Consider the following 72,089-nt stretch of genomic DNA (forward strand, 5'->3'; position numbering starts at 1 on the left):
TGCGGCAGAGTGCACTACTACAGTGTGGTTGAAATATAGCAGCCTCAGTCAATCTGCGTTCGCTTCCAGCGTTCGCGCGTCTTACTTGTGTCAATTAATGCAAGTGCAATTGTTAAAGATAACCTGAAATGCTTATTTGAGAGTATGTCTTTTCAATGTATGACATACTTCATTCTGAAAATAGCTGATCTACAATCTCAAAACTTTTCAGATAGCAACGTGTTTCTGAGCTTGTAGATCGGCTGCTTTCACTGGTTCAATTTTATCTTCAACAGACAACCTCAGCCTAGACAAAGCTATAGCACTATAGGTAGTGTTGCAGCCTCTCAATCCGAAGGTTGAGGGATCGATTCCTGTTAATGGCAAAAGGTTGAGACGTCCAATCAATCCATTCTGCTTCCATCTTTCTCTCTCTTCAATCTATTATGTTTCCATGTCTCTCTCTCTTCAATCTATTCCTTTTCCATGTCTCTCTCTCCGCCCTTAGATTGTCCGCAATTTTGAGCAGTTTGAAAAACACTTAAACCCAGGATTTTTCAGTTATTTGCGTGAAATGGTATCATCTGTTTGACCTCCGTTTTCACTGGATCAGGTCTGTTGGTCCAATGGCTTCCCGCTTAAGTGAATGTTTCACAACAGCAAGGTTGCCAGTTCAAGCCTCACTTGGTGGAGACTTCATTTAAAGTGCATTGCAAACAACAAGACTGTATTAATGAATACATACAGATTCCCGGCCCATGCCAAATATCCCATGCCAAATATCATTAACAACCCCCACTCATTTAAATCCAGAAATGGGCTTGGGATTCTTCACTTAAATATCAGAAGCTTACTTTGCCCAGATAGGTTAGACCACCTGAAAATATTAGTTCAGCAGGCTGACCCTGACATTTTAGTGCTAACTGAAACCTGGTTGAAGAAGTCTACCAATGACTCTGAGGTAGCTCTGAGTGGTTTTAACCTATTCAGGAAAGACAGATCTGGAAGGGCAGGTGGAGTCGCCATTTATGTAAAAACCCAATTCCCTGTCATAGTATTGCATACTACTGCTATCCCATCTTGCCTTGAAACCCTTGCTTTAAAAATAAATATAGGATCTAATGACTCAATTACAGTAGTAGGTGTGTACAGACCTCCCTCTGCAGACCCCTCTGCCCTAGATAAATTAGCTCAATTAATGGCTAAATTCTCAAGCACAGAACTCCTAGTTTTAGGTGATCTTAATTGGAACTGGCAAGCTCCAGTATCTGACAAATTAAAAGATATATGCAATAACCTTAACTTAACACAATTAATTAAAGACTGTACAAGACCAAATAAAAAAGATATCACCAGATCAACTTTGATTGATTTGATTCTCTGTAACAGAGAGGATAAAATCACTGCTGCTGGTGTTTTTGAACAGGGCATCAGCGATCACTGCCCAATAGCATGTGTCAGAAGCACTAAACAAAAAAGAACACAGTCACGAATAATCACCAAGAGAAATTTTAAATATTTTAATGAACAAGCATTTTTTAATGATTTATTTTATAGTGATATCCACTACACCTCAGCTATCCCAGACACTGAATTAGCTCTGGAACATTTCCAAAAATCCTTTCTCCCCATTGTCAACAAACATGCACCCTTAAAAAAGGTCAGAATAAAAAATAGGCTAAGCCCTTGGTTCTCCCCAGACCTGTCAGCTCTCTTTAAGGACAGGAATAAAGCCTGGTTATTAGCCAGGCGTACTGGGGACCAGACACATTGGACATCATTTAGATGCATAAGAAATAAATGTACAGCTGCAGTAAGAGCGGCCAAATCTACTTACTACCTGGACTTAGTTACAGACTCCTACTCAGATCCAACCAAATTCTGGAAGGCTGTTGGAAATAAAAAGTCCACCACCCCTCTCCCCCCAAGTGTGAAAATAGATGGTTCTATGGTTTCTGGACCAAATGAAATCTGTACAGCATTCAACCAACATTTTGCTGCTACTGCTCACCTTTTCGAGGACAGACACACAGGAACCGTCCCCACGAACAATGACAGTATACATACAGTTAGCCCTGGGTCACAGTTCTCTATTCAGCCTGTCTCCACTAATGTTGTCCTGGAAGCGCTGCAGGCCATTGACATCAAATCCTCTGTTGGTGAGGATAAGTTGGATCCCTTTTTTTTAAGATTAGCTGCACCTTTTATTGCGGATCATATTGCTTTTATATTTAATTTATCTATGTCATCAGGAATAGTGCCCAGTGTCTGGAAAACAGCTTACGTAGTCCCACTCCACAAAGGTGGTGACCGTAATGATCCCAATAATTATCGGCCAATTTCAAAACTGCCCTGTCTCTCAAAAATCCTGGAATCCATTGTAAATAACCAACTAAAACCATTCCTCACACAACAGTCAATTTTAAGTCCACATCAATCTGGCTTTAGAGCAAATCATAGCACTACATCAGCTGTTACCCTAGTCCTGGATCATTTAATTACTGGTTTAGACAAAAACAAACATGCTGCAGCTATTTTTATTGACCTTGCCAAAGCATTTGACACTGTACACCACTCCCTACTCTTAGATAGACTACTCGTCTCAGGCTTTGATAAGAACGCCTGCAGTTGGTTCGCAAATTATCTGTGTGGCAGACGTCAATGTGTGAAGTTGGGAGGTGGGCAGTCTGATTTCCTGCCGGTTAAATCCGGCGTACCACAGGGATCCATTCTAGGCCCTGTCCTGTTCACTATATATATTAATGATATTGTTTCCTCACTATGTGGCTGTCAAATCCATCTCTATGCTGACGACACAATTTTATACTGTACCGCTGACTCCCCTGTATTGGCCATAGAACAATTACAACTCTCCTTTAACTCCCTACAACACTCCTTTACCAGCCTTAAACTAACACTTAACGACAATAAAACCAAATTCATGATCTTCTCCAAATCCAAACACATAGACCACTCCAATCTCCTTATCACCACCACCAATGGATCATCAATAGAAAAAGTCACAGAATACAAATACCTTGGTATATGGCTGGACGACAAGCTTAATTTCAAACATCACATAAATAACCTCGTTGTAAAACTCCGTCAAAAGATTGGCTGCCTATATAGGAATAAAGCCAGCTTCCCCATACTCTGTAGGAAAAGGATTATTGAAGCCACATTTCTATCAGTACTAGACTACGGAGATATAATCTACCGTCATGCAGCCGCCTCCACACTCAAGCCTCTGGACACAGTTTACCACTCAGCTCTGAGATTTATTACTGGTGATAGCTACAACACCCATCATTGTGCCTTGTATGATAAAGTGGGCTGGTCTTCTCTGACTGAGAGACGCAATAGTCATTGGCATCTTTTTATTTATAAAGCCCTGGTTGGTAAATTACCACCTTATATCTCATCCATGCTACGTCTGAAACCTAATCACATTCTAACCCGCTCCAGCGATTGGCTAATCCTGTTGGCTCCTTTTGCCAATTCAGAACAGGGAAAGGCTGCTTTCAGCTTTGGTGCACCTGAGTCTTGGAACCTCTTGCAACAAGAGCTTAAATTGAATACCCTAGTATCTATTGGCCATTTTAGGAATCTATATAATAACCGTGTCTTACCCATATGCAACTGTTTTAACTAATTGATGTTAACATGCAATTGTTTTAACGGTTTGTGTCAACTTTATTGTTTTCTTGTTACTCCTATGTTATTTATATGTGTGTAATCTCGGCATCATTGTAAATGAGGGTCTCCCTCAATTGATCTCTCCGAGAATCTTAAATAAAGGTTGAATGAATGAACATATGCAATTGATAAAGATAACATGAAATGCTTATCTGAGAAGGTATGTTTTTGCAATGTATGACATACTTCATTCTGAAAATAGCCGATCTACAATCTCACAACTTTTCAGATAGCAACGTGTTTCTGAGCTTGTAGGTCGGCTGCTTTCACTGGTTCACTTTTATCTTCAACAGACAACCTCAATCTGTACAAAGCTATAGCACTATAGGTAGTGTTGCAGCCTGTTAATCCAAAGGTTGAGGGTTCGATTCCTGTTAATGGCAATAGGTTGAGATGTCCTTTCAATCCGTTCTGCTTCCATCTCTCTTCAGTCTATTATGTTTCCATGTCTCTCTCTCTCTTCAATCTATTCCGTTTCCATGTCTCTCTCGCTCTCTCTCTCTTCAATCTATTCCTTTTCCAAGTCTCTCGCTCTCTCTCTCTTCAATCTATTCCTTTTCCAAGTCTCTCGCTCTCTCTCTCTTCAATCTATTCCTTTTCCAAGTCTCTCGCTCTCTCTCTCTTCAATCTATTCCTTTTCCAAGTCTCTCGCTCTCTCTCTCTTCAATCTATTCCTTTTCCAAGTCTCTCGCTCTCTCTCTCTTCAATCTATTCCTTTTCCAAGTCTCTCGCTCTCTCTCTCTTCAATCTATTCCTTTTCCAAGTCTCTCGCTCTCTCTCTCTTCAATCTATTCCTTTTCCAAGTCTCTCGCTCTCTCTCTCTTCAATCTATTCCTTTTCCAAGTCTCTCGCTCTCTCTCTCTTCAATCTATTCCTTTTCCAAGTCTCTCTCTCTCTTCAATCTATTCCTTTTCCAAGTCTCTCTCTCTCTTCAATCTATTCCTTTTCCAAGTCTCTCGCTCTCTTCAATCTATTCCTTTTCCAAGTCTCTCTCTCTCTTCAATCTATTCCTTTTCCAAGTCTCTCTCTCTCTCTCTTCAATCTATTCCTTTTCCAAGTCTCTCTCTCTCTCTCTTCAATCTATTCCTTTTCCAAGTCTCTCTCTCTTCAATCTATTCCTTTTCCAAGTCTCTCTCTCTTCAATCTATTCCTTTTCCAAGTCTCTCTCTCTTCAATCTATTCCTTTTCCAAGTCTCTCTCTCTTCAATCTATTCCTTTTCCAAGTCTCTCTCTCTTCAATCTATTCCTTTTCCAAGTCTCTCTCTCTTCAATCTATTCCTTTTCCAAGTCTCTCTCTCTTCAATCTATTCCTTTTCCAAGTCTCTCTCTCTTCAATCTATTCCTTTTCCAAGTCTCTCTCTCTTCAATCTATTCCTTTTCCAAGTCTCTCTCTCTTCAATCTATTCCTTTTCCAAGTCTCTCTCTCTTCAATCTATTCCTTTTCCAAGTCTCTCTCTCTTCAATCTATTCCTTTTCCAAGTCTCTCTCTCTTCAATCTATTCCTTTTCCAAGTCTCTCTCTCTTCAATCTATTCCTTTTCCAAGTCTCTCTCTCTTCAATCTATTCCTTTTCCAAGTCTCTCTCTCTTCAATCTATTCCTTTTCCAAGTCTCTCTCTCTTCAATCTATTCCTTTTCCAAGTCTCTCTCTCTTCAATCTATTCCTTTTCCAAGTCTCTCTCTCTTCAATCTATTCCTTTTCCAAGTCTCTCTCTCTCTCTCTTCAATCTATTCCTTTTCCAAGTCTCTCTCTCTCTCTCTCTCTTCAATCTATTCCTTTTCCAAGTCTCTCTCTCTCTCTCTCTTCAATCTATTCCTTTTCCAAGTCTCTCTCTCTCTCTCTCTTCAATCTATTCCTTTTCCAAGTCTCTCTCTCTCTCTCTCTTCAATCTATTCCTTTTCCAAGTCTCTCTCTTCAATCTATTCCTTTTCCAAGTCTCTCTCTCTCTCTCTCTCTCTCTCTCTCTCTCTCTCTCTCTCTTCAATCTATTCCTTTTCCAAGTCTCTCTCTCTCTCTCTCTCTTCAATCTATTCCTTTTCCAAGTCTCTCTCTTCAATCTATTCCTTTTCCAAGTCTCTCTCTTCAATCTATTCCTTTTCCAAGTCTCTCTCTTCAATCTATTCCTTTTCCAAGTCTCTCTCTTCAATCTATTCCTTTTCCAAGTCTCTCTCTTCAATCTATTCCTTTTCCAAGTCTCTCTCTTCAATCTATTCCTTTTCCAAGTCTCTCTCTTCAATCTATTCCTTTTCCAAGTCTCTCTCTCTCTCTCTCTCTCTCTCTTATTATTAATACTCAATACCAGCAACATTCTTAGCGATCCCACACTGTTTCTTCAGGAACAGTACTTTCTAGTTATTTTTATTATTTCTCAACAAGGACCGGCTCTGTCAATTAACCCAGCAACTATCACTCAAATATATTTTCTTCTAGACTTTCAAATGGGATCCAACCAGTGTGAAAGGTCTAGCAAGTGAACAGTCAGATGTTACTTTATTTGTTTATTTAGACAGGACAGAGCATATTAATGAACGTCACATGAACGTAAATACACCGGATTTAGCAAAGATGCTAATTTTCATCCGCCGTCCTCACACAAAACATAAAGACAGAAATACAATAACATCAGAAAACAGACAAACGGTGAAATACAATTACATTACATAGCCTAAAAAACCTAAAATATGATCACAAATGGTTGCAGCTTTGGTTTTCAAGCAACCATCTTTTCACATTGAATTTAAAAGATGGAAATGTAGCACAATCCCTTATATGTAGAGGAAGGCCATTCCATGCTACACAACCCTGTACTGAGAGGACATTTTGACCGAAGGTTGTTTGCCGGTGCGGCACTTCACAATCTCCTCGAGTGGTTGCTCTGGTACTGATTCCTCTTTCAGGCTTCCTTTTAATGAATTCCCTTAGGGGGGGCGGGCACAGACCATGTAAGGTCTTGTGTAACCCTAGTTACGGAACTAGTAATAGAGAAAACAGGTAAGTAGTAGTCAATAGTGTTTATGTCAATATATGGGCTAATATCAGAAAACTCTAGTGTTTTTAAGAGCCAGTGTTGCATATCAATAATGACACAGACAATGATGAATTGAATTGTGGTGGCCACTTATTATTACACACAATAGAAATTACAACAACTGCAGTATATGGAAAATAACAAAGGAAATAATAAAGCCGGCAAAAAATATGAAAACCCGTTGTTCCCAAAGTTTAGGTTTTTGTTCTCGTTGGGGCCCTTATCTGAAACGTGACAGTGTTCTGACTGGTCCTACCACACAATCCGTGAGGGAGGAGAATCACCATCAGTGTCCAGACTCTGTAGGTTGGTTAGCTCGCCACCCAGTATGAACTGGGAATCTATGGATCTGGGGAATCGTTGATTTTGGGTATGGAGACGGTGGAGTCTCACATGCACCTGGCTCCTCAGTGAATGGAAGGGAAGCGCTGTCCTCTTCTCCACATGAAGCACTCCAGGAGATGATGATGGTTGGAATCAGAATCACCCAATAATAAAAAACCTGACCTATAGTAGATCAGACAAGACCCAATAGCTTGTGTTATTCACACACACTCTGTGTAGATCATGTTCTTAAATCCCCATGAAATAGCAACAATCAACACTTTTTAACTTGCATTAATTAGCTTAATCATGTTCTCTTTTAGTAATCATGTACATCAATATACATTGAAAACCTTTTAAAGCGCTTATTTTCTTTTACAATCTTTCAAGCATTGAACATTCAATGAACTGTTCTTCTTTTTACACAAATAAAAATACTATGAAATTCTCCTTTAACTTTTACAATGAAATGAGGTAAATTGCATTAAAGTACACTTCAAATGTCCACAAAGGTTGTTTTGAGAAGTAACTTGGAGGTATTTATGGCTCAAACGTGCTTAATATCTCCCACCTGGCTAGCAACAGGTGAAAGATGCACTAAATATTACCTCTTCAATCACTATAACCCAAAATACTACATGTGTTTTAAACAGCATGTTCCTTCAGTAACAAACAATACAATAATCACAGTGTTTCAGCATGTAACAAACACAAAATAAATCCTGCCAACTTGTGGCTATAATACTCATTAACATAACCATCAACTGAGTCAAATCAGCCTAACAGTTATACATTGTCTCACTCACCGCTGATCAATGAATGAATGGGCACACACTGCAAAATCACCTGGCTGGTCAGTGATTTGCACACCTTGGTCTCACACTGCTCTACAAAGTTTAAATGACACAATATACACATCAGAAGTTGTCTAACAACATTAAGAATGTGGATGATTTGATTTGGAAGATTATTTTTTAGTCTTACCAAGTGGATTGCAAAAGATTGTCTCTGTGTCTGTGTAAACAACAGCACAATGAAGAACCACCATGTTTATCTGAACAGGAAAAGGAAGTTCTCTGCTTATATAGTAACAGGAAGTAGCATACTAGTGGGCTGGTCATAAAACGCTCACAGGCTCACTGATTGGCCACTTGGGGAGGCAATCAACAGGTAGAGCCAGGTAGTTTTAACCTTTTGCAGAAACCTGTAAGGCACCTTGTTGTTTGTTTGGCAACGTTTTTTTCCTTTCATGTGTACAGCTTGTTTCGCATTTTAAACAGACTTGTAGAGCAACATTTTAGGTATACTTGTATAACTTAAATGTGTGTATTTCAAATGCACCTTTTAATCGTTTTTAGCACTTTACACAAGTCAACTAGAATTAACTTATTTAATCCCATGAATTATTATTAAATTCAGGCAGGGTAATTTCAAGCCTGGGTTACACTTGTATGACCCCAACCTGTTTGAACTTTTTGAAATTGTCGAAGCTAAAAAAATTGAGCCTCCTGAGTATGTTACAATGATGATGAAGAGTGAGGCTTCCTGTCAAACACCTTGAGCGCACTTTTGTAGAGCTGTTCGATGGGTTTTAGGATCGTCACGCCTGTGCAAGTACTGTGTTCTACAGTACTTGATACAATCTGTATTGATAGAATGTCATCCTGCTCAGCCAGTGCATTGATAGACCTGCCAAGCAGTTCAGGAGATTTGTGGTTTCTTAAAATATGTCAAAGCATTTGAATCAGCACAATGAACAACATTCAGTGAGAATCACTGATTATGACACTGTATCTAGACTAGAGTTTGATGTAAAACGTTAACCCATAACAGTACTTCCAAGCGAACATCATCTGCTCTGTTCTACGGCCCGTGTCTGAACATGCATGTATCGAGTTGCTTAATTATGAACTTTTGTAGGGAAATCAGTATGGAAGAATGTTTGCAGAGTTTAAAAGTTTTTTGCATACTGCCATGCTTCTAGCCGTGACAAGTCGTGTCTTGGAGATAAGTAACTTTTAAATGTTTACTGATTATCAACATGCTTTTTAAAATGCACAATATTTCTTCATGAGAGGTCTATGATTCCGTAGTTCTAATTGAAGACAATACTTAGAACTACCTACGTTTCTTATTCAGAGTGGCTTATGGCCATTGTTACTCGATAAATGCATTATTAGGGACTGGAACCCGGAGCAGATAGATTTCTTGGAAGTATGCTGTAAAAGGAGACGTAAACTTAATAATTACTTGGTCCAGTTCCAGTTGAGGTTAAGACACCATCCTCTGCAAGAAGGTGACACACATAAGTAAGTAATAACGATAATAAATCATAGCACAAGCAATTGGGCATTGAAGAAGCATTGACCCAGCATTAGCAGCTATATGAAACTAATACAACAACAATATGTAGCAGCAGAATGAGCAGCGGTATGAAGTACAGGAATAGTAGCAACAGTATGAAGCATTGCATCATTGCATGAGCAGCAGCACTAACATTGGAGCATTGAAGCATCAACATGTTGAAGTATGTGGAAATGAGCGGTGGAAGAAATGAAAGAAGTGCACGCACATTACAATGATGTCATAGGATTGATGTTTCATATAAGATCAATACAGTCATGTTTAAATCATAAAGGTTATAAGATAATGTTAAAGTGAGACATCCTATTTTGTGTGTGTCTATGTAAAGCAGCACCAGTAAGGGGCACCTAAAATATAAAAGCAGACCCTTATGGTATGCAATATGCTTTCAGTGTTAAATTAACCATGGTATTGTTCCCTAGACTGTTTTTCTTCATTTCTATCCTTTGAGAGATAGAACTGGTTCAGAAATGTTGTGGAATCAATGGTTTGTAAGAGAAGACATCACCTTTCTCAAATGGTGGATATCTGATGTTGGAACAATTGTATATAATTGATTGTTAGTTGAAGCAATGAGTGTGAAACTATTGTAATGAGGATGCCGTTCTCAAACCTAGACGTAAAAGACGTAAAACGGTGATGGGTCCGCCAAAAAACTGTTAAAACGATGGAGGTGTGCCGTCTAAAGTGGACTTAAAGGGATATTTCACTTTAAAAAAAACGTTGGTCATTTTATCGTCTGTTCAGGCTTTTGTGAGCCCCCCAGACAGTTTTTAAGTTGCTCGATTCAGTATTTAGATATTTGATATTCATTTTATCAGACATGCCCCCTTCCTATACAAACCCATTGTAACTTCAAACTCCATTTTAACCATGTTAGATTTATCAAAAACACCCGTCCTTGGTTCTGGTGACTCATACAGCCCTCCTAATATGTGAGGGGGCTGTTTTTTAAATTACTTTTTTCATTTATTTTAAAGTAAAAATTTGGAAAATGAATAAAATAAAATACAATAACAAAATAAATTAAATTAATTTAAAAAGATCACACCCTGTGTGAAGTGGGCGGTGTCTTGCTAGCTAATCACAATACTGAATGGAGTCAACCAATCATGTACAAAAGATAAATACATTTATTGAAACACTCTTTATGATGGAAGAAACCATAACTTTAAAAAAAACAAATTTATGTTTTTTTTTTAAGTTATGGTTTCTTATATAGGGCTATGCACATGTGTCATGTGACACTGGCCAATCACAGTCCTGAATAGACTGTGATTGGCCAATCACGGTGCAGTTTTTTTTTTGACCATTTTTGGCCAATGACAGCGCAGGATAATTGTACAAATTTCCAAACCTCACTTATAGGGGCGGTTTCACCGCCCAAAAGTAATCGAAAAAACATGGGCACCTCGCGTATTAGGAGGGCAGGGTGAGTCACAAGAACCAAGGACGGGTGTTTTCGATGAATCCATCATGGTTAAAATGGAGTTAGAAGTTACAATGGGTTTGTATAGGAAGGGGGCGTGTCTGATAAAATGAATATCAAATGTCTAAATACTGAATCAAGCAACTTAAAAACTGTCTGGGGGGCTCACACAAGCCTGAGTAGATGATAAAATGACCAAAAGTTTTTTGAAAGTGAAATATCCCTTTAAGCCACGAGAGGCACCACCGAGCGAGCCGCCAGGGACAGAATCGTAACTCATATCCCCCATAGTCAACATGCCGTCGCGGGTAGGCTACCCCCTTCCAGTCTAACGTTAAAAATGTGTTTAAATCCATCCAGTCACCCATTGCACATTGCCCATACACGGTCCAGCCATGTGCTAGGTTTCACCTAGTCGCTCACAAAAAGCATGTTTTTATCCCGCGATTTTGTATCCCCATTTTTTCACCCAGTGCCAATTGCCTAAGAAATCCTGGGCGCTACACTCCCTCTGCCAACCTAGGGAGAACCCAGAGCTGAACTCATGCCTCCTTCAATGCATGAGGGCTAACAAGCCTTCTTATCACCTGACGGAGGGAAGTTTCCCCGGTTGGACGTAGCGTGTGGAAGGAACACGTTATCCCAACCAGTTCCTTTCCCCTCCATCAGGCGCCCGGCTGACCAGGGGGAGGCAGTACAGAGACCAGGATTACTGCATGTTTTTGTGCGGGTATGTCAGTCGATTTCCGAATCCTAAAATATGTTGTAGTTACTAATTTATGTTCAGAAAATGTCCACTTACCGACACATGGTGCAGCCACTTGTTCCCACTGACATAAAGCGCACAACAAGGATTTGATTTTGTCAGCTGCTACAGAATACACTTTTTCACATTCATATGATACGGTCTTCTCGTCAGGAAATATGGTCTGGTATTCATCAATGATTACTGCATGGGGTATTTCATCAGGCTCTGTACATCCATACACGTCCTCTGTAAACAGATATATTAATTACATGAGAGAACAGATAGACAGGATAATTTGTATTGTAAAGTTATAAACAGAGATTGAATCAGTAAACTAACTATTTGTTTATCAACTGAATTTTAAAACCTGTCACAGGCTTACCATAACAGATTGGAAGTGTTGTCCAGTTTCCATGTCTACATGTAGCAGTGGCAATATCATCTCTGATTTCATACCCTTCATTACAGGTAATACTAATATTTTCTCCATCCTTATACCAACCACGGGCAGCTGTGTATTCTGAATTGGGGATCTCTGGGCCAAGGCAATTGTTACCAAGAAGTAAAAGTATTTGCAAACATTAAATAGCCACTGTTTGAATGTGGTCACTGCTACCATGTGATGAAAAGATTTGATTTGATTGTAAAGCATTTCGACAAGCATAGATCATGTATGCATATATACAGTAGCTATATACTGTATTGTAGCAATCCTGCAGGACTAACACGGAATTCACACCTGTGCCGACAGCATTGATCTGATTGCTGACCCATCAGCAGGCTCCTTCTGCCTTGTTCCGCCCTGGTCCTGCCTCCTTCTGGTTGTTTATGCTGAGTTTGAAATATTAGAACAATATGCAGTTTGTGCAAATAAACACATAATGCCCAATCGCTATCAGTGTTGCACAACACTAGTTACTGCTCCAAAAACATAACTAATTACTTTACTAGTTACTAAATTATGAAAGTAACTAGTAACTAGTTACTTTACTTTACTTTTTGTAAAAGAGAAAAAATATATATATATATATTATTTCCAACTGATTTTGATAGGCTTGTGGAAGTTAGTGAGAATGAGACGAACAGACGGAGTATGGAGTCTCTGATTTTTACTTCCAAACAAATGCATGAAGACACACAGGGTAAGTCACTTCCTCATATCTCCTCCTATTACCACCCAACCAACCATGCTGAGGTGAGATACCTCCATCTAGTGTCCACCTATTATTACTCTTTGGTGTCCACCACAGGCTATACTTAACAACCTTTATTTTTGTTTTCTTCTTTAGAAATATTTTCAGGATGTAATGATCATTAGACTGTAACCCACCTATCTCCCACACTCCCTCCCCAGTCAGAGTTATCAGTTTGAATGAATCCTCCTATAATTTGACAAACCTCTGTAACTCTGTAACTCTGTAGTCAGTAGTCATGTCATGGTGAAACTGCCCGGTTCTCCTCAGTGGCTGGAGCAATTGCTCTGATTTTGCACACAGCCATTGACCATTACCATCTGAACTTAACTGCGAAGCCCGTTTTTCAATTTCATCAAATCTCTTCTTATTAGCGTTTATGTGTCAAATAATGGGAGATAACGTTGACAGGTTTCGCGCGAGAAACAAGCAGCAAGGTCTATGAAAACAAGGCCAAACAAAACAAGCCCCACAAGCAACAAGGTCTATGAAAAGAAGGCCAAACGAAGCGCCTTCACACATATACATTGCCTCTTGGAAAACAGCCGATCTACAAGCTCACAACAAGTCCCCACACCCACCTGCACTTTCACAACCAACGCCAAAACACTCTACCACCAATATTGCCCCTAAACCGCCTACAATAGGCCAACATGGCAACGCCAGGGAGCCACATTCCATTCTGCGTCGCGGCTCCGTGGTGTGTGTGTGTGTGTGTGTGTGTGTGTGTGTGTGTGTGTGTGTGTGTGTGTGTGTGTGTGTGTGTGTGTGTGTGTGTGTGTGTGTGTGTGTGTGTGTATGTATGTATGTATGCGTACGTATGCACGCACTGTGATCCCTTACATGGAGTGCCATAGACCATATTCACACGGCGGCCATATTGGAATTTAACATTGAAAGTGCCACCCCGTTGCCGTGGAAACGGGGTGGCACTTCATTGACTTAATAGCAACATGGCCGCCGTGTGAATATGGTCTATGGGATTGCCTGGTCTGCTAATACTGATCTTCCTAGGTGAACAGGGTGGGGCAGTCCTACATACCTGCTAATGGCTCATTGGAGAGCACCTGGGCCCGGTGCCTCCAGGAGCCAATAAGTAGCCCATGATCATACCATTTGTAGAGAGATCCAGAGAAAAACAGACCTGCTCTCCATTCAGCTCTACATGCGCCTTTCCTACTTTGAGTTTTAATGTATACTTTCCATCCACACACCTTGCATTACATCATGTTCCACTCATGCACACATTACACACACTACTGATTTACTGACTCCACACCTCATTGGATACTTAGGTTTATCCGGTTCTATTATGTTATTCTACCTTCAGTATATGCCTTAGTTGCCTTTGTGTTAGGGTTAGGGCCAGCCATGACAGCACGCATGCACAGTATATGTGCGTGCGTGCATTCATGTACACATTATTTATATATATATATATATATATATATATATATATATATATATATATATATATATATATATATATATATATAGTCTATATGTGGACCTGCTTCTGATCAGTGCAAGTTAATCATTGCCAAAGTAAACTCGTATTTGTATTTCTTTGAGATGTAAATTGGTTTAATTTGGCAGGGGGCAGACACTGTTGAATGGGTCTAGAGGCCGGATGAGATGAGGCCGGATGAGATGAGGCCGGATGAGGCCAGATGAGGTCCCTGAGCAAGACAACTAACCCCTAACTAGTCCCCGGGTGCTGCCCCCGTAGTGCCCACTGCTCCAGATGAGTATAAGCTATACCACATTTAACTGCTTGTGCAAATATACAGTGGCAAACACCCCAAAGCAGTGGGGACATAATAATACTAACGTTAATAATAATAATTATCATTATAATACAATAATTATTATTTTTACATTATTACATTCTTTACAGCTATTACTGTCTCCTACGTGGGTTGCCACTTAATTTTAAATAGGACCACAATGGACCACAATGGAATAGGTCCTGGACTGTGTGTGTGTGTGTGTGTGTGTGTGTGTGTGTGCGTGTGTGCGTGTGTGCGTGCGTGCGTGCGTGCGTGCGTGCGTGCGTGCGTGCGTGCGTGCGTGCGTGCGTGCGTGCGTGCGTGCGTGCGTGCGTGCGTAAAAAATAAAAAAATAAAATAGCAGATATCCACAATCTGTAATGTAGATCTGTTATTTATTTATTTTACTTTATTTAACCCTTGCATTGTGTTAGAAAACTGCATCCACTTGTGGTGTTAGCGGGTAAAATTTGACCCGTGATTTAAATCAGCCCAAAATACTCAAAAAATAAGTATTTTAATTTGTTTTCCCTCCCACCTCATAGCTGACTTGTAATGCATTCATATCCATGTAAACACTTTTTAAAATATTATGTTGGGTTAGGGCTAGGGTTTCATCTTTCAATATATATCTCGTTTTCTATTATAAAAATGTTAAAATTCACTCATTCAATTTCCTATAATGAAGGCAATGGATAATGATGTTATCTAACTATAATATAATAATTAAGAATAATAATTAGAACACACTTCCAAAAAATTAATAAAAATAAAAATACTTGTTTTCGTTTTTTTACTTTAAAAAATGTTAAAATTATTAAAAATAGTGACACTAGTGGTGTTAGGGTCCGAAATGACCCGTATACCATAGAAGATAAAAAGTCATTTATTTTCCATAAACTCAAACTTTATTTTACTCCTGATAGCAAATGCTAATTGAGGACAAGTCTCTGTATTTGTATGTATCTATGGACCTTGAGTCTGCAATAAAGACATTAATTCATTCATTCATTCTCTCTCACTCTCAAACATGTAAAAATTGAATATTGACAATTTTGGGGGGAATTGAGCCACACTTCTTTGCCGGGTCATTTCGGACCCTAACACCACAAGTGTCACTTTTTTTTTTTTGAGACCATCAGAATTAATTAAATTGATGATAAATAATTTTGTTGCGTTAAAATGGCTATTTCTGAGGATATCATGAAGCCTCGTTCCAATAAAGAAATGTAAAGGGTAGGCTACTTTTTACCTATTCAAACTTGAAAACGGGTCCAAAAAGACCCTAACACAATGAAAGGGTTAAAAATAAATGTTGACATGCCCATAATAGGGATGGTAGATTTTAAGTGGTTAAAAGTTTAACTTGCTAGTGGTCCAGATTTTAAAATAAATATTCCTGTCTCTGCTGTGATCAACAAATGTCAATGTATTCACAGCTTCAGACATTTATTGTACATAAACACAGTCTTCAAAGCACCAAAAACGATGCTTCTGAAAAATTGTGTTTAACATTTGCCCCTGTGGTTCAAAGTGAAAAAAATTGGGTTCAATCGAACATGATTTTGGGATTTGTTTTTATCAAAGAAATGCCCAAAATCATGTTTAATAATATTCATGTTGTTCAACATATTTTTTTTAAAATGTAATAGTCCTTTATTTTCTGTTTATTGTTATAATTCTAATACTACTACTAATACTACTACTAATACTACTAATAATAATAATATCAATGTTTATTGGAAAGTAGCATACTTTCTACTACGCTTTTACATTTTAAATGTATAGCTAAACGTCCACGTCTTCATGCCCGGCGTCCACCTGCACCACCCCCGGTTTTCGTTTCCATGTTAACTTTGTAGAGACACTGCTGGACCTGTTGCACAGATACCGGGAGAAGGCTGGTGATAAGGTGGCGGACAAGGGAGGCAGTATTTTTTACCAAGGCCTGCTTCCTCCTGGCTCTCCTCCTTCAGGACCGGCAACGGGCTCAGGTCTGTAGCAGCCACCCCGTCCATGTACAGCAGTGCTTCTTTTTCATGTCCCAAATTAATGTTATTTGGCCACGCACCCCCATCTGAAAATATTTTGTGACAGGGACCACCAGACAAGATTAGTGTTGTTAAAATGAGCAACTAGGTGCCCAGACCTCTAAGCCAGGTCCAGGCCAAAAATAGAGTGATATTTGATTTAGTCTATTTCCCAGTCCAGTATTACCATTTTTTAAATAATTATTTCTCAGGGGGTTTAGGGGTAAAAAGGAACAGAATTTTACTGCCTGCAATTATGCTAGTGCCAGCTGTATTGAGCATGCATGATGTTGAACTTTGTTATTATATTGTGTGGTTCATTTCTGTGGCTTTTGGTAAGGTTTTGATTGACTTGTTAAATTGACTGCACAGTTCACTCAGTTTCTCCTCTTCAAATATCAATAGCATAATGGCCTGATGTGTGTGCGTATGAGAGAGCCATCTCTTATTTATGTTCGAAGTTCAATGAAGAGTGGTGGCTTTCTTTCACTTCTGCGCCAGCACAGCTCAACGGTTGCAACGAAGAGAAGTTCTGTGGAAACGACACTTGCAGCCCCTCCAAAACCTCAACTACAAGTTGTGTGTATCTGTGGTCATCCGTGGCAAACAGATCATGGAAGAATATCCTTTATGCTATATAGCCCCCCCCCCCCCCCCAATGTATTAATTGTTTGTTTCACTCAGCTAGGACTGCCTAATGGGTTAATAAAATCACGTCAAATACAAAAGTTTAGCATTGTTCTGAATCTGATATGGTTTAAAACTTTAAATAACCTATGGGCAAATGTTGAAGTAATGACCCAAATAACCATATTAAATTGAATGCCTTAATTATATTGCATTTCAATACATAAATGAAAAAATGGAGGTGGAGGGGGCAGGGAGGGCAAGCAGGGTCATATACCAGAAAGAGTTGTTTCAAACAATCTATCTTCAGTGTGTGATAAATACAACATTTGTATCTTGTGCATTACCATGCATATGAAATGACATTGATGAGCAGCAGGAGGCAAAACAGCAAGGTGTTGTTATAAAGTACAGCATGAGGTAAAAAGTTGTCCAACTAATTGGTTGCATTTTGCTCCAATAACTGAATCAATGGGTTCTTTAAAACCTAACTATTAATATATTATAATAGTGTGTGTGTATGTGTTGGTGATTGCTATTGACTATAGCCAATAGTATGGTGGTAGCTGTTTCTAAAGACTCATTTAATCATTCAAGCTTATAATAAAATGTACGGTAGGAATATACAATAGACCAACCATCAAGCACAAAAATATTTACTTGAGATGTGGGCTACACAAACTTTACAGGGGACTCTTGCACTAGTTTATAGGCCCTGGCTGCTAAGAGCCTCTGGGGAAAACGAGTTTTTCTGGTCATAATCAGTCAGTTGAGACAGAGGGCCACAGTTAGCCTTCCTTAACCTGGTTAACCTAATATTACACCAGGTGTTGTCTATATGAATTGATTAAAGGGTGTAGCATTGTTGATCATACTTATTTAGTATGACAAATACCAGCAAGATCAAAAAGTTAGTATTCTAATAAATGTGATTCTTGGCAAGAGCAGTGTGCAGGATATCACATGGCTTTTTAAACCAGTAAATCTTGGGAAAGTGCAATGGATATCAACTATGACAATTAATTTAGGTATTTTCCTTTCATTTTGGACAGAGACAAAAAGAGTTGATAATAAGAGACCATGTTTTATTCAGATTGCTGCAGGTGAGGGCACTGCAGAGAGTCCAGGTTTATGATGTTACAACATGTTTTGTCAAATTATTACTTATTCATTTAATTGCTGTCGGGCAGAAACCTCTTATCTCCATATTCTAACTTGAACAAGAAGGCAGCGTTATCGTACCATCAATACACCTCTGACGCAGAGCAATGTTACTGGTCTGGCCACGGAATTTACAAATAAATGTAACGTGTATATTATGTTCTAGATACAATTTATGTTCATGTGAATGTCTGGATTGAATGTTGTTCCGGTTCATATCTTCCTCATCCACAGTGCAGGGTTCTGTAACGGATTAAAGACAAGAGAGATACAAATGTATGCTTGACGAGCTGCTTGAAAATCACATGGTAAATTGTTTGTAATTTCTTAACATTACAGTATGAATTGGCATCTATGGTAGGTCCATGATCCCACTCCATGGACAGCATTAAAGGACCACTTCACCCATTTTCAACCTATCTTCACATAATTGGTCCGCACTAATGATCAAGATGGTTTGGTCATTTCAAACGAGATGTCAAACTTTTTATTTTATTGATGCAAGAACAATGGCTTCTATTTTAGAAAACTAACTTTCCAGGAAGAGAAAGGCTGTAGATTTGTAATTAGCTTGGAATCCAAATCGATGATGTCATCGGTAGCTAGGTGTCTGAACTGTCCACAGCCCACCTCTAAGATGCAGAGCGAGTAGACGGGAATTGGAGCTGATTGAAGATGTCCAAATCAGCATGATTGAGGACCGATTATATGAAGATAAGGTTGAAAGTGGGTGAAGTTCTCCTTGATGATAATTCAATGACAGCTGATCTTTAGACTATGGGGCATCTCACCATGCATGTATTTTTTGAAGGCATTGCTATATTACTAAATGTTTTATAGTAAAGACAGCAACATGAACCAATCTTCATGAACTATTCCATAATGCTCTCATAAACATTATGTTAACTGTAGATCCTTTTATATACTCAACCAAACTTGCTTTTACATTCTCTTCTAATTCCATGTAGGCTGGGTTAGGGCTGGGCAATTAACCGAAAATAATGTAGAAACCAATATTTGGAACAATAACCGACTTAAACGTAACAAATTCGATTAACCACATAACCCAATATACTTTGTTGTATAATTGTGGCGTACAAAAACATTTGAAAATAGCAGATCTACAAGCTCACAACGTGTCGCATCGTGGCGCGTCATGAGCTTGTGAGCGTTGTGACCTTCACTATTGAGCTTGAAATAGAGCACTGAAGTCCTGACGTCATTGCCAGTAGAGGGCGCTGTTCCGCTGGTTCGTGGCTTTACTTGTAGTGTTGATATCCTCATTGGGGAATCTAAGATCGCTTCATATAAGAACTGTGTTCCAAAAATAAACACACCACCCTGGCGATTTTACTCATATGGATATGAAGCATCGACTGAAGGTGTAAATGTACACATTTACCCAAAGAGTAACACAATATAAACACTAGAAACGAGTCAAACGACCCAAAGACTACATTTGCCATGAACGCGGCTGCTGTAGGGACAGTGATTTCATATCCGGAAGTAGTAGTTCTTAAGACTTTTAAGGCTGAATTAATTCCATTTTCGCCAGTTTATGTTTGGAACACCGTTCTTATATGACGTGATCTAAGATTCCCAAATGGGGATTTCAACACACAAAATTAAGCTACGAACCTGTGAAACAGCGCCCTCTAGTGGCAGTGACGTCAGACTTCGGTGCTCTATATAATGGTGATATTGTTTTGAAGTCATACCGTCCAGCCCTAGGCTGGGTGCAGAATTCCTCATTGAAATCAATATAATCTTTGAATATACAAAACGTAACAACAGATTCTAACATATTTTTTAAAGAAAGAATAGTGACTTACTGAGGCATTTCACATCTCCAACCCATTGACCATTCTGACAGGTACGAGATCCACCTTCAATGACGTAGAGGCTCTGGCAGACATATTCAACGATCTCACCGTAGTTATACTCGGGTCTTGGCGTGTCTTTGATGTCTCCGTCGTCAAGATGTGGTGGTGCTCCACAGCTGTTGGTTTCTACAGTATGAGGACATTATGTTCAAAAACATTTTTTTTTAACGTTACAGAACTTTGGGTTTAGCGAAGCAAGAAACACGTTTAATATACATAGTGTTGCCAGATGATGTGTGATTTTACCCTCTGTACGATGTGATCAATAATTCCAAAAATGCCCAAATGTACGATAATTTCGCCATATCACAAAAAAGTGTGTGAATTTACTAAATTCCCTGGCTGTTGATTCGCGATCCGATTTGGCTTTTCAAAATAAGTCAGGAAATCAGTAAATCTCTACTTGTAGGCATTAAAAACACCTGTCGTGTCTTTGAGTCCAGCTTCAGGCTTTTATTTGTGTAGGCCCAGGAAGTTCCCTGCTTACACGCAGCACATGTGATGCATTTTTGTCACATAGGAGTCTCAAACAAGGTTGTTTCCTACACTAAATACTTTTTTTTTGTGAAATTACATATATTTACACGTGTGATTTCTCTTTTTTGGCTGTGTATTCAAATACGATCATTTTAAGCCTCCGGTACAATAATTCAATATTTCCCATCTGGCAACACTGAATATACACATTCTTTTGGTGAAGTTCTTCCTGGTTTGAGCACACACACACACACACACACACACACACACACACACACACACACACACACACACACACACACACACACACACACACACACACACACACACACACACACACACAATGTTTTCCAACCAGACAAAGACCAGATATCAAAAGAACAGATTTTACCTGAACAAATTGGAACTTTATCACTCCAGTTTCCATCTGCTAGACATTCGATGTGTTCACTCCCTTGAAGATAAAGTATACCGGAGCACCGAAACTGTAACTCGTCGCCTTTCCATGCTGGTGAGGTTTGGGGTTGGTTTGTTATCTCCAAATTGGCAGGCAGTTGTGGAACTTCACAAGGAACTGTTTTGGGGGAAATAGTCATCAATAAAATATATATATATATATTTACAGTATATGAAGTACGGAAGAGGTGATCTGGAGCTATAAGATATAAGCTATATAAGACATTGTGTGTATGTTGTCTTATGTGTCTTGTATTGTGTCTTGTATGTACTTAATTGTCATAAATCAATAAAAAATATTGAAAGAGCGGGCCATGTATACAGCCCTGGAGTAATAAGTCCATAAGTAATAAGTATATGGTTAAGATTAAGGGACACGACGTCTAATTTATTTTATGCCCAAAACACACCATGATTAATTCAGAGATTAAATACAACCCCTTTGAGCTTCACATCTTACATTTGTGCCCAGATAACGTGCTGTTTAACTAGCAAAACTGGAGCCGGACACAGATTTGCATGTTGCATTTTCGACCATGTGCCACTCACTGCGCGTTACACATTGTCTAAATGGGGCCTGTAGTATTCATTGTCTAACTCCACAGGTGAGACTATACAACATTAAGTTGGAGAGGGATGCAGTATTTGGCAAACATTTAAGTGAAATTTGATTTGTGATTGAATATGATGATTTCATTATTATAATGATCAACGAGTGGGAGAGCCTAGTGCAAATTTGGTGCCTCCTACCATTGCCTGATAACTCAGGCACATTTGTCTATCACTATTGCTTTATTGCTAAGACTATACTGTACCTTCACAAGAAGGGAATGCCTCGTTCCACTGTCCAGTTCCTTCACATGTCAGCTCCGATATACCATTCAGTCGTTTCGGAGGGGAACAGCTGAATGTTATAGTGTGGTTAACATGTATAGGGCCATTGTTTACTGGCAGATCTTGAATATCAATCCCTCCATCTGCAGGCGGTTGGGGGCAGGTCGCATCTAAGACATTGCACAAAAAAACATGAAAGGCCAGTTAACCAACTATACAAATATGGCTACACTCAGCATGTCTGGAAACGTGGACAAATCACATGGACTATGGAGCTGCCTTGTGGAGAGAGAGAGAGAGAGAGAGAGAGAGAGAGAGAGAGAGAGAGAGAGAGAGCGAGAGAGAGAGAGAGAGAGAGAGAGAGAGAGAGAGAGAGAGAGAGAGAGACACACACACACACACACACACACACACAGAAACAGACAGACATACACACGTTAATACAGGCAGCCCATCTGTATTATCAAATGTACTTGTGCTCATTTTTGGATCGGCCATTGGAATGTTGACTTTAAAATTAGGTGCGGTGTGGCGCATTGTATGCCGCAATGCTATCTTAGGTACAGGTCACTTCAAAAGTGATTAAAAAGCGACCACAACACGATTGCTACAGAAGATGACACAACTATTTAGTGTTGTCACACCTGACCCTAGATTTAACACATTTTCCATTTGACACAGATAAAGCAGCAAGTCTTATTCATAATATGTTTTCCAAATAGTAAAATTTATGGTAACTTACCTTCACATTTAGAACCTTGATGATACCAGCCATCAAGAAAGCACCTTAATTTGAAGAATCCCACAAAGCCAGCATGACATCTCACTCTGACTAGTGTTCCAGCGGTATAGGACGCGTCCAGACCAGATGTGTCCAAATTTGAGTCATAATAGGAACTGCTTAAAAAGTCTGCAAGTTTACAACCTGAACAATAAAAAGAGGGGAAAAAATCAGATTGTGTGCACATTTTACACATTTCTACAGTTTTAATGACAAAACAGAATATTAAATATAAAATAGTAAAAAAAAAATATATATATATTCTGATTTAGAGAAAGGTCTTACCTTCAGCAGTCACTACGTTCAGGGTATGCACCCATATGAAAAGGAGACAGCTTTGCGTTATCACATGCATTTTTGCACATTAAAACTCTAAACTGTGAGTACAGTGGAAATGATTGCTCAGTGATTTACACAGATCTGTCCTATTCCCTTATTCTTGGATGGAAATTGATGACAAACACGCTATAGGAGATGTAATGGATGAATACATACTAATAAGCTCTTACCTTCACAGACTGGCATGAAACCACTCCACCCGTTTATCATGCAGCGGCGACTACTGAGCCTGCTGACCATTTGGTAACTGAAGTGAACATATAGACATTCTTAATGTCATTATCGTTGAAAATGTTCAACCATTTTCAAGCATTTAAAAAATCTACAAGCTCACAACTCATCGCAATGTGATGCATTGTGAGCTTATAGATCTGCCATTTTGAAATGTTTGTTTTGTGTGCTTGTTTTTTAAAGCTGTAGAAATATGCCAAATTGGTACACAATATGATTTGTTTCTCTTTGTATTGTGCGGATTGGAAACTTCATCGCATTGCAATGCATTGTGAGCTTGTAAACCTGATAGTAAAGTATAAAATAGGGCTTTAGTGGTTAAACTCACATCCTATATTACATTGGAGAGATGAAAAGCCATCATTTTCTTGGGGGGGGGGGGGGTGAAGCCGTTTCAATTCATTCCCTATGGAAGTCACGTGGTTTTGAAGCGCTGACTTGTCGCATGGCTTCATGGCTTCATCCCTCCTCCCCTGCGACAAGTCAGCGCATCAAAACCACGTGACTTCCATAGGGAATGAATTGAAACGGCTCGATTGGTCAAATGCAGTGGGCAAGTTTGCTTCAGGGCAATAATAAAGTATAACTTAATAACTGACCACCTGCCATCATATGGACACACTAGGTGACAGGGGCACAGTGTAGATCAGTGGTTCTTTTCTGGATCAGTTCAGGGCCCACTTGAAATTCTGTGTTCGCGTGCCACCCATCTCACCACTTAACATGACAGCCAACAGGCTGTCGTGTTAAGTTCCGATGTAGTGGTCAGCTCTGATTTAGCGGTATCACAATGAAAACTCACTTTTGAAGGTTTTAAAGAATTACTAAAAAAGTTACATGACATTTTTTCTCTCACATCCAGTAATATCATCTCTTTAACCAGTAGAGGTGTGTACAATAGAGATTCAGATCCCATATTGTACATAGATAGCAAGATGATCTAAAGAAAATAGCTAAATAGTCACATGCTGAGCCTTTAACACATTTTCCATTTGACACAGATAAAGTAGCAAGTTATTATTCATAACATTATTTACAAATAGTAGAATTGATGGTTAACTTACGTTCACATTTAGAACCTATATCATTCCAGCCATTATACAAGCACCTTAATTTGAAGGATCCCACAAAGCCAGCATGACAACTCACTCTGACTAGTGCTCCAGGGGGATAGGACGCGTCCAGACCAGATGTGTCCAAATTTGAGTCATATTGGTCACCGCTTAAAAAGTCTGCAAGTTTACAATCTGAACAATAAAAAAAGAAAAAAAAATCATATTGTGTGCCAATTTGACACATTTCGACAGTTTTAATGACAAAACAGAATGTTAAATGTTAAATAGTAAAAAAAAAAGGGGAAAAAATCAACACATTTATTCTGATCTAGAAATGAGAAAGGTCTTACCTTCAGCAGTCACTACGTTCAGGGTATGCACCCATATGAAAAGGAGACAGCTTTGCGTTATCACATGCATTTTTGCCCGTTTAAACTCTAAACTGTGAGAACAGTGGACTTTACAAGGACAATTATTGCTCAGTGATTTACACGAAACTGTCCTATTCCCTCCTCTACAAGGGATTAAACGTGGAAGTGACCACACACTGCCTTATATGACTGACTGGTACAGACAGAGGTTGTGAACCATGATGAAGTCAGCAGTTTGGATTGGCTGAGAGAGTGGAATGTTTCAACACACAGGACTTTATTTTTGTCTCATAATTCATTATAAATATTATCCAAATAAACAAAATAATAAAACAGCAAATCAGAAACAAGTTAACGTAATTCAATATTGCTAATCATCCAGTGAGATTTGTCTCTACAATTAAATTGCAGGCACAGAGGTATTTCATCATCATGTGCATTCCAATTTTGATGTTTATTTTTGACTGACTAAACAGTATTCCCGTAAAGGTTCTTCTTCTGGTAATCATTTGCAGCAATCAATTAAGCAAACAAAACAGTTTGTGCTTTGCCCATAAGACAGAGCACCCTTTCCCAATGTGAATTCATTCAAAAACTAGAAAAAGTGCACAGGTCTCCGCCAGGTCAGGTACGTTATTGTGGCCTCCTGGTGGCGTTATAAATGGCCAATACGAAAAGGGTGCCATTTCTGCCTTTCATGGCAATCGGACACTGCATTCATGATTTGAGGCATTTTGTTCCAAAAATGTGTTAAATTAGACCTGCTGGTGGCGCTATAACAGGCCAATGTGAAAAGGGTGGCATTTATTCCTCGGCCTAGTGGGAATGTACGTGTGAAATGATTTGAGGCATTTTGTTCAAAACGGACCAATCCTGCAAACTTTGGAAGCCAACCTTAGCCATTTTGGGGCAGAGGTTCTGAATTGGCATCCAGGGAGTGTGTGTGTGTGTGTGCACAGTTTCGCAGCGACCGGGACAATTAACGGTGCCGGAGATTAGCTGCTCACAGACAGATGGACACATGGACGGACGGACGGACAGGGTGCAAAACATACTCTGTCGCCATGCCTTTTGGCCTGGCGGAGACAATAAACACAACAAATGCATCTTAAGAAACAGTTCAATCACCAGCCTGGCTCCACCTACTGTACTAGTTAGCCACTCACTCAGCCACAACTCAGTCATCATTCACACCAGCTGACTCGGTCAGTCACTCCTCACCACTCATTCACAAACACACCAATGAGGGAAGAAAGTAAAGACATACACAGGGCAACACCACACAGAGTAAATACATATTGTTACATACATGTTATGACCCTCGGGGTCATAACAGTCATGATATGAATATTATAGCAAAATCTGATTGTTAAGCATGCTCATAAGTGTACTTGGTACCAGAGCACCCTAGGCCAATGATCAATGATCAATTTTATAATCTTATCAGCTGATCTGAGGCCGTATGTTCTGTACACTAGGGTGAAGAGAGGGGCTGAACTGTCAACTGATCACCATCTGGTGGTGAGTTGGTTCAGATGGCGGGGGAAGCCTCAGGACAGACCTGGCAAACCCAAGCGTGTAGTGCGGGTGAACTGTAGCCTGGTTCCAGCCGAATCTGCCTTTGCAAAATCGCATCGCACTTTAGCCCTCGGCAGATTAGGTCTGGCCCCCCTCCATAGAGAATCCATTTCTCTCCCTCCGCAGTGGTGTGGAGCCAACCAGGGCCCAGTATCCAAATGTGGGCGGGCTTATCACCTTATTTGGAGCAATGACGTACAAGGAAGCACTGCTCTGATTAGTTCGTGAACAAGGAAGCACTGCTCTGATTGGTTTAGGTCTAACCAATAGAGTCCGTTTGGATCTTTTTGTAACCGCCCCTTGGATTTTTTTTTATCGTTGATAGGGACCAGACTAATATCCACGCAGTGTGTCGTGTGATATTGTCTGGCCACGCGAGGCTAGGTGAACTGGGAACGTTTGGAGGTGACCTCTGTCCGGAAGGAATTTAACTCCCACCTCTGGAGGGACTTCTCTGACATCCCTGTGGAGGTTGCATGGGGACATTGAACAGGAATGCCTATATGCTTAGTTAAACTTTGGGAGACGAAGTTTGTTGCGGTCTTGCATGTTAAAGGAGGAGTTCACCCAAAAAATGACATATTTTCTATCAATTGCACACCCCATGAAGCCTTGAATTCATGGATTTATTTTTGTTTTTGTGGCATTCCTAAGCCAATAATTTGATGACCGGGTGTGTATCCGGTAGGAGACACAAACAATCTACTTTGTGTCTCCTACCGGATACATTAGCCGGTAGGAGACGGGAATCAAATTATTGGCTTAGGAATGCCACAAAAACAAAAATAAATCCATGGATTCAAGGCTTCATGGAGTGTGCAATTGATAGAAAATAATTCATTTTTTGGGTGAACTACTCCTTTAAGAATGGCATTGATTGAGCACAGCTGGTGAGACAGACAGTCTGGGGCTATGTAACCTCGCGTCACCAGTCTTTCCACCTCGGAGGAAAGCCTGGTATGCGTTACTAAAGACCCATATGATCCGGTCTAGGCCACGCCTACTGAAAAAATAAATAATAATAATGCTCTTTCCGGATTCTGCCCATCCGGTTTTGCGGTGCCGCTTTGTTTTTGTTCCCCAATCCCTATTTAAATGGAATAGAATTTCCCCGTGGGATAATACAGACGCTAAATAGTCTCCGGATAGTGCATGCACATTTATATTTAAAAAATAAGCTAAACTATGCCGCATCAAGGATTTTATTAGGACGGACCTATTTTGGGGTGAGTCAGGGTGAGGTCTTTCCGGCTCTGCCCATCCGGCCGCTTGATGACGCGGATGACGCGCCTGGTGACGTAGAGTTAGACCGGATCATAGACCCGAAAAGATATGCTGCCCAGGCTAGGGGCTATGGGAGAGAGAGTTGTTAAGAGATCAACTTGGAATCTTTTTTTTACTGGCAGGACGGTATTTTAATGACGTCACACGCACGCGCGTGCATGGCACGCGCACACCGCGTGCATTTTATTTTACCTTAAATTAGGAAACCTGTTTGTATAGGAAATGTTTTTTAGCTTAGTTTTAGTCTTTTTAAACTAATACAAATTCAAGGAATTATAGAACTGAAACTAAAAGTTTGCTTTGAACAAGTAATTTCTCTTCTTTGACGGTGGCTGAGGCATTGTTGTGTGCAGATAGGATACTGGCAGCAGATGCGAGGTGTGAGGAATCTGAGGAAACATTTTCACACTCACTTTTAAACCTGTTATGCAAAGCCATTTGGGTACTTGGCTCGTGAATCTACAGGGGGGGAGGGGCACGTTCTAGCGTGCTTGCACTGTACCGTGCCGTACCTTGCGCGTGAAAAAATTACTGGCCACACGCCGTCCTACCCCGTGTGGCCTCCACGACACCACTGTCTATATCTCCACTGTTTGAATTGTAATTGCCTGTAACTGCCTCTGCAGTTCATTGGCGTGACCTGTATCGCGGCCGCCATTTTGGAGAAGGTCTGGGCGAACCATGACAACAGACCCCGTGGCCACGCATGCATTATATGGAAGATTTGGTCATGGACCCCCATCCCATCTGAAATAATTTTGTTCCAGGGACCACCAGACAAGATTAGTGTTGTGAAATTATTTTAAAAAATATTCAAAGATTGTCCACATTTCTTCAAAAAAAAAAAGAGCCAATCTACAAGCTCACAACACGGCCGCTATTTTCAAATAGCCGATGTATATAACGTTATAAAACGTTTTAGCTCTCCAAGGGCAGGCTATGGATAGGATCTCTAGCATCTACCGTCTCACAGCCCGCAAATATCAACGGGAGTTTCCTGCAAGCGACGCCTCGCAAATCCCGGCCTGTGCCAAAGTAAGTGTGTAGGGTTTGGATCCGGAAACGGATCCAACAATGAGGACCTGGAATCAGTTCCTTCATATTTGGAACTGTTTCCGGAACCAGTTTTATCACACTGTCAGAGCTGGTATGTGGGCTTCACGTGTGCTATATGCAATTACAATATTGGTGGTTCCAACTCTGAGAGTGTACAAATGGAAACAATTCTGTTCCATTAGTACCCTCTCAGAGTTAAAGACATATAAAGGGTTAATTTGGAACCCCCTATAGGAAGCGTTAAAGGGAACAATTAAGGAATCGTTAAAATCCTAAAGGACTCCAACATATAGTGGCTGTGTGCTATTGACTGTATTTGTGTGTACGTGTTGAACAGAAGGAATATTTTCAATGTTGAATTAATTAACCTTTTTTCCCCCAGATTTGGACCAGACTGGGTTCTCGGAAAAAATAAGCTCAAAGATATTGTACATCTGCAGAAGCATTTTCTATTGTGCTGTAAATATGTTGTTTTTCACTGTTTGAAAATAAATAAATATATATATATATATATTATATTATATAGGCCCTGGCTGCTAAGGGCCCTGGTTGCTGTGTGTGTGCTCTTGGTCACTGTTTCGCAAACAGTGGGTCAGGACCCATGTTTGAGTCCTGGGCCAATTTTTATGGGTTGTGAGTATATTTCCCCTTTTTTGCGTTTCCTACGTTCAAAAAATAAAATATATATATTATTTCAAAAGATTAAAAAAAGTTTAAACCAAAAAATCGCAACAATTAAAAAAAACTATTAAAAACAATTCCAACATTTTGCAAAAGTATTTCATAAATAAAAATAAAGAAATAAAAAAAAATCTATACAGAGAAAATATTTTTTTATTTATTTAAGAAGAAGTGAAATTAGCAGATCTGCAAGCTCCAAACGTGGTGCGAAGTGGCGCCTTGTGAGCTTGTAGATCTGCTGTTTTCACTAGTTTGGGTCCCGGGCATGATACATTTCTTTGGGAACCACTGCTCTTGATAACAGCAAGTCTGTGTGTGTGTGTGTGTGTGTGTGTGTGTGTGTGTGTGTGTGTGTGTGTGTGTGTGTGTGTGTGTGTGTGTGTGTGTGTGTGTGTGTGTGTGTGTGTGTGTGCGCGCACGCGTGCGTGCTCTTGATAACAAGTCAGTATGTTGCCTTGCTATTTGATCATGTGCTTCTGCCCTTGTTCTTAATGCATGGTGAAAAGGGGTGTACTGTAACTTAATATTACACCAGGTGTTGTCTATAAGAATTGATTGAAGGGTGTAGCATTGTTGATCATACTTATTTACTATGACAAATATCCAGCCAGATCAAAAAGTTAGTAGGCCTATTCTAATAAATGTGATTATTGGCAAGAGCAGTGTGCAAGATATTGCATGGCTTTTTAAACCAGTAAATATTGGAAAAGTGCAATGGATATCAACAATGACTATTAATTTTGATATTTTCCTTTCATTTTGAACAGAGACAAAAAGACAGAGTTGAGAATAAAATACCATGTTTTATTTAGATTGCTGCAGGTGAGGGCACTGCAGAGAGTCCAGGTTTATTACATTACATTACATTACATTACAGTCATTTAGCAGACGCTTTTATCCAAAGCGACTTACAATAAGTGCATTAAACATAGGTAGGGAAGGAAACTACTAATCACCAGAAGTCTTAAGTGCATTCTCTTCTAAAACAAGCAACTAACAGTATACCTAGGCTAGCGCTAAGGTAAAAGTGGAATATATCAGCTAACTACTTTCTTAAACAGATGAGACAAGGAGATGAGACAAGTTTATAATGTTACAACATCATTTGTCAAATTCTTACTTATTCATTTTCGTTGGTGTCGGGCAGATACCTCATATTCTAACGTTTTGTGTTTTTTTTTCATAAATTATTGCCCTACTTTATCATACTACAGTGTCACACAAAACGATCAAAAGTAGCAGATTCTGAATTTGAATCCTGAAAAGTAACAGGTTTCCACCCGACAGAGACGATTTCCTTATTTGTTAGTTAATTTCTAGTTGGATAAGAAATAACAAACAGGCAGTGTTATCGTACCATCAGTACACTTCTGACGCAGATTAATAATACTGGTCTGGCCACGGAATTTACATAGAAATGAAAGGGATGTATCATGTGGTGCATGCAATTTATTATCAGGGTTTTCAATTTTGAATCTGATATTGTTCCGGTTCATATCTTCCTCATTCACAGTGCAGGGTTCTGTAACGGATTAAAGACAAGAGAGATGACATTAATGCTTGACAATCACATAGTCATTTTTAAATCATTTTGGACATTACAGTATGAATTGGCATCTATGGTAGGTCCATGATCCCACTCCATGGCCAGCATTAAAGGACCACTTCACGCATTTTTAACCTATCTTCACATAATTGGTCCGCACTAATGATCAAGATTGTTTGATAATTTCAAACGAGATGTCAAACTTTTTATTTTATTGATGCAAGAACAACAGAGCACAGACAGAAGTCCTGACGTCACTCGTTCATCCCCTGGGTCGCGGAAGTCATTTCTCTATGGAGAATAACATTGGGTCATCTTAGAATCGTCTCATATAAGAATTGTGGTTCAAAACTAAACAAACTGTCTCTGCGATATTGTCAGGGAGGTGGCTCTGTATCGTTTATGATAGTCAGTCACTCATATTTGATACAGTCTGTTTCTAGCGAAAATTTAACTAATTTGGCGGAATTAACATTAGTGTTTTCTCACCGTCAGTTGATGCTTCATATCCATAAGAGTCAAACCATTTGTTTATTTTTGGAATACAGTTCTTATTTGACGCGATATTAAACACGTCTATGGGAATTCAGATTGGGGGGAAAAAACGCGACCCAGGTAGGATGCGTAAATTACGTCAGACTTTGGTGCTCTATGGCTTCTATTTTAGAATACTAACTTTCCAGCAAGAGAAAGGTTGTAGTTTTGTAATTCGCTTGGAGTCCAAATTGATGATGTAATCGGTAGGCAGGTTTCTGAACTGTCCACAGCCCACCTCTAAGCTGCAGAGCGAGTAGACGGGAATTGGAGCTGTCCTAATCAGCATTAGTGAGGACCAATTATACGAAGATATGGTTGAAAGTCGGTGAAGTTCTCCTTTAAGTAATTGATGATTCAATAACAGCTGATCTTTAGACTACGGGATATCTCACCATGCATGTATTTGAAAGTTTTTTTTTTTTGCCAGGCATTATTATATTACTAAATGTTTTATTGTAAAGGCAGCAACATGAACCTTGTTCTCTTCATGAACTATTCCATAATGGTCTTACACACACACATTCATAAACATTATGTCAACTGTAGATCCTTTTGATACTCAACCAAACTCATTTTTACATTCTCTTCTAATTCCATGTAGGCTGGGTTAGGGCTGGGCAATTAACGCAAAATATATCGAAAACCAATATTTAAAACCAATAACCGACTTAAACGTAAAAAGGTTGATAAACCACATAACCCTGTATTATACTTTGTTGTACAATTTCGGCGTACAAAAACATTTGAAACTAGACGCGTCGCAATTCTGGGAAATTGCAAAGTGTGGTTGCGCAGACGCCGGTCGCGGGTCGCAGGCGGCCGCCGGGACGCGAGGAATACGCTGGGAGGATTACCGTCGGAGGCCGCGCAATGTGCGATTCGAATTCGGTGCCGATCGGATCCCGCGCTCGTGACACGTGCCGTTTTGATTTGAGGAAATAGGCCCCTACCACTAAATGAATAGGCCCCTCCCACAAATATAGCGGGCCGTCGAGTCGTCATGTCACTCCTGAGATCACGTGCTTTTCATTTTGAGAGAACTGATCCCCCCAAAAATCATGTTTTTGCATCAAGCGGTTACGTTTTGCGCATTTGTGGCGCCCCCTATGGATCAAAGTGGAAATGATTCGTTGAATAAACCACCCTCGACATGTGATTCAAATTTGGGATCTATTGGACGTTTCGTTCGTAATTTTTGGCATTTTTGGTAAAACGGGCCCCTCCCACTAACTTTGGAAGCCAATTACGAACGAACGGTAAGGACTATAAAAATGCCGTTTGGATATGTTTATCGCATGGGTCCAGAGATCACGTGTGTTTTGAAGAAAATTCAAAATGGCTGAGAATCTATCCAGACGCAAATGGGCGTGGCCTATATGGGGAGTTGCGTCATGACCCAAGACATTTAGGGGTAAAGATGTTTTCATTTTACGACCTACGGTTCAAAAGTTATAGGCCAAAAGGTAAAGTGGACTGTTATAGCGCCACCATGTGGCCAACTGGTGTAATTATTTTATTAATAATTTTGCAATAAACTATGAACCTCCCCTCAAAGTTTTTTAACTCTAGCCTTTACGGTTTCTGAGAAAAAAATACTTGAATTTGAGTTTTTTCATTATTCGATTAAAGTGGGGAAATTTAATAAACTAATAAATCAATATCAATTAAACTATGTAACCAATCTCTTAGCAAAGTACAAGCAGTCTGGTCCCGGTGAAGCCGGTCATTTTGAAAATTTGGGAAAAAAAACTGTGGGAGAAATAGCGCGCGAGACATTTTTTTATCTAGAAAGTGGAATGATAAAGGGGGTAGAGTACTATAGTCTGGTTAATCATTCGGGCAACCACACTAAATAGCAGATCTACAAGCTCACAACGTGTCGCATCGTGGCGCGTCATGAGCTTGTGAGCGTTGTGACCTTCACTATTGAGCTTGAAATATAATGGTGATATTGATTTGAAGTCATACTGTCCAGCCCTAGGCTGGGTGCAGACTCTATAATTCCTCATTGAAATCAATATATTATTAGAATATACAAAACGTAATAACAGATTCCAACATCATTTTTTAAGAAAGAATAGTGACTTACTGAGGCATTTCACATCTCCAACCCATTGACCATTCTGGCAGGTACGAGATCGACCTTCAATGATGTAGGAGCTCTGGCAATCATATTCAACGATCTCACCGTAGCTATACTCGTCTTTTTTCATGTTTTTGAGGTCTCCGTCCTCAAGACGTGGTGGTGCTCCACAGCTGTTGGATTCTACAGTATGACATAATGTTCAAAAACATATTTTTTACTGTTACAGTACTTTGGGTTTAGCAAAGCAAGAAACACGTTCAATATACACGTTCTTTTGGTGAAGTTCTTCCTGGTTTGAGCACACACACACACACACACACACACACACACACACACACACACACACACACACACACACACACACACACACACACAGACAGACAGACAGACAGACAGACAGACAGACAGACAGACAGACAGACAGACAGACAGACAGACAGACAGACAGACAGACATTATGTTTTCCAACCAGACAAACAGTGATCTGACCAGATATCAAAAGAAAGGACTTTACCTGAACAAATTGGAACTTTATCACTCCAGTTTCCATTTGCCCGACATTCAATCTGTTCACTCCCTTGAAGATACAGTCTGCCGGAGCACCGAAACTGTAACTCGTCGCCTTTCCATAATAGTGAGGTTTGGGGTTGGTTTTTTATCTTCAAATTGGCAGGCAGTTGTGGAACTTTACAAGGAACTGTTTTGGGGGAAATGGTCATCAATAAAAAAATACGAATTATTTACAGTATGAACTGTACGGAAGAGAAGAGGTGATCTGGAGCTATAAGATATAAGACATGACCACAAGACTAACTGATCTAACCGAACCACTCCAGGTCAGCTCTTCTCATCCTTGCAGTTCAGTTGTTATGTTGTTATGTGACACAAGATACAAGATAGACACGACCATAGCAGTATAAGGTCTGCTCGATGCTCAATAGAGGATTTTTGTTTTTAGAAAGATCCTGATCTAAAAACAAAAATCCTCTAACTACTGTAACTGAAGCTCTCCATCTCACATCTTCTCTTCCATATAACTGTGACATACCTACTATATGCATTGAAACATTGGGTTTAACCACTTAAGCCCTAGACCTGGTGCTTTTTTCTGTCTTCACCAAATCTCTTCACCAACAATAGCCGATCTACAGGCCCACAACACATCTCAATGCAATGTGTTGTGAGCTTGTAGATCAGCTATTTTTGGCTAATGTTCTCCTCAGAATATGGAAGCATGGGGTTCAAGTGGTTAAAAATAATGGACACATACAGTAACAATTGATGTTGCTTCAGTAGGAGTCATTATTGTAATTATCAAACTTTAGACTAAAGAAACATTGTAAGGTAAACAATCTTCCATGTTTTGGCCATACATATTAGATACATATTGGGTAGTAATTGTATATAAACTAGAAAAAGTGCTCCTCGGAGCACAGGTCTCCGCCAGGTTAGGTAGATTATTGTGGCCTCCTGGTGGCGCTATAATAGGCCAATGTGAAAAGGGTGCCATTCCTTATTAGGCCTTGCACGGCAATCGGACACTGCATTCATGGCTTGGGGCATTTTGTGCAAAAAAATTGTTTTTTCTAAATTAGACCTGCTGGTGGCGCTATAACAGGCCAATGTTAAAAGGGTGGCATTTGTTCCTCAACATAGTGTGAAGGCGCGTGCAAAGTTTGACCGCAATCGGACGGTGCGTTCATGATTTGCGGAATTTTGTTCAAAACAAGCCACTACTGACACATCCGTCTTGATCACATGACTGTGGAGATCTTGTGTACAGATTTGTGTGAAATTTGGATAAAATCGGAAGGAGTTATATTTAAAAAAAATGTTTTACGTAAGCCGGCCTCCTGGTGGCGCTATAAAAGGCAGATGTGAAAAATGCAGGGCAAAGGTTTTTCCTTGACCTCTAGGGAGTGCGCATACAAAGTTTTACACAGATCGGTGCAGTTATAGGTACAAACATGAATCGGCCTGTTATAGCTCCACCATGAGGCTGATTTGAAAATGTTCAAGTGCCATTTATTCCTTGGCATAGTGGAAATATGCGAGCAAATTGCGGAAATTGCATGCTGTGTTCATGATTTGAGGCATTTTGTTCAAAACGGAGCACTCCTGCAAACTTTGGAAGCCATTTTTAGCCAATCAAGATGGAATATGAAAAATCTGAAAAACCTGTTTCGTTTAATGACTATAGAGATACTGTGTACCGATTTGCGGGATTTTTGGACAAAATCTGTAGGAGTACTGTCAAAAAATATGTTTTGCACAAATTGGCCTCCTGGTGGCGCTATAACAGGGCCATGTGAAAAATTTGGGGCAGAGGTTCGGAATTGGCATCCAGGGAGTGTGTGTGCACAGTGGCGCTGTGATCAAGCCAATGGTGGCAGAGATTAGCTGGTCACAGACGGACACACGGACGGACGGACGGACGGACGGACGGGGTGGAAAACATACTCTCTCGCCATGCCTTTCGGCCTGGCGGAGACAATAAAGTATTGATTCAGACCAGCAGCACACTGGGGGTGGTCCACTTCTCTGTTCTATTTGATGGTGTGGTGAGCGGAGAGCTTTTGTTTCCCTGCGTCTCCTGATATAATTTTATCACTTAAAGGAGAATTTTGGACTAAAGTTTTCTTACCTTTTCTATGACGTTATGATATCTTAGGATGAATGGTACAGTAGAAAAATGTCATAACTCCACCCCTGAGCCGCCACAGCTTAAAAGGTGCGCGGATAGGCCTTAGGTTAGATCACATATTTTAATAGCTTTTTTAAAAGTTTTTTTTGGTGAGATCTGACGTTCATAGTGACAAAACACTATGCAACCAAAAAAAAAAAAAAAAAAAAAAACAGAAGTCTCGCTAGACGAGATTGAAATCTCGAGATTTCAATCTCGTCTAGCGAGACTTCTTTTTTTTTTTTTTTTTTTTTTGGGACAGTGTTCTGTCACTATGAACGTCAGATCTCAAAAAAAAAAAAAAAAAAAAGCTATTAAAATATGTGATCTAACCTAAGGCCTATCCGCGCACCTTTTAAGTTGTGGCGGCTCAGGGGTGGAGTTATGATTTTTTTCTACTGTACCATTCATCCTAAGATATCATAACGTCATAGAAAAGGTAAGAAAACTTTAGTCCAAAATTCTCCTTTAATGCTGCCTTTGGCAGATCAATTTCCTCAGCAGTTGCTGAATCTGTCATTTTAATAACAATGCGCCAGGTGCAGGGGCACATACATAGAGTAGCTCTTAACCACAGGAACCCTGTTCTGTCCGGGTAGCTCAGTCGGTAGAGCTCTTGCCTTTGGACCACAAGGTTATGGGTTCGATCTCGGGCACCGCCAACTCAGTGTATATGTGGCACGGCTTGGGGGCGGTAATTCGTGCGGTAAATACGGGGAGCTGGTCGTAGGGGTGGCGCTCCACCTCAGCAATCCATTTCCCAGGGGTCTAGCGCATTGTAACAGGGACAGACTTCTGTGATATCGGCTGATACAGACAGCCTCTCCCGTTCTACTTACTTTATTGTACCCTATTTGGCCACCTTAAGTTACACATAGTCTAGTCTAATTTGCCTAGTGCAAATTTGCTGCCCCCTACCATTGCCTGATAACTCAGGCACATTTGACTATTGCTTTAATGCTAAGACTGTACTCTACCGGCCTGGGCCGCTGGCGTAGCGGTCCAGGCACCTCGGCTCCAAAGTAGCCTGTCAGCACATTGCGGGTTCGAGTCCCGATCCCGACGACCTTTGCTGCATGTCACACCCCATCCCTCTCCCCTTTTTCTGCCAGGCTACTATCCTATCAATACAGGCATGAAATAAATAAAAAAAGAAAAGAAATAAAAGACTATACTGTACCGTCACAAGAAGGGAACACATGGTCCCACTGTCCAGTTTCATTACATGCCAGCTCTGATGTGCCATTCAGTCGTTTCGGAGCTGAACAGCTGAATGTTAGAGTTTCAAGTGTAGGGCCAGCCTTTACTCGTTGAGGTTTAATATCAATCTCTCCATCTGCAGGCGGTCGGGGGCAGGTCACATCTAAGACATTGCACAAACAAACATGGAAAGACAGTTAACCAGCTGTACAAATAGGGCTACACACACTCAGCATGTCTAGAAACGTGGATAAATCACATGGACTGTATTGAGCTGCCTTGTGTGGGGAGAGAGAGAGAACGAGAGAGCGAGAGAGAGCGCGAGAGAGCGAGAGCGAGAGAGAGAGAGAGAGAGAATATATTAGGTAAAAACGAGAGGAAACAAATCTATATAAGCTAAGAGAAGAAGAGGCAGTCAATTCAAAGAGATTTCTGACATTTCAATGTATTGTCACAGTTATTCACGATTGTGTTCCTTATCAACAACACAGTCTGAAAGCCCCACTAGTGCTTCCAACATCTCAGATAGTAGATTTTGAGAGATCTCGTTTGGGACCAAAGATTTTTTTTTTTTTACAAAGTTTTCATGACAAATGGCCCATTATATTTTGAAATGTTTTGGAAATTTGCACACAGTAAGTTTCATAGCAATCTGGCTGCCGATTCGATTTTGAGATATCTCAAACAGACATTTTGGCCTAAGGGCAAGAAGAAAGACCATGGGGTTCATCTTCTGGGGAGCATGAATGTGCACAGCTAATTCCATGGCAATCCAGTGGGTAGTTTTTTACACCTAATTGTTAAGGACCAAAGTGGACCAACATTGCCATCCTTGGAGCCCCAGCACTAGCAGGGCTGAAATGTAAAATTATATTTTTGATTGAATATGATGATTTCACCAGTGATCCACAAGTGTCCACAGATCAACAGTTCCTTCACTTGACTGATAACTCAGGCACATTTGGCCATTACAATATCTGCACTGCATTGATCCGAAGACTATACCTTCACAAGAAGGAATTGGATGGTTCCACTTTTCATCTTCACCACATGTCAGCACTGACGTTCCATTCAGTTTTTTCCCACGGGTGTCACAGCTGAATGTTAGCTTTTGGTCAACAGGTATGCGGCCATTGTTGTCTGGCAGACCATGGATAGTAATGTCACCTGCAGCCAGTTCGGGCCTGGGGCAGCTCTTAGCTTCAATACACAAACAAACATGGAAGGACAGTTAACCATCTGTACACACAAAATAATGCAGATAAAGCATGTGTCTAGAAGCAGCCAGAACGCATTGATAAATCACATGTACTATGGAACTGTCCTGTGTCTCGAGGGAGAGTGTGTGTGTGTATGAGAGAGACAGAGGGAGAGAAAATATTAGTTAAAAATTGACAAAATCTCTACATATGCAGTACAAGTTAAGAGAAGAAGCAGGAATAGCAAAGGGATTTCTGGCATTGACATTTAATTTATTTTCACAGTTCATGTATTCCTCATCAACTACATTCTCTCAGTGCCAGACCCCGAGTTATCCCGAGTTTTTAAAAAAAAATAAAAAAATAGAATTTTTTTTTTTTTTTTCTTGAAAAAAGTGTTCAGAACCCAAGATATCATTATCTGAAGATTTGCAGCTCCATCCACTCTTTGTTTAACCTAAAACTGAAAAAGGCTGTATCTCGCTTCCTAAGCACTTTTTATTTTCTTTGAAAAAAACAAACAAAAATTCTGGCAAAGTTCGCAATAATTTTTTTATTTCATTGGCACTGAAAGAGTTAAGAGCCCTATTTAGGGGAAACAGGAGAAACGGTATGAATCGCAGTCAATGGCTGGGCAGGTGGGGGTGTTGTGACAGACTAGAGAAGGGTGGAGTACCCACAATGAAGTGGCGAGGTAGGGCGGGTTCACCGTGAGGGGTGGGGTGCCGCGGTAATCGGCAGGTAATGAGACAATTAAGGGACACAGGTGCAGCAAGCCGCTTGATGGATGGACACACAGGGTTGAGATTACATGTTTTTTACCGTCCTATTTTATTTGCATTAACAAACGTTGCTGTGATTCATGCTATACTATTAATAAATGGGAACATCACCCGCCAGCAGTTTTGGTCATTTGATTATTGAATGCGTTAAAAACAGTTTCCCTGTGCCTAGCCGAGTGGCTAATTGTTTGTTCAAGATAGTCACTACAAGGGATAAAAAGCAAAAAAAACAAACAAGCAAAATAAACTCCAAAACAACACTCACAGTGTGATCGCAATAGTCTTTTATCGATTTGCATAAGGCTGTGTTTAAATCCACCGCTTCATCTTGAAGAAATTGTACTTTATAAGTCACTTCTGGGTTCAAACATCAAGATATGCATGAGCGAAGAACGCGCCAGAGCGTACACGTGTGGTTCAACCGGAGCTCATTTACACGCACGCTAGCGTCCAGACGCTTGCGTCTTTCCTGCATAAAACCGCCTAGCTCGGAAGTGTTTAAAAAAGTGTTTATTTTCTTCTTCTATGGTTATATTTTGGAAAGGTTATCACCGTGGCTGGATAGAAGACACATGAGATCACACCATGAGGTTTGTTTTGGAGTTTATAACTGGATGTTTGAATATTTCCCCTTTTTGTTGGATTCTTCATTCAATGTAAAGGAATGTTACAAACAAAAGTTCTCCTTGTGTCGAAGACATAATGGGGCGAGTAAACAATAGAAATGTAAGTAATTTTTGGGGTGAAGTGAACTAATCCATTAACCACATGAACCCTTAAGGCCTAGCGTCCCTATTCTGGGGCAAACATTCAGCAGACATAGCAAATCTAAAAGCTTACATTGCGTCAAAGCATGCTAAAATATATGTTTTTCAGCTTGGGAGATTCATGTCCAAGGAAAAAGACAAGCAAAATTGCATTGTGCTGCTCATTTGGAAAAGCAACCAGGTCTAGGAAAATAAGCCCAAAAGAAGCGACTATAGGCCACATGAGCACTTTAAATCTACATACTGTATACATCGGCTATTTGAAAATAGCCGATCTACAAGCTAACAACACGTCGCAATGCGACGTGTTGTGAGCTTAGCAGATCTGCTATTTTCAAAAAGTCTTGAAATAAAATGTGGAATATTTGAAAGATTTTGGAAACATTCTAACAACACAAATCTCGTACGGGGGCTCCCTGGCACAGAACATTTTCAGATGGGGGTTATAGGGACAAATACATATGAATTTGGGGGTCCTTGACATGAAAATATTTGTGAACCACTGGTTTAAATAATAATTATAAAAAGGCAAGCCCAAATAAACACCTACACTTTAGAAACAAGCCCAAAAAGAAAAGTCGCTTATAATAAGCAGACATGGCAACACTGCTCTCTTCCCACACTGGCGCACGGCAAGTCTCCAAAATACCAAACACATGATGCAGGCAGGGAAAATCACGCCACCTCGTCTGCAGAAATGGCCAATTCACCCATCCACTCTATGCCTCACACACAAATCTGCCTGCCCCACTACTGGACCTTAGAGGTTGTAGATTTTGCGATATCTTGTTTAGGACCAGAGTGAAAATGTTGGCCCAAGGGTGGTGCTAACTAGAGGAAAGGCCACGGGATCACCAAAAGCAGTAGCTTTGTCAGCAAGTCCATGGCGACCCAGCCAGTAGTTTTAAAGAGCTATCATGTTTGAGACCAAAGTGTTGGACAGAGTTTTGTCAGTGCTCTTACGCAATGGTCTATGAAAAACAAGTCATGGGCCTGTTTCCAGATATTCATCATGACACACAACAGAAGCAGCATGTTTACAAAAGCTTAACAATCATTGCATCATTTGCTATAACAAGCCTAATGTTGAAATAGCCAATACTCACCTATACAATGAAATTGTGGTGTCTTTGGCTTCCATTCACCATTTTTGCATTTAATGTTGTCCTTCCCTTCCGGGTTTTTTTCAAGGCGGCATTTATATATTACCTCCGTTTCAGACAAGTATTCTTTCTGATAATCAGACATGACAATTGCGTCTTTAACTTTTGGTGGTGGTCTGCAACGGTTTTCAACGGCTGCAAGAGATGAAAATACATTTAAGATCACACTTATACAGTAACATAACAGTATCATTTAAAATATTATTAGAAATCAGAAATTTGAATGTGGATGTCTTACGTTTACAAATTGTTGTGGTGTCGTTCAAGTCCCATTCTCCATTCTTACAAGTTATTACACTTATGTCTGGTGAGTGGTATCCCTTGTCACAAACAAATGGAATGCGTTGGTCATCAGTTTGAGCTCTCATTTCAGCATGAAGAATCTGAGGAATTTCGCCACATTTATTCTTATCTAGAAAGATAAGATATATATAAGATTAAGTTGTCATATCATGGTGAAAAAAGGTCAACAAATATAATCAAAATAGTTTGAAAGTATTTTGTATTGGAACCAAGTTTGAAACCTGTTTCTGTAGGGAAATACTCTGTCCTTTAATTATGGTCCCCATCAGTGGTGTAAAGTACAATTCTGAGGTACTTTTTACTTTACTGGAGTATTTCCAATTGTCTATACTTTTACTTCTACTCCACTACACCTCAGAGGCAAATATTGTACTTTTAATCCACTACAATTATCTGAAAACTTTAGTTACTAGTTACTTTGCAGAAATAAATATATTATTACATTATAAATCATACATTAACCACTTTAGCCCTATTTTATACCTAGGATATTTGTAAATAGCCGATCTACAAGCACACGACGCGTTGTGAGCTTGGAGATCTGCTATTTTCAAACAGTTTAGTACGTTTGGTACTTTAAGTACGTTTTGATACCAATACTTTTGTACTTTTTCCGAAACTTTCACTTGTAACAGAGTACTTCTACATTGCAGTATTGATACTTTTACTTTAAGTACATTTTAGTACTTTTTCCACCACTGGTCCCCATTAGCCACACCAGAAAGATGAACAGAAAGTGCTATGTGTGATAGCCTGTAAGACTCAATCGTTGATGAACATTTGGACAGAAATATGGAATGAAAACTAACACATTGAAATGGAAGATTATACAAAATGAAGTCAACTTAACTAATAATGATTAATACACCATAAAAAAAGAATTATGCAAATCTCGGGAAACACATAATGTTGTGGTTGCAATGTGGATGTCAGACTGGGCCAGGCTGTGTCAGTCATCTATGATGTCACTTGTCTATATCAGGGCTATGAAATATTACTCCAAAATTGGACAAGGTTTCAGCCCCAGTTACTCCATTATACAATTAAAGTTCAATATTTCAAAAAGTATACAAAAAAAAAAAAAAAAAAGTTTTTGGAAGTACTTCTCCTACTGGCAGCGAAAAAATAAAATGTTTGGCGCAGTTGCGCCAGTGGTTTGCCGTGGTGGAAAAAGTACTCACATTTTTTTACTTAAGTAAAAGTATCAATACTGCAGTGTAGAAATTCTCTGTTAGAAGTAAAAGTAAGGTATTTTACTAAACGTAAAAAAGTATTGGTATCAAAATGTACTTAAAGCACCAAAAGTTAAAGTATTGTGCAGAATGTCCCATTGAAGTTAAAAATCTATAAAAAGGTTTTGAAAATAGCAGATCTACAAGCTCACAGTGTGTCGCGTGAGCTTGTAGATTGGCTATTTTCAAATGGCAGAAATATATATAGGGCTGAAGTGGTTAATGTATGTTTTACAATAAGTACAATATTTGCCTCTGAGATGAAGTGGAGTAGAAGTAAAAGTATTGAAAATGGGAAATACTGCAGGAAAGTAAAAATTCCTCAAAAGTGTACTTAAGTACAGTACCTAGGTAAATGTACTTAGTTACTTTACACCACTGGTGTTTTGCACTGGTGTTTTGTGGTTTGCAATATTAGCTCTGTAAACACAGCCCCCCCCCCCTCCCCCCCCCCCCCCACACACACACACACACACACACACACACACACACACACACACACACACACACACACACACACACACACACACACACACACACACACACACACACACACACACACACCCTCTTGAAGACAGAAATCAGCTTTCGTTGATTGCATTTATAGCCTGTTTATTTAAATGAACTACAAATATGAAAGATCCCTTACCAATACATCTTGGAGTTTCACTCCACACCCCGTCATTGCATGTCGTGTTTCCCCACCAGCCTTTGTTGAAACGCTTATAGTTTGCATTGCAGGTGTAGAACATTTTTGTCTGATTTGCATCAGGGAATCCAAATCCATGTTCAACTTTAGGGTACTTACAAGTTGTGATAGCTAGAGGAATTCAAGGTGAGAAAAATAAATAGCAGAAGCACAGCAAAAATGGAATAATGAAAAAAAATGTTGTGAATCATCCAAAGAGCATCAGCGACGTTGATAATGGATATGTGTACATGGACAAACTAGGTGGAACATCTATATGTTAGTACTACTAACTGTGCTGAGTGCAAGAATTCACTGGTTACTACTCTTGAAATATCATGTCATCTGCATGCCCATTTCACAGCACGTTGCAACTGTTCTTCTGCACCAGTTGTTTTGGGTGAATAAACTGCTTGAGCTGCATACCATAGGGCATACAAATGTGGTAGACACTTTCCCATGTATTTCAAAGAGCCTCATCCATTTACGGAGTGGACAGCTTGTTGCATAGTAGTAGTATGTTATAGTAGGCTAGTAGTAGTTAATTTTTTTGCCAGATCGCTTTGTAACATCGCACAACACAGAACATAGAACCAAAACAACACGTTCGTTCGTTATTCTGATTTACAGCAAATTTCACTGTGAACAGGGCCCAACTGTCTAATATCATCTCATGACCCGAAAGCAAATAATTTTTATTCATAGCTAATGCTGTTGTAAATGGGCCCTGCTGTTGTTGTAAATGCTATTAATCTTATGCTACTTAAAATATTTTTTTAACAGTTTAACAATACTTGGGCACAATACAACCGGTAATGTAACTTTTTTAATGAGTAAAACGTAATTTTGTCCAGTCTGTATGGTAGTATGTTTACACAATTTATTACACGGCTTGGTTGAATGCTTGATTCTGATTGGCCAATCGCTGAATTCAGCGGTGTGTTATTTCTGTATATTGACCGATGAGCTAACAGACCGCTGTCAAATCAAAGACTCTGCTGCTGCTTGATTCTGTGCTGTATCCAACATGACAGCCATGTAAACAAACACGCAATGTCATTTACAACTAAACGTTGCTCTCAAGAATGTTTTTGAAAACATTTGAAGCGAGAAATAGACAATGCAGTAACCGAAAATGTATTCTATTTGATCAACACTTCCTTGTTTTCCGAGTGCATTTGGAGTAAACCAAGATTATAATAATAGTTCTCAAAACCTGATAAAATAAAATAAAATAAAATTATCATACAACAATCACTTTACTCCTTGTGTAGCACATAGTCATTCAGTACTGTACCTGCACATACAGGGGATGATTCCCATTCTCCAGTATCTAGGCAGGTAATAACTTTAGTGCCTTCACTACCAATAGAGTAACCACTGTCACATGTTACTCTTACTGTATCATCAGGTGAGAATAAACGACTGGCATCATAACTGGTTCCTGGGACTCTAGTCAGTGTACATGTCACACCTGAAATTGGAAAATCAAATGTGTAATGAGTTAGTTTGTTACAATAAATGACCATGATGAACATAATTATTTGCCATACTTTGCCAAATTTAACGAAGTGTAAATAAAAAAGAACTCTAATAGAGCCATCCTATCAGTAGATTGTTGTATGCCATAAACCCTACCTGCACATCTCTCAATCCTACTCCAACCATCTCTTCCACAGGAAGCTTGACGAGTATCTCTCTCTTTCAAACAGCGATACCTGACAATTTGGTTTGATTTGTATTCCATCTTTTGTGGATTCTCAATCTCAGCATTTGGAATATCAGGTTTCTCACATTTAATTTCTGTAAGAAAATAAATGGTATCAAGAAGAGGTCTGCACACACAGTTAGTTTGTTACAATAAATGACCATGATGAACATAATTATTTGCCATACTTTGCCAAATTTAACGAAGTGTAAATAAAAAAGAACTCTAATAGAGCCATCCTATCAGTAGATTGTTGTATGCCATAAACCCTACCTGCACATCTCTCAATCCTACTCCAACCATCTCTTCCACAGGAAGCTTGACGAGTATCTCTCTCTTTCAAACAGCGATACCTGACAATTTGGTTTGATTTGTATTCCATCTTTTGTGGATTCTCAATCTCAGCATTTGGAATATCAGGTTTCTCACATTTAATTTCTGTAAGAAAATAAATGGTATCAAGAAGAGGTCTGCACACACTAACTGGATATTTGTATGCCAGCTCACACACAGATTGTGTCACCATCACAATACCTGCACACAGGGGTTTTGGTGTCCATGATCCATCCCTTGTGCAAGTGGCAGTTTTACTGACATCTGTGGCTTTGTAGCCTCTGCTACATGTATAAGATACAGTGTCACCCAGCTTCTTCGTTATATAATAAGCCCATGAAACGCCAGTTTCTTGTCCCGGATTGTGACATGTTATTTCTTGAGGAGAAAGAGAATTACATGTTGGTGGGAATAATTTGAAGTAAACCAAGATTATAATATTAGTAATCAAACCCTGAGAGATAGAATAACATAAAACTATCATATAACAATCACTTTGCTCCTTGTGTAGCACATACAGTCATTCAGTATACTGTACCTGCACATACAGGGGATAATTCCCATTCTCCAGTATATAGGCAGGTAATAACTTTAGAGTCTTCACTACCAATAGAGTAACCCCGGTCACATGTTACTGTTACTGTATCATCAGGTGAGAATAAACGACTGGCATCATAACTGGTTCCTGGGACTCTAGTCAGTGTACATCTCACAGCTGAAATAGTTGGAAAATCAAAATAAGTTAAAAGTTAATTTGTTACAATAAATAGGACCATGATGAACATCATTCTTTGTCATACTTCAACAATTTAACAAGGTATAATTGAAGTTACTCATTCTCAATAAGATACTCACTTTCACACAATGGTGTAGGAATCCAATCGGCTCTGTTACCTACTTTTGTACATTTTGAAGGTACAGGATGAGAACGTTTGAACTTTTTGTCACACTCAAAGTTCAGGGTTTCATCTTTCTTATACTCAGCGGCGGGATTGCCAAGCACATTTCCATTATCAATCTGTGGTGGTGTACATTTGACTTCTGTTGACGAACACACACAAAATATCAATCCACAGTATATATGGTAGTATGAGATATTGGGTATTTTTGCAAATATACAGTATGTAAGACTTATGAGTGTGTAGGCCTATACATTCAGATGTAAATGACAGGTGTTTTAATCATGGCAACTTTCTTCCCCAACATCAAAATGATCAGCTATTTTCAAATGGCCGAAATGTATATAGGGCTGAAGTGGTTAATGTATGTTTTCTAATGATAATCAAACAACATCTACAAAGTAACTAGTAACTAAAGTTTTCAAATAATTGTAGTGGCATAAAAGTATAATATTTGTCTCTGAGATGTAGTGGAGTAGAAGTAAAAGTATTTAAAATTGGAAATACTCCAGTAAAGTAAAAATTCCTCATAGTTGAACCTAAATACAGTACTTGAGTAAAGGTAATTCGTTTTTTCCCCCCATATATATAAATATTGAACCAATGAAAAGTAACAAGAAATTGTGACTACATAATAACAAAATGTATTGATTACAATCAATATAATTAACATTTTAGATAGTTATGGTAGAAAGCCAATGTGTGCAATTGTATGACTGTGACAGAAGTTCAGTGTTATTTAAAAGGAAGGACGTTTTGGCCAGCCTTGCCTGGGTTGAGGAAGAGAGGAAAGGAGAAGTTTAGACATTTCTATGGCCTAACTAACTATATCCTACTACAGTACCAATGCATGATGGAGCTGGGCCACTCCAACGTCCATTGTCATCACAGTCGATCTCTACTGATCCTTGCAGAATCAAATCACGTGACCTGCAACTAAACCGAAGTACACTGCCATAAGTTGCCTCCTCCCGGTCTCCAATTATTTGAAGGTCGTTTCTTGCATCTATCACCGGGCAATGAATGGCTGGACAGTGGCAGATGAAATGAAAAAGGAAAAACATCAACTTGCGTTATATACCAATGAACACTTTGTTGTAAATCTCAAACATTCTCAAACATATCTGAGCTTGCAGCAATTTTCGCCGTGCAACACCACTGTACGATGACAGCTTAAGTTGTTAATAGCTGTAAAAGATAAGCATTGCACACAGCAATAGGCTCTATGCACAGCAGCCATATTATCACTTCCTTCACAGGTGTTACCAAGGATACTAATGAAGGCTCTGTTCCATTTCATGTAGCACAGTGGTTCTCAGACTTTTTAATTTCCATGACCACCATAACTCTGAGAGTGTACAAATGGAATGTACACTCTCAGAGTTACACACGGGCCGTAAGAGGCCATTTGGGACCCCCTCAAGGAACCATGAGGGTCTCTGAACCCCAATTTTAGACCCACTGGTGTAGCAGAGCAGAGTGTTTCCAGTGAGCCAATGTGCACAACATCAGCACCCTGACTCTGTTTGACCAGAATGGAACAGAGCCTTCATTAGTATCATTGGCAACACCTGTGAATTTCTTCACAATATGGCTGCTGTGCAAAGAGCCCTATCAGGAGGATTGTCGATTCATGTCTGTCAGGTTCATTGAACCTCAAGTATCTTTGTTTGTTTCCAGGCCCCTGCCTTTGGCCTTGGATGGAAATTGATGACAAATGCGCTATAGGAGATGTAATGGATGAATACATACTAATGAGCTCTTACCTTGACAGACTGGCACGACACCATCCCACCCGTGTACCATGCAGCGGCGACTACTGAGCCTGCTGACCATTTGGTAACTGAAGTGAACACAAAGACATTCATAATGTCATTATTGGTGAAAATGTAAAAAAATAATGTTCAAGCATTTAAAAAATAGCAGATCTACAAGCTCACGACACATTGCAATGTGATGCATTGTGAGCCTATAGATCTGCTATCTTTGAAATGTTTGTGTTGTGTGCTCGTTTTTAAAACTGTAGAAATATGCCAAATTGGCACACAATATGATTTGTTTCTCTTGTTATTGTCCAGATTGGAAACTTCACCGCATTGCAATGCGTTGTGAGCTTGTAAACCTTTCAATTAGGGTTTTAGTGGTTAAACTCACATAAAACACAATGTAAATGATGAGATGTAGAAACAGAAAGATGCATATTAAGCAATAGGGCAAATCAGTGGTAGCCTACCCGCTTTGGCACGTGTACCGAACTTCTGCCCCAAAGACAAAATCATCTCCCTTCACCAGACTGAACTCTGCAAAATCAGCATCGCCAGGGTGACCACATGATTTGGCTGAAAACAAAAGAGAGATGAGTTAGTGCAGCTTGAACACATTTTATTTTTGTACATAACCCTAAGAATATGATCATCTGTTTAATAGGGTGGCCATAGCTGAAACGGTAGCTCCCTGGGAAACCGAAGGTCCCCAGTTTCCCCCCTGGTCTACGTGTTGAAGTGTCCTTTGAGCAAGACCCTTAAAGTGGACGTTTCATAGGGTAAAAAAATATATATATATATTTTTAGAGCCACTGTCTACCCAATGCCCCGGTCACCTTGTGTGTCCCTTGGCCTACTTTATGACAGACTGTCCCAGTGATGGGATGGACTTTGGGCAAACCAATCACAGCGACATTTGGAGGCGACCCTCTCACCCATTGCTGGGGTGGACTTTGCCAACAAATCAGGCCAGCGTACACCACACACAGTCATTCTCAGATTTTAGCATGCTTTGCATTTGTATTTATAACACACTGTCACATGGTCTTTTATGATTCTGTAATTTCACAATTGTGGTGTAAAAAACATTATAATAAAAAAAGGAAATAATCTCTGTATGTGCTCATCAACGTACGGTGGTGTGTCATGAGACCTGCCCAGTGAGTATTTGAAGGGGTGTGTGTTTCCTTAGTCTGAGGGAGAGCGTGGCACGCTCCACATGTCACAGTGGTGGTACCTCATTAAATAGTCTGGGAGCTTGATTGAGTGCAGTCACAATTTTGTATACAATACATCCTCCTCCCAAGCTATGGTACTAGACACGCCTCTCGCCTCTAAGGCTACTATACACGCCTGCCGTCGGTTCAAATCGCTGTGACACAGAGTAATATATAGGACAAAATTTAAGTAAAGTACTTGAGTAAATGTACTTATATACTACGCGCTGCGTAGCGTCCGCTCTGCATGCTGGTATACATGACTGAGTCATGTCTTGTTATATTAATGTTATATTATCATTAAAATCTTTGGTTGGCCACTTGCATTGTCCTAGTAGATGGTAAATGGTGCATAAAATACAGCCAAAATACCATATTTACATGGGTTGCCTGCTATAACCGGGACTTCATCCCAGTCTTGTTTTTTTTCCCTACTTTTCCCTGCATTGGAAATTCTGTGTGGAAAAATCTCCACCCGTGGGCAACTTCCACAACTTACGGTTTGATCTTTCCTAGTTTCATCATCATTAAACATAAACAAACTGCTTCACAACGGTGTTGGTTACGCAAATGCTGGTGTACATAAGTAACATATTTGCATGTTGGTTCTAATGCTGTGTGCGAAGACATGGAGAAAAGGGTGAAAGCTTTTTCTCCAGTACATTTTTAGAAATAGGTAGACCGAAGAAAAAAAAAAAAAAAGACAAAACTTTCTTTCTTTGTTGAAGGAACATGATGGAACCCAAAGAATTATCAAAAAAGAAGAAGTGAAATTTCATGTTTATCCCTTTAATCACAAACTGCTCCCGGATGCTGTATTAATGGCACTTGCCCACTGCTGAGGATGAGTTAAATGCAGAGGACACATTTCACATTATGTGCAAATGTACTGTGACAAAAAATACTCCAAAGGAGTGGGATTATTATTATTAATTATTATTATTATTATTATTATTATTACATTTATAGGTTTTTGTGTTCACCGGCCATAGCGGCTATGGCCGGTGAACAGTCCAAATTTCCAGGCCCCACTCTGCGGCCTGTGGGGGCGTGAAAATTCAGGGGGCGGACTCTACATGTCCTCTGGGCCCCCCTCTGCGCGTGAACACCACTTGTTCGCCCATCGGTCTTACGGATTACCCACACGGATGTTTTTCCCTTTGTTTACGTTTTAGGGTCCTATCTTGCAGTTCAAGCATAATTCCACAGGGTGGGTGGCAGGGTGGAAGAATATGAGCCAAAACTATTAGAAGTGAACTGTGTACACCTCCCACACTGTACTATGGGAAACGGCCTACTATTAGAACTATGGGCTGTGTACATTGTGTACACCTCCAATACAATGCTATGGTAAATGGCGTTTACCATCATGTGACCTCCCGGGACGCTGTTTCTCGCCAATTCCCGCCTAGTCCCGCCTAGTACAGCCTAGTCCAGCCTAGTACAGCCTAGTCCAGCCTAGTCCAGCCTATTATAACCTAGTCCAGCCTAGTCCAGCCTATTACAGCCTAGTCCAGCCTATTACAGCCTAGTCCAGCCTATTACAGCCTAGTCCAGCCTAGTCCAGCCTATTATAGCCTAGTCCAGCCTTTTACAGCCTAGTCCAGCATAGCCCAACCTAGTCCAGCCTATTACAATCTAGTACAGCCTAGTCCAGCCTAGTCCGGCCTAGTCCAGCCTAGTCCAACCTATTACAGGCTGTTCCAGCCTAGTACATCCTAGTACAGCCTATTACAGCCTATTACAGCCTAGTCCAGCCTAGTCCCACCTATTATGGCCTAGTCCAGCCTATTAAAGCCTAGTCCAACCTATTCAAGCCTAGTCCAGCTTAGTCCCGCCTATTAAAGCCTAGTCCAGCCTATTACAGCTTAGTCCAGCCTATTACAGCCTAGTCCAGCCTAGTACAGCCTAGTACAACCTAATAGAGCCTAGTAGAGCCTAGTACAACCTAGTCTTAACTAGTCCAGTCTGTTCCATGCTAGTAGAGCCTATATTGCCCTCCCCATTTACTTTGGCCTACAAAGGTACATGCAAAACTATTGCTCGTGCACACACAAGCTATGGCCCGTGTACACAGTGGTTAGTCCCTATGGTCTGAGTATCTACAGGGCTGACAAGGGACTAGTAAAGCCTAATAAAGAGTATTAGAGTCTGGTACAGCCTAGTACAACCTAGTCTAGCCTGTTCCATGCTAGTATAGCCTATACCACCCTCCCCTAGTCTGTTCTCCCAAAAGGCTGGACTAGTCTTGGATGTACTGTACTGTACTGTACTGTACTAGACTCTACTGGTCTCTAATAGGCTGTTTTAAGCTCTAGTAGGCTTTGCTAGGCTTTACTGGGCTCTATTAGGCTATAGAAGCCAGTACTTTACTTTGGCCTACAAAGGCTCTTGCAAAACTATTGCTCGTGAACACACAAGCTATGGCCCGTGTACACAGTGTTTAGTCCCTATGGTCTGAGTATCTAAAGGGCTGACAAGGGACTAGTAAAGCCTAATAGAGAGTATTAGAGTCTGGTACAGCCTAGTACACTCTAGTCTAGCCTAGTCCAGCCTGTTCCATGCTAGTATAGCCTATACCAACCTCCCCTACTCTGTTCTCCCAACAGGCTGGACTATACTAGTCTTGGGTGCACTAGGCTGTACTGTACTGTACTGTACTAGACTCTACTGGTCTCTAATAGGCTGTTTTAAGCTCTAGTAGGCTTTGCTAGGCTTTACTGGGCTCTATTAGGCTATAGAAGCCAGTACTTTACTTTGGCCTACAAAGGCTCTTGCAAAACTATTGCTCGTGAACACACAAGCTATGGCCCGTGTACACAGTGTTTAGTCCCTATGGTCTGAGTATCTAAAGGGCTGACAAGGGACTAGTAAAGCCTAATAGAGAGTATTAGAGTCTGGTACAGCCTAGTACACTCTAGTCTAGCCTAGTCCAGCCTGTTCCATGCTAGTATAGCCTATACCAACCTCCCCTACTCTGTTCTCCCAACAGGCTGGACTATACTAGTCTTGGGTGCACTAGGCTGTACTGTACTGTACTGTACTAGACTCTACTGGTCTCTAATAGGCTGTTTTAAGCTCTAGTAGGCTTTGCTAGGCTTTACTACTTTGCTAGGCTGTACTGGGCTCTATTAGGCTATAGAAGGCAGTAATTTACTTTGGCCTACAAAGGTACATGCAAAACTATTGCTCGTGCACACACAAGCTATGGCCCGTGTACACAGTGGTTAGTCCCTATGGTCTGAGTATCTACAGGGCTGACAAGGGACTAGTAAAGCCTAATAAAGAGTATTAGAGTCTGGTACAGCCTAGTACAACCTAGTCTAGCCTGTTCCATGCTAGTATAGCCTATACCACCCTCCCCTAGTCTGTTCTCCCAAAAGGCTGGACTAGTCTTGGATGTACTGTACTGTACTGTACTGTACTAGACTCTACTGGTCTCTAATAGGCTGTTTTAAGCTCTGGTAGGCTTTGCTAGGCTTTACTGGGCTCTATTAGGCTATAGAAGCCAGTACTTTACTTTGGCCTACAAAGGCTCTTGCAAAACTATTGCTCGTGAACACACAAGCTATGGCCCGTGTACACAGTGTTTAGTCCCTATGGTCTGAGTATCTAAAGGGCTGACAAGGGACTAGTAAAGCCTAATAGAGAGTATTAGAGTCTGGTACAGCCTAGTACACTCTAGTCTAGCCTAGTCCAGCCTGTTCCATGCTAGTATAGCCTATACCAACCTCCCCTACTCTGTTCTCCCAACAGGCTGGACTATACTAGTCTTGGGTGCACTAGGCTGTACTGTACTGTACTGTACTAGACTCTACTGGTCTCTAATAGGCTGTTTTAAGCTCTAGTAGGCTTTGCTAGGCTTTACTGGGCTCTATTAGGCTATAGAAGCCAGTACTTTACTTTGGCCTACAAAGGCTCTTGCAAAACTATTGCTCGTGAACACACAAGCTATGGCCCGTGTACACAGTGTTTAGTCCCTATGGTCTGAGTATCTAAAGGGCTGACAAGGGACTAGTAAAGCCTAATAGAGAGTATTAGAGTCTGGTACAGCCTAGTACACTCTAGTCTAGCCTAGTCCAGCCTGTTCCATGCTAGTATAGCCTATACCAACCTCCACTACTCTGTTCTCCCAACAGGCTGGACTATACTAGTCTTGGGTGCACTAGGCTGTACTGTACTGTACTGTACTGTACTAGACTCTACTGGTCTCTAATAGGCTGTTTTAAGCTCTAGTAGGCTTTGCTAGGCTTTACTGGGCTCTATTAGGCTATAGAAGCCAGTACTTTACTTTGGCCTACAAAGGCTCTTGCAAAACTATTGCTCGTGAACACACAAGCTATGGCCCGTGTACACAGTGTTTAGTCCCTATGGTCTGAGTATCTAAAGGGCTGACAAGGGACTAGTAAAGCCTAATAGAGAGTATTAGAGTCTGGTACAGCCTAGTACACTCTAGTCTAGCCTAGTCCAGCCTGTTCCATGCTAGTATAGCCTATACCAACCTCCCCTACTCTGTTCTCCCAACAGGCTGGACTATACTAGTCTTGGGTGCACTAGGCTGTACTGTACTGTACTGTACTAGACTCTACTGGTCTCTAATAGGCTGTTTTAAGCTCTAGTAGGCTTTGCTAGGCTTTACTGGGCTCTATTAGGCTATAGAAGCCAGTACTTTACTTTGGCCTACAAAGGCTCTTGCAAAACTATTGCTCGTGAACACACAAGCTATGGCCCGTGTACACAGTGTTTAGTCCCTATGGTCTGAGTATCTAAAGGGCTGACAAGGGACTAGTAAAGCCTAATAGAGAGTATTAGAGTCTGGTACAGCCTAGTACACTCTAGTCTAGCCTAGTCCAGCCTGTTCCATGCTAGTATAGCCTATACCAACCTCCACTACTCTGTTCTCCCAACAGGCTGGACTATACTAGTCTTGGGTGCACTAGGCTGTACTGTACTGTACTGTACTAGACTCTACTGGTCTCTAATAGGCTGTTTTAAGCTCTAGTAGGCTTTGCTAGGCTTTACTGGGCTCTATTAGGCTATAGAAGCCAGTACTTTACTTTGGCCTACAAAGGCTCTTGCAAAACTATTGCTCGTGAACACACAAGCTATGGCCCGTGTACACAGTGTTTAGTCCCTATGGTCTGAGTATCTAAAGGGCTGACAAGGGACTAGTAAAGCCTAATAGAGAGTATTAGAGTCTGGTACAGCCTAGTACACTCTAGTCTAGCCTAGTCCAGCCTGTTCCATGCTAGTATAGCCTATACCAACCTCCACTACTCTGTTCTCCCAACAGGCTGGACTATACTAGTCTTGGGTGCACTAGGCTGTACTGTACTGTACTGTACTAGACTCTACTGGTCTCTAATAGGCTGTTTTAAGCTCTAGTAGGCTTTGCTAGGCTTTACTGGGCTCTATTAGGCTATAGAAGCCAGTACTTTACTTTGGCCTACAAAGGCTCTTGCAAAACTATTGCTCGTGAACACACAAGCTATGGCCCGTGTACACAGTGTTTAGTCCCTATGGTCTGAGTATCTAAAGGGCTGACAAGGGACTAGTAAAGCCTACTAGAGAGTATTAGAGTCTGGTACAGCCTAGTACACTCTAGCCTAGCCTAGTCCAGCCTGTTCCATGCTAGTATAGCCTATACCAACCTCCACTACTCTGTTCTCCCAACAGGCTGGACTATACTAGTCTTGGGTGCACTAGGCTGTACTGTACTGTACTGTACTAGACTCTACTGGTCTCTAATAGGCTGTTTTAAGCTCTAGTAGGCTTTGCTAGGCTTTACTGGGCTCTATTAGGCTATATAAGCCAGTACTTTACTTTGGCCTACAAAGGCTCTTGCAAAACTATTGCTCGTGAACACACAAGCTATGGCCCGTGTACACAGTGTTTAGTCCCTATGGTCTGAGTATCTAAAGGGCTGACAAGGGACTAGTAAAGCCTAATAGAGAGTATTAGAGTCTGGTACAGCCTAGTACACTCTAGTCTAGCCTAGTCCAGCCTGTTCCATGCTAGTATAGCCTATACCAACCTCCACTACTCTGTTCTCCCAACAGGCTGGACTATACTAGTCTTGGGTGCACTAGGCTGTACTGTACTGTACTGTACTAGACTCTACTGGTCTCTAATAGGCTGTTTTAAGCTCTAGTAGGCTTTGCTAGGCTTTACTGGGCTCTATTAGGCTATAGAAGCCAGTACTTTACTTTGGCCTACAAAGGCTCTTGCAAAACTATTGCTCGTGAACACACAAGCTATGGCCCGTGTACACAGTGTTTAGTCCCTATGGTCTGAGTATCTAAAGGGCTGACAAGGGACTAGTAAAGCCTAATAGAGAGTATTAGAGTCTGGTACAGCCTAGTACACTCTAGTCTAGCCTAGTCCAGCCTGTTCCATGCTAGTATAGCCTATACCAACCTCCACTACTCTGTTCTCCCAACAGGCTGGACTATACTAGTCTTGGGTGCACTAGGCTGTACTGTACTGTACTGTACTAGACTCTACTGGTCTCTAATAGGCTGTTTTAAGCTCTAGTAGGCTTTGCTAGGCTTTACTGGGCTCTATTAGGCTATAGAAGCCAGTACTTTACTTTGGCCTACAAAGGCTCTTGCAAAACTATTGCTCGTGAACACACAAGCTATGGCCCGTGTACACAGTGTTTAGTCCCTATGGTCTGAGTATCTAAAGGGCTGACAAGGGACTAGTAAAGCCTAATAGAGAGTATTAGAGTCTGGTACAGCCTAGTACACTCTAGTCTAGCCTAGTCCAGCCTGTTCCATGCTAGTATAGCCTATACCAACCTCCACTACTCTGTTCTCCCAACAGGCTGGACTATACTAGTCTTGGGTGCACTAGGCTGTACTGTACTGTACTGTACTAGACTCTACTGGTCTCTAATAGGCTGTTTTAAGCTCTAGTAGGCTTTGCTAGGCTTTACTGGGCTCTATTAGGCTATAGAAGCCAGTACTTTACTTTGGCCTACAAAGGCTCTTGCAAAACTATTGCTCGTGAACACACAAGCTATGGCCCGTGTACACAGTGTTTAGTCCCTATGGTCTGAGTATCTAAAGGGCTGACAAGGGACTAGTAAAGCCTAATAGAGAGTATTAGAGTCTGGTACAGCCTAGTACACTCTAGTCTAGCCTAGTCCAGCCTGTTCCATGCTAGTATAGCCTATACCAACCTCCACTACTCTGTTCTCCCAACAGGCTGGACTATACTAGTCTTGGGTGCACTAGGCTGTACTGTACTGTACTGTACTAGACTCTACTGGTCTCTAATAGGCTGTTTTAAGCTCTAGTAGGCTTTGCTAGGCTTTACTGGGCTCTATTAGGCTATAGAAGCCAGTACTTTACTTTGGCCTACAAAGGCTCTTGCAAAACTATTGCTCGTGAACACACAAGCTATGGCCCGTGTACACAGTGTTTAGTCCCTATGGTCTGAGTATCTAAAGGGCTGACAAGGGACTAGTAAAGCCTAATAGAGAGTATTAGAGTCTGGTACAGCCTAGTACACTCTAGTCTAGCCTAGTCCAGCCTGTTCCATGCTAGTATAGCCTATACCAACCTCCACTACTCTGTTCTCCCAACAGGCTGGACTATACTAGTCTTGGGTGCACTAGGCTGTACTGTACTGTACTGTACTAGACTCTACTGGTCTCTAATAGGCTGTTTTAAGCTCTAGTAGGCTTTGCTAGGCTTTACTGGGCTCTATTAGGCTATAGAAGCCAGTACTTTACTTTGGCCTACAAAGGCTCTTGCAAAACTATTGCTCGTGAACACACAAGCTATGGCCCGTGTACACAGTGTTTAGTCCCTATGGTCTGAGTATCTAAAGGGCTGACAAGGGACTAGTAAAGCCTAATAGAGAGTATTAGAGTCTGGTACAGCCTAGTACACTCTAGTCTAGCCTAGTCCAGCCTGTTCCATGCTAGTATAGCCTATACCAACCTCCACTACTCTGTTCTCCCAACAGCAGACTGGGCTATACTAGTCTTGGGTGCACTAGGCTGTACTGTACTGTACTGTACTAGACTCTACTGGTCTCTAATAGGCTGTTTTAAGCTCTAGTAGGCTTTGCTAGGCTTTACTGGGCTCTATTAGGCTATAGAAGCCAGTACTTTACTTTGGCCTACAAAGGCTCTTGCAAAACTATTGCTCGTGAACACACAAGCTATGGCCCGTGTACACAGTGTTTAGTCCCTATGGTCTGAGTATCTAAAGGGCTGACAAGGGACTAGTAAAGCCTAATAGAGAGTATTAGAGTCTGGTACAGCCTAGTACACTCTAGTCTAGCCTAGTCCAGCCTGTTCCATGCTAGTATAGCCTATACCAACCTCCACTACTCTGTTCTCCCAACAGGCTGGACTATACTAGTCTTGGGTGCACTAGGCTGTACTGTACTGTACTGTACTAGACTCTACTGGTCTCTAATAGGCTGTTTTAAGCTCTAGTAGGCTTTGCTAGGCTTTACTGGGCTCTATTAGGCTATAGAAGCCAGTACTTTACTTTGGCCTACAAAGGCTCTTGCAAAACTATTGCTCGTGAACACACAAGCTATGGCCCGTGTACATAGTGTTTAGTCCCTATGGTCTGAGTATCTAAAGGGCTGACAAGGGACTAGTAAAGCCTAATAGAGAGTATTAGAGTCTGGTACAGCCTAGTACACTCTAGTCTAGCCTAGTCCAGCCTGTTCCATGCTAGTATAGCCTATACCAACCTCCACTACTCTGTTCTCCCAACAGCAGACTGGGCTATACTAGTCTTGGGTGCACTAGGCTGTACTGTACTGTACTGTACTAGACTCTACTGGTCTCTAATAGGCTGTTTTAAGCTCTAGTAGGCTTTGCTAGGCTTTACTGGGCTCTATTAGGCTATAGAAGCCAGTACTTTACTTTGGCCTACAAAGGCTCTTGCAAAACTATTGCTCGTGAACACACAAGCTATGGCCCGTGTACACAGTGTTTAGTCCCTATGGTCTGAGTATCTAAAGGGCTGACAAGGGACTAGTAAAGCCTAATAGAGAGTATTAGAGTCTGGTACAGCCTAGTACACTCTAGTCTAGCCTAGTCCAGCCTGTTCCATGCTAGTATAGCCTATACCAACCTCCACTACTCTGTTCTCCCAACAGGCTGGACTACACTAGTCTTGGGTGCACTAGGCTGTACTGTACTGTACTGTACTAGACTCTACTGGTCTCTAATAGGCTGTTTTAAGCTCTAGTAGGCTTTGCTAGGCTTTACTGGGCTCTATTAGGCTATAGAAGCCAGTACTTTACTTTGGCCTACAAAGGCTCTTGCAAAACTATTGCTCGTGAACACACAAGCTATGGCCCGTGTACACAGTGTTTAGTCCCTATGGTCTGAGTATCTAAAGGGCTGACAAGGGACTAGTAAAGCCTAATAGAGAGTATTAGAGTCTGGTACAGCCTAGTACACTCTAGTCTAGCCTAGTCCAGCCTGTTCCATGCTAGTATAGCCTATACCAACCTCCACTACTCTGTTCTCCCAACAGGCTGGACTATACTAGTCTTGGGTGCACTAGGCTGTACTGTACTGTACTGTACTAGACTCTACTGGTCTCTAATAGGCTGTTTTAAGCTCTAGTAGGCTTTGCTAGGCTTTACTGGGCTCTATTAGGCTATAGAAGCCAGTACTTTACTTTGGCCTACAAAGGCTCTTGCAAAACTATTGCTCGTGAACACACAAGCTATGGCCCGTGTACACAGTGTTTAGTCCCTATGGTCTGAGTATCTAAAGGGCTGACAAGGGACTAGTAAAGCCTAATAGAGAGTATTAGAGTCTGGTACAGCCTAGTACACTCTAGTCTAGCCTAGTCCAGCCTGTTCCATGCTAGTATAGCCTATACCAACCTCCACTACTCTGTTCTCCCAACAGGCTGGACTATACTAGTCTTGGGTGCACTAGGCTGTACTGTACTGTACTGTACTAGACTCTACTGGTCTCTAATAGGCTGTTTTAAGCTCTAGTAGGCTTTGCTAGGCTTTACTGGGCTCTATTAGGCTATAGAAGCCAGTACTTTACTTTGGCCTACAAAGGCTCTTGCAAAACTATTGCTCGTGAACACACAAGCTATGGCCCGTGTACACAGTGTTTAGTCCCTATGGTCTGAGTATCTAAAGGGCTGACAAGGGACTAGTAAAGCCTAATAGAGAGTATTAGAGTCTGGTACAGCCTAGTACACTCTAGTCTAGCCTAGTCCAGCCTGTTCCATGCTAGTATAGCCTATACCAACCTCCACTACTCTGTTCTCCCAACAGCAGACTGGGCTATACTAGTCTTGGGTGCACTAGGCTGTACTGTACTGTACTGTACTAGACTCTACTGGTCTCTAATAGGCTGTTTTAAGCTCTAGTAGGCTTTGCTAGGCTTTACTGGGCTCTATTAGGCTATAGAAGCCAGTACTTTACTTTGGCCTACAAAGGCTCTTGCAAAACTATTGCTCGTGAACACACAAGCTATGGCCCGTGTACACAGTGTTTAGTCCCTATGGTCTGAGTATCTAAAGGGCTGACAAGGGACTAGTAAAGCCTAATAGAGAGTATTAGAGTCTGGTACAGCCTAGTACACTCTAGTCTAGCCTAGTCCAGCCTGTTCCATGCTAGTATAGCCTATACCAACCTCCACTACTCTGTTCTCCCAACAGGCTGGACTATACTAGTCTTGGGTGCACTAGGCTGTACTGTACTGTACTGTACTAGACTCTACTGGTCTCTAATAGGCTGTTTTAAGCTCTAGTAGGCTTTGCTAGGCTTTACTGGGCTCTATTAGGCTATAGAAGCCAGTACTTTACTTTGGCCTACAAAGGCTCTTGCAAAACTATTGCTCGTGAACACACAAGCTATGGCCCGTGTACATAGTGTTTAGTCCCTATGGTCTGAGTATCTAAAGGGCTGACAAGGGACTAGTAAAGCCTAATAGAGAGTATTAGAGTCTGGTACAGCCTAGTACACTCTAGTCTAGCCTAGTCCAGCCTGTTCCATGCTAGTATAGCCTATACCAACCTCCACTACTCTGTTCTCCCAACAGCAGACTGGGCTATACTAGTCTTGGGTGCACTAGGCTGTACTGTACTGTACTGTACTAGACTCTACTGGTCTCTAATAGGCTGTTTTAAGCTCTAGTAGGCTTTGCTAGGCTTTACTGGGCTCTATTAGGCTATAGAAGCCAGTACTTTACTTTGGCCTACAAAGGCTCTTGCAAAACTATTGCTCGTGAACACACAAGCTATGGCCCGTGTACACAGTGTTTAGTCCCTATGGTCTGAGTATCTAAAGGGCTGACAAGGGACTAGTAAAGCCTAATAGAGAGTATTAGAGTCTGGTACAGCCTAGTACACTCTAGTCTAGCCTAGTCCAGCCTGTTCCATGCTAGTATAGCCTATACCAACCTCCACTACTCTGTTCTCCCAACAGCAGACTGGGCTATACTAGTCTTGGGTGCACTAGGCTGTACTGTACTGTACTGTACTGTACTAGACTCTACTGGTCTCTAATAGGCTGTTTTAAGCTCTAGTAGGCTTTGCTAGGCTTTACTGGGCTCTATTAGGCTATAGAAGCCAGTACTTTACTTTGGCCTACAAAGGCTCTTGCAAAACTATTGCTCGTGAACACACAAGCTATGGCCCGTGTACACAGTGTTTAGTCCCTATGGTCTGAGTATCTAAAGGGCTGACAAGGGACTAGTAAAGCCTAATAGAGAGTATTAGAGTCTGGTACAGCCTAGTACACTCTAGTCTAGCCTAGTCCAGCCTGTTCCATGCTAGTATAGCCTATACCAACCTCCACTACTCTGTTCTCCCAACAGGCTGGACTATACTAGTCTTGGGTGCACTAGGCTGTACTGTACTGTACTGTACTAGACTCTACTGGTCTCTAATAGGCTGTTTTAAGCTCTAGTAGGCTTTGCTAGGCTTTACTGGGCTCTATTAGGCTATAGAAGCCAGTACTTTACTTTGGCCTACAAAGGCTCTTGCAAAACTATTGCTCGTGAACACACAAGCTATGGCCCGTGTACACAGTGTTTAGTCCCTATGGTCTGAGTATCTAAAGGGCTGACAAGGGACTAGTAAAGCCTAATAGAGAGTATTAGAGTCTGGTACAGCCTAGTACACTCTAGTCTAGCCTAGTCCAGCCTGTTCCATGCTAGTATAGCCTATACCAACCTCCACTACTCTGTTCTCCCAACAGGCTGGACTACACTAGTCTTGGGTGCACTAGGCTGTACTGTACTGTACTGTACTAGACTCTACTGGTCTCTAATAGGCTGTTTTAAGCTCTAGTAGGCTTTGCTAGGCTTTACTGGGCTCTATTAGGCTATAGAAGCCAGTACTTTACTTTGGCCTACAAAGGCTCTTGCAAAACTATTGCTCGTGAACACACAAGCTATGGCCCGTGTACACAGTGTTTAGTCCCTATGGTCTGAGTATCTAAAGGGCTGACAAGGGACTAGTAAAGCCTAATAGAGAGTATTAGAGTCTGGTACAGCCTAGTACACTCTAGTCTAGCCTAGTCCAGCCTGTTCCATGCTAGTATAGCCTATACCAACCTCCACTACTCTGTTCTCCCAACAGGCTGGACTATACTAGTCTTGGGTGCACTAGGCTGTACTGTACTGTACTGTACTAGACTCTACTGGTCTCTAATAGGCTGTTTTAAGCTCTAGTAGGCTTTGCTAGGCTTTACTGGGCTCTATTAGGCTATAGAAGCCAGTACTTTACTTTGGCCTACAAAGGCTCTTGCAAAACTATTGCTCGTGAACACACAAGCTATGGCCCGTGTACACAGTGTTTAGTCCCTATGGTCTGAGTATCTAAAGGGCTGACAAGGGACTAGTAAAGCCTAATAGAGAGTATTAGAGTCTGGTACAGCCTAGTACACTCTAGTCTAGCCTAGTCCAGCCTGTTCCATGCTAGTATAGCCTATACCAACCTCCACTACTCTGTTCTCCCAACAGGCTGGACTATACTAGTCTTGGGTGCACTAGGCTGTACTGTACTGTACTGTACTAGACTCTACTGGTCTCTAATAGGCTGTTTTAAGCTCTAGTAGGCTTTGCTAGGCTTTACTGGGCTCTATTAGGCTATAGAAGCCAGTACTTTACTTTGGCCTACAAAGGCTCTTGCAAAACTATTGCTCGTGAACACACAAGCTATGGCCCGTGTACACAGTGTTTAGTCCCTATGGTCTGAGTATCTAAAGGGCTGACAAGGGACTAGTAAAGCCTAATAGAGAGTATTAGAGTCTGGTACAGCCTAGTACACTCTAGTCTAGCCTAGTCCAGCCTGTTCCATGCTAGTATAGCCTATACCAACCTCCACTACTCTGTTCTCCCAACAGGCTGGACTACACTAGTCTTGGGTGCACTAGGCTGTACTGTACTGTACTGTACTAGACTCTACTGGTCTCTAATAGGCTGTTTTAAGCTCTAGTAGGCTTTGCTAGGCTTTACTGGGCTCTATTAGGCTATAGAAGCCAGTACTTTACTTTGGCCTACAAAGGCTCTTGCAAAACTATTGCTCGTGAACACACAAGCTATGGCCCGTGTACACAGTGTTTAGTCCCTATGGTCTGAGTATCTAAAGGGCTGACAAGGGACTAGTAAAGCCTAATAGAGAGTATTAGAGTCTGGTACAGCCTAGTACACTCTAGTCTAGCCTAGTCCAGCCTGTTCCATGCTAGTATAGCCTATACCAACCTCCACTACTCTGTTCTCCCAACAGGCTGGACTATACTAGTCTTGGGTGCACTAGGCTGTACTGTACTGTACTGTACTAGACTCTACTGGTCTCTAATAGGCTGTTTTAAGCTCTAGTAGGCTTTGCTAGGCTTTACTGGGCTCTATTAGGCTATAGAAGCCAGTACTTTACTTTGGCCTACAAAGGCTCTTGCAAAACTATTGCTCGTGAACACACAAGCTATGGCCCGTGTACACAGTGTTTAGTCCCTATGGTCTGAGTATCTAAAGGGCTGACAAGGGACTAGTAAAGCCTAATAGAGAGTATTAGAGTCTGGTACAGCCTAGTACACTCTAGTCTAGCCTAGTCCAGCCTGTTCCATGCTAGTATAGCCTATACCAACCTCCACTACTCTGTTCTCCCAACAGGCTGGACTATACTAGTCTTGGGTGCACTAGGCTGTACTGTACTGTACTGTACTAGACTCTACTGGTCTCTAATAGGCTGTTTTAAGCTCTAGTAGGCTTTGCTAGGCTTTACTGGGCTCTATTAGGCTATAGAAGCCAGTACTTTACTTTGGCCTACAAAGGCTCTTGCAAAACTATTGCTCGTGAACACACAAGCTATGGCCCGTGTACACAGTGTTTAGTCCCTATGGTCTGAGTATCTAAAGGGCTGACAAGGGACTAGTAAAGCCTAATAGAGAGTATTAGAGTCTGGTACAGCCTAGTACACTCTAGTCTAGCCTAGTCCAGCCTGTTCCATGCTAGTATAGCCTATACCAACCTCCACTACTCTGTTCTCCCAACAGCAGACTGGGCTATACTAGTCTTGGGTGCACTAGGCTGTACTGTACTGTACTGTACTAGACTCTACTGGTCTCTAATAGGCTGTTTTAAGCTCTAGTAGGCTTTGCTAGGCTTTACTGGGCTCTATTAGGCTATAGAAGCCAGTACTTTACTTTGGCCTACAAAGGCTCTTGCAAAACTATTGCTCGTGAACACACAAGCTATGGCCCGTGTACACAGTGTTTAGTCCCTATGGTCTGAGTATCTAAAGGGCTGACAAGGGACTAGTAAAGCCTAATAGAGAGTATTAGAGTCTGGTACAGCCTAGTACACTCTAGTCTAGCCTAGTCCAGCCTGTTCCATGCTAGTATAGCCTATACCAACCTCCACTACTCTGTTCTCCCAACAGGCTGGACTATACTAGTCTTGGGTGCACTAGGCTGTACTGTACTGTACTGTACTAGACTCTACTGGTCTCTAATAGGCTGTTTTAAGCTCTAGTAGGCTTTGCTAGGCTTTACTGGGCTCTATTAGGCTATAGAAGCCAGTACTTTACTTTGGCCTACAAAGGCTCTTGCAAAACTATTGCTCGTGAACACACAAGCTATGGCCCGTGTACACAGTGTTTAGTCCCTATGGTCTGAGTATCTAAAGGGCTGACAAGGGACTAGTAAAGCCTAATAGAGAGTATTAGAGTCTGGTACAGCCTAGTACACTCTAGTCTAGCCTAGTCCAGCCTGTTCCATGCTAGTATAGCCTATACCAACCTCCACTACTCTGTTCTCCCAACAGGCTGGACTACACTAGTCTTGGGTGCACTAGGCTGTACTGTACTGTACTGTACTAGACTCTACTGGTCTCTAATAGGCTGTTTTAAGCTCTAGTAGGCTTTGCTAGGCTTTACTGGGCTCTATTAGGCTATAGAAGCCAGTACTTTACTTTGGCCTACAAAGGCTCTTGCAAAACTATTGCTCGTGAACACACAAGCTATGGCCCGTGTACACAGTGTTTAGTCCCTATGGTCTGAGTATCTAAAGGGCTGACAAGGGACTAGTAAAGCCTAATAGAGAGTATTAGAGTCTGGTACAGCCTAGTACACTCTAGTCTAGCCTAGTCCAGCCTGTTCCATGCTAGTATAGCCTATACCAACCTCCACTACTCTGTTCTCCCAACAGGCTGGACTATACTAGTCTTGGGTGCACTAGGCTGTACTGTACTGTACTGTACTAGACTCTACTGGTCTCTAATAGGCTGTTTTAAGCTCTAGTAGGCTTTGCTAGGCTTTACTGGGCTCTATTAGGCTATAGAAGCCAGTACTTTACTTTGGCCTACAAAGGCTCTTGCAAAACTATTGCTCGTGAACACACAAGCTATGGCCCGTGTACACAGTGTTTAGTCCCTATGGTCTGAGTATCTAAAGGGCTGACAAGGGACTAGTAAAGCCTAATAGAGAGTATTAGAGTCTGGTACAGCCTAGTACACTCTAGTCTAGCCTAGTCCAGCCTGTTCCATGCTAGTATAGCCTATACCAACCTCCACTACTCTGTTCTCCCAACAGCAGACTGGGCTATACTAGTCTTGGGTGCACTAGGCTGTACTGTACTGTACTGTACTAGACTCTACTGGTCTCTAATAGGCTGTTTTAAGCTCTAGTAGGCTTTGCTAGGCTTTACTGGGCTCTATTAGGCTATAGAAGCCAGTACTTTACTTTGGCCTACAAAGGCTCTTGCAAAACTATTGCTCGTGAACACACAAGCTATGGCCCGTGTACACAGTGTTTAGTCCCTATGGTCTGAGTATCTAAAGGGCTGACAAGGGACTAGTAAAGCCTAATAGAGAGTATTAGAGTCTGGTACAGCCTAGTACACTCTAGTCTAGCCTAGTCCAGCCTGTTCCATGCTAGTATAGCCTATACCAACCTCCACTACTCTGTTCTCCCAACAGGCTGGACTATACTAGTCTTGGGTGCACTAGGCTGTACTGTACTGTACTGTACTAGACTCTACTGGTCTCTAATAGGCTGTTTTAAGCTCTAGTAGGCTTTGCTAGGCTTTACTGGGCTCTATTAGGCTATAGAAGCCAGTACTTTACTTTGGCCTACAAAGGCTCTTGCAAAACTATTGCTCGTGAACACACAAGCTATGGCCCGTGTACATAGTGTTTAGTCCCTATGGTCTGAGTATCTAAAGGGCTGACAAGGGACTAGTAAAGCCTAATAGAGAGTATTAGAGTCTGGTACAGCCTAGTACACTCTAGTCTAGCCTAGTCCAGCCTGTTCCATGCTAGTATAGCCTATACCAACCTCCACTACTCTGTTCTCCCAACAGCAGACTGGGCTATACTAGTCTTGGGTGCACTAGGCTGTACTGTACTGTACTGTACTAGACTCTACTGGTCTCTAATAGGCTGTTTTAAGCTCTAGTAGGCTTTGCTAGGCTTTACTGGGCTCTATTAGGCTATAGAAGCCAGTACTTTACTTTGGCCTACAAAGGCTCTTGCAAAACTATTGCTCGTGAACACACAAGCTATGGCCCGTGTACACAGTGTTTAGTCCCTATGGTCTGAGTATCTAAAGGGCTGACAAGGGACTAGTAAAGCCTAATAGAGAGTATTAGAGTCTGGTACAGCCTAGTACACTCTAGTCTAGCCTAGTCCAGCCTGTTCCATGCTAGTATAGCCTATACCAACCTCCACTACTCTGTTCTCCCAACAGCAGACTGGGCTATACTAGTCTTGGGTGCACTAGGCTGTACTGTACTGTACTGTACTGTACTAGACTCTACTGGTCTCTAATAGGCTGTTTTAAGCTCTAGTAGGCTTTGCTAGGCTTTACTGGGCTCTATTAGGCTATAGAAGCCAGTACTTTACTTTGGCCTACAAAGGCTCTTGCAAAACTATTGCTCGTGAACACACAAGCTATGGCCCGTGTACACAGTGTTTAGTCCCTATGGTCTGAGTATCTAAAGGGCTGACAAGGGACTAGTAAAGCCTAATAGAGAGTATTAGAGTCTGGTACAGCCTAGTACACTCTAGTCTAGCCTAGTCCAGCCTGTTCCATGCTAGTATAGCCTATACCAACCTCCACTACTCTGTTCTCCCAACAGGCTGGACTATACTAGTCTTGGGTGCACTAGGCTGTACTGTACTGTACTGTACTAGACTCTACTGGTCTCTAATAGGCTGTTTTAAGCTCTAGTAGGCTTTGCTAGGCTTTACTGGGCTCTATTAGGCTATAGAAGCCAGTACTTTACTTTGGCCTACAAAGGCTCTTGCAAAACTATTGCTCGTGAACACACAAGCTATGGCCCGTGTACACAGTGTTTAGTCCCTATGGTCTGAGTATCTAAAGGGCTGACAAGGGACTAGTAAAGCCTAATAGAGAGTATTAGAGTCTGGTACAGCCTAGTACACTCTAGTCTAGCCTAGTCCAGCCTGTTCCATGCTAGTATAGCCTATACCAACCTCCACTACTCTGTTCTCCCAACAGGCTGGACTATACTAGTCTTGGGTGCACTAGGCTGTACTGTACTGTACTGTACTAGACTCTACTGGTCTCTAATAGGCTGTTTTAAGCTCTAGTAGGCTTTGCTAGGCTTTACTGGGCTCTATTAGGCTATAGAAGCCAGTACTTTACTTTGGCCTACAAAGGCTCTTGCAAAACTATTGCTCGTGAACACACAAGCTATGGCCCGTGTACACAGTGTTTAGTCCCTATGGTCTGAGTATCTAAAGGGCTGACAAGGGACTAGTAAAGCCTAATAGAGAGTATTAGAGTCTGGTACAGCCTAGTACACTCTAGTCTAGCCTAGTCCAGCCTGTTCCATGCTAGTATAGCCTATACCAACCTCCACTACTCTGTTCTCCCAACAGGCTGGACTATACTAGTCTTGGGTGCACTAGGCTGTACTGTACTGTACTGTACTAGACTCTACTGGTCTCTAATAGGCTGTTTTAAGCTCTAGTAGGCTTTGCTAGGCTTTACTGGGCTCTATTAGGCTATAGAAGCCAGTACTTTACTTTGGCCTACAAAGGCTCTTGCAAAACTATTGCTCGTGAACACACAAGCTATGGCCCGTGTACACAGTGTTTAGTCCCTATGGTCTGAGTATCTAAAGGGCTGACAAGGGACTAGTAAAGCCTAATAGAGAGTATTAGAGTCTGGTACAGCCTAGTACACTCTAGTCTAGCCTAGTCCAGCCTGTTCCATGCTAGTATAGCCTATACCAACCTCCACTACTCTGTTCTCCCAACAGGCTGGACTATACTAGTCTTGGGTGCACTAGGCTGTACTGTACTGTACTGTACTAGACTCTACTGGTCTCTAATAGGCTGTTTTAAGCTCTAGTAGGCTTTGCTAGGCTTTACTGGGCTCTATTAGGCTATAGAAGCCAGTACTTTACTTTGGCCTACAAAGGCTCTTGCAAAACTATTGCTCGTGAACACACAAGCTATGGCCCGTGTACACAGTGTTTAGTCCCTATGGTCTGAGTATCTAAAGGGCTGACAAGGGACTAGTAAAGCCTAATAGAGAGTATTAGAGTCTGGTACAGCCTAGTACACTCTAGTCTAGCCTAGTCCAGCCTGTTCCATGCTAGTATAGCCTATACCAACCTCCACTACTCTGTTCTCCCAACAGCAGACTGGGCTATACTAGTCTTGGGTGCACTAGGCTGTACTGTACTGTACTGTACTAGACTCTACTGGTCTCTAATAGGCTGTTTTAAGCTCTAGTAGGCTTTGCTAGGCTTTACTGGGCTCTATTAGGCTATATAAGCCAGTACTTTACTTTGGCCTACAAAGGCTCTTGCAAAACTATTGCTCGTGAACACACAAGCTATGGCCCGTGTACACAGTGTTTAGTCCCTATGGTCTGAGTATCTAAAGGGCTGACAAGGGACTAGTAAAGCCTAATAGAGAGTATTAGAGTCTGGTACAGCCTAGTACACTCTAGTCTAGCCTAGTCCAGCCTGTTCCATGCTAGTATAGCCTATACCAACCTCCACTACTCTGTTCTCCCAACAGGCTGGACTATACTAGTCTTGGGTGCACTAGGCTGTACTGTACTGTACTGTACTAGACTCTACTGGTCTCTAATAGGCTGTTTTAAGCTCTAGTAGGCTTTGCTAGGCTTTACTGGGCTCTATTAGGCTATAGAAGCCAGTACTTTACTTTGGCCTACAAAGGCTCTTGCAAAACTATTGCTCGTGAACACACAAGCTATGGCCCGTGTACACAGTGTTTAGTCCCTATGGTCTGAGTATCTAAAGGGCTGACAAGGGACTAGTAAAGCCTAATAGAGAGTATTAGAGTCTGGTACAGCCTAGTACACTCTAGTCTAGCCTAGTCCAGCCTGTTCCATGCTAGTATAGCCTATACCAACCTCCACTACTCTGTTCTCCCAACAGGCTGGACTATACTAGTCTTGGGTGCACTAGGCTGTACTGTACTGTACTGTACTAGACTCTACTGGTCTCTAATAGGCTGTTTTAAGCTCTAGTAGGCTTTGCTAGGCTTTACTGGGCTCTATTAGGCTATAGAAGCCAGTACTTTACTTTGGCCTACAAAGGCTCTTGCAAAACTATTGCTCGTGAACACACAAGCTATGGCCCGTGTACACAGTGTTTAGTCCCTATGGTCTGAGTATCTAAAGGGCTGACAAGGGACTAGTAAAGCCTAATAGAGAGTATTAGAGTCTGGTACAGCCTAGTACACTCTAGTCTAGCCTAGTCCAGCCTGTTCCATGCTAGTATAGCCTATACCAACCTCCACTACTCTGTTCTCCCAACAGGCTGGACTACACTAGTCTTGGGTGCACTAGGCTGTACTGTACTGTACTGTACTAGACTCTACTGGTCTCTAATAGGCTGTTTTAAGCTCTAGTAGGCTTTGCTAGGCTTTACTGGGCTCTATTAGGCTATAGAAGCCAGTACTTTACTTTGGCCTACAAAGGCTCTTGCAAAACTATTGCTCGTGAACACACAAGCTATGGCCCGTGTACACAGTGTTTAGTCCCTATGGTCTGAGTATCTAAAGGGCTGACAAGGGACTAGTAAAGCCTAATAGAGAGTATTAGAGTCTGGTACAGCCTAGTACACTCTAGTCTAGCCTAGTCCAGCCTGTTCCATGCTAGTATAGCCTATACCAACCTCCACTACTCTGTTCTCCCAACAGGCTGGACTATACTAGTCTTGGGTGCACTAGGCTGTACTGTACTGTACTGTACTAGACTCTACTGGTCTCTAATAGGCTGTTTTAAGCTCTAGTAGGCTTTGCTAGGCTTTACTGGGCTCTATTAGGCTATAGAAGCCAGTACTTTACTTTGGCCTACAAAGGCTCTTGCAAAACTATTGCTCGTGAACACACAAGCTATGGCCCGTGTACACAGTGTTTAGTCCCTATGGTCTGAGTATCTAAAGGGCTGACAAGGGACTAGTAAAGCCTAATAGAGAGTATTAGAGTCTGGTACAGCCTAGTACACTCTAGTCTAGCCTAGTCCAGCCTGTTCCATGCTAGTATAGCCTATACCAACCTCCACTACTCTGTTCTCCCAACAGCAGACTGGGCTATACTAGTCTTGGGTGCACTAGGCTGTACTGTACTGTACTGTACTAGACTCTACTGGTCTCTAATAGGCTGTTTTAAGCTCTAGTAGGCTTTGCTAGGCTTTACTGGGCTCTATTAGGCTATATAAGCCAGTACTTTACTTTGGCCTACAAAGGCTCTTGCAAAACTATTGCTCGTGAACACACAAGCTATGGCCCGTGTACACAGTGTTTAGTCCCTATGGTCTGAGTATCTAAAGGGCTGACAAGGGACTAGTAAAGCCTAATAGAGAGTATTAGAGTCTGGTACAGCCTAGTACACTCTAGTCTAGCCTAGTCCAGCCTGTTCCATGCTAGTATAGCCTATACCAACCTCCACTACTCTGTTCTCCCAACAGGCTGGACTATACTAGTCTTGGGTGCACTAGGCTGTACTGTACTGTACTGTACTAGACTCTACTGGTCTCTAATAGGCTGTTTTAAGCTCTAGTAGGCTTTGCTAGGCTTTACTGGGCTCTATTAGGCTATAGAAGCCAGTACTTTACTTTGGCCTACAAAGGCTCTTGCAAAACTATTGCTCGTGAACACACAAGCTATGGCCCGTGTACACAGTGTTTAGTCCCTATGGTCTGAGTATCTAAAGGGCTGACAAGGGACTAGTAAAGCCTAATAGAGAGTATTAGAGTCTGGTACAGCCTAGTACACTCTAGTCTAGCCTAGTCCAGCCTGTTCCATGCTAGTATAGCCTATACCAACCTCCACTACTCTGTTCTCCCAACAGGCTGGACTATACTAGTCTTGGGTGCACTAGGCTGTACTGTACTGTACTGTACTAGACTCTACTGGTCTCTAATAGGCTGTTTTAAGCTCTAGTAGGCTTTGCTAGGCTTTACTGGGCTCTATTAGGCTATAGAAGCCAGTACTTTACTTTGGCCTACAAAGGCTCTTGCAAAACTATTGCTCGTGAACACACAAGCTATGGCCCGTGTACACAGTGTTTAGTCCCTATGGTCTGAGTATCTAAAGGGCTGACAAGGGACTAGTAAAGCCTAATAGAGAGTATTAGAGTCTGGTACAGCCTAGTACACTCTAGTCTAGCCTAGTCCAGCCTGTTCCATGCTAGTATAGCCTATACCAACCTCCACTACTCTGTTCTCCCAACAGCAGACTGGGCTATACTAGTCTTGGGTGCACTAGGCTGTACTGTACTGTACTGTACTAGACTCTACTGGTCTCTAATAGGCTGTTTTAAGCTCTAGTAGGCTTTGCTAGGCTTTACTGGGCTCTATTAGGCTATAGAAGCCAGTACTTTACTTTGGCCTACAAAGGCTCTTGCAAAACTATTGCTCGTGAACACACAAGCTATGGCCCGTGTACACAGTGTTTAGTCCCTATGGTCTGAGTATCTAAAGGGCTGACAAGGGACTAGTAAAGCCTAATAGAGAGTATTAGAGTCTGGTACAGCCTAGTACACTCTAGTCTAGCCTAGTCCAGCCTGTTCCATGCTAGTATAGCCTATACCAACCTCCACTACTCTGTTCTCCCAACAGGCTGGACTATACTAGTCTTGGGTGCACTAGGCTGTA

General features: G+C 41.4%; 1 protein-coding gene and 1 long non-coding RNA gene across 2 annotated transcripts; both read right to left on the reverse strand.

The window, feature by feature from the left end:
• Positions 1-7,103: 7,103 nt before the first annotated feature.
• LOC308087309 lies at positions 7,104-8,051 on the reverse strand. Its single transcript, XR_013933313.1, has 3 exons — positions 8,011-8,051; positions 7,833-7,913; positions 7,104-7,209 (listed from the first exon to the last, which is right to left on the reverse strand). It is a non-coding gene; the product is annotated as an uncharacterized lncRNA (long non-coding RNA).
• Positions 8,052-26,732: 18,681 nt separating this feature from the next.
• On the reverse strand, positions 26,733-49,201 carry LOC308086833 (complement factor H-like; the record flags this gene model as incomplete). The annotated part of the gene is made up of 10 exons (XM_080430478.1): positions 26,733-26,815; positions 33,546-33,722; positions 37,406-37,588; positions 38,431-38,625; positions 45,802-45,978; positions 46,139-46,315; positions 46,456-46,641; positions 48,266-48,342; positions 48,751-48,838; positions 49,198-49,201. The coding sequence occupies 10 exons, from the start codon at positions 49,199-49,201 to the stop codon at positions 26,733-26,735; spliced, it is 1,347 nt and encodes a 448-aa protein (XP_080286604.1).
• Positions 49,202-72,089: the final 22,888 nt, after the last annotated feature.

The sequence above is a fragment of the Gymnoscopelus braueri genome, assembly GCF_963280865.1.
Source record: "Gymnoscopelus braueri genome assembly, chromosome: 6".
Taxonomy (NCBI): Eukaryota; Metazoa; Chordata; class Actinopteri; order Myctophiformes; family Myctophidae; genus Gymnoscopelus; species Gymnoscopelus braueri.